The sequence below is a fragment of the Schistocerca piceifrons genome, chromosome X (genome assembly GCF_021461385.2).
Source record: "Schistocerca piceifrons isolate TAMUIC-IGC-003096 chromosome X, iqSchPice1.1, whole genome shotgun sequence".
Taxonomy (NCBI): Eukaryota; Metazoa; Arthropoda; class Insecta; order Orthoptera; family Acrididae; genus Schistocerca; species Schistocerca piceifrons.
In genome coordinates, this window is record NC_060149.1 from 983,181,847 (window position 1) to 983,253,935 (window position 72,089).

The following is a 72,089-nucleotide window of genomic DNA, read 5'->3' on the forward strand; positions in this document are numbered from 1 at the left end:
CAAGGTCCAAGGGATACAGTAAACCTGGAGTGAAGCATCGGAATCTATAACTTGTGTCAATGGAATGGTTCAAAACATAGACAGTAAGAAGAGTCAGTCTTCTTGTACTTATGTCGGCAATGTGCCTTTTGTATTTAATTCCGATGCAATTTCTGTGTTTCATCGTCAATAAGAAGGTCAGAGGGGTACAGTAAACCTAAAGTGAAGCATCGGAATGTATAGCTAGTGTCACAGGAATGGTTCAAAGATAGTCAGTAAGAAGAGTCAGACTTCTTGTCCTTCAGTCGGCATTGTGCCTTTTGTTTTTAATTCCGATGCAATTCTTGTGTTTCATCATCAATAAGAAGGTCCAAAGGATACAGTAAACCTGGAGTGAAGCATCGGAATCTATAACTAGTGTCACAGGAATGGTTCAAAACATAGACAGTAAGAAGGGTCAGTCTCCGTGTACTTAATTTTACACTGTGCCTTTTGTATTTAATTCCTATGCAATTTCTGTGTTTCATCGTCAATAAGAAGGTCCAAGGGATACAGTAAACATGAAGTGAAGCATCGGAATTTATAACTAGTGTCACAGGAACGGTTCAAAACATAGTCAGTCCGAAGAGTCAGTCTTCTTGTACTTAAGTCGGCATTGTGCCTTTTCTATTTAATTCCGATGCAATTTCTGTGTTTCATCGTCAATAAGAAGGACCAAGGGATACAGTAAACCTGAAGTGAAGCATCGGAATCCATAACTAGCGTCACAGGAATGGTTGCAAACATAGTCAGTAAGAAGAGTTAGTCTTCTTGTACATAAGTCGGCATTGTGCCTTTTCTATTTAATTCCGATGCAATTTCTGTGTTTCATCGTCAATAAGAAGGTCCAAGGGATATAGTAAACCTGGAGTGAAGCATCGGAATCTGTAACTAGTGTCACAGGAATGGTTCAAATCATAGACAGTAAAAAGAGTCAGTGTTCGTGTACTTCAGTCAGCATTTTGCCTTTTGTATTTAATTCCGATGCAATTTTTCTGTTTCATCGTCAATAAGAAGGTCCAAGGGATACAGTAAACCAGAAGTGAAGCATCGGGATCTATAACTGGTGTCACAGGAATCGTTCAAAGCATAGTCAGTTAGAAGAGACAGTCTTCTTGTACTTAAGTCGGCATAGTGCCTTATCTATTTAATTCCGATGCAATTTGTGTGTTTCATCGTCAATAAGAAGGTCCGAGGGATACAGTAAATCTGGAGTGAAGCATCGGAATTTATAACTAGTGTCAATGGTATGGTTCATAACATAGACAGTAAGAAGAGTCAGTCTTCTTGTACTTAAGTCGGCATTGTGCCTTTTGTATTTAATTACGATGCAATTTCTGTGTTTCATCGTCATTAAGAAGGTCAGAGGGATACAGTAAACCTGAAGTGAAGCATCGGAATCTATAGCTAGTGTCACACGAATGGTTCAAAACATAGTCAGTAAGAAGAGTCAGTCTTTTTGTACATAAGTCGGAATTGTGCCTTTCTATTTAATTCCGATGCAGTTTCTGTGTTTCATCGTCAATAAGAAGGTCAGAGGGATACAGTAATCCTGAAGTGAAGCATCGGAATCTGCAACTAGTGTCACAGGAATGGTTCAAATCATAAACAGTAAGAAGAGTCAGTCTTCGTGTACCTCAGTCGGCATTTTGCTTTTGTATTTAATTCCGATGCAATTTATGTGTTTCATCGTCAATAAGAAGGTCCAAGGGATACAGTAAACCTGAGGTGAAGCATCGGAATCTATAATTAGTGTCACAGGAATGGTTCAAACATAGTCAGTAAGAAGAGTCAGTCTTCTTGTACTTAAGTCGGCATTGTACTTTTTCTATTTAATTCCGATGCAATTTCTGTTTTTCATCGTCAATAACAAGGTCCAAGGGATACAGTAAACCTGGAGTGAAGCATCGGAATCTATAACTAGTGTCAATGGAATGGTTCAAAACATAGACAGTAAGAAGAGTCAGTCTTCTTGTACTTAAGTCGGCATTGTGCCTTTTGTATTTAATTCCGATGCAATTTCTGTGTTTCATCGTCAATAAGAGGGTCAGAGGGGTACAGTAAACCTGAAGTGAAGCATCGGAAATTATGGCTACTGTCACAGGAATGGTTAAAAACATAGTCAGTAAGAAGAGTCAGACATCTTGTCGTTAAGTCGGCATTGTGCCTTTTGTATTTAATTCCGATGCAATTTCTGTGTTTCATCAGCATTAAGAAGGTCCAAACGATACAGTAAACCTGGAGTGAAGCATCGGAATCTATAACTAGGGTCACAGGAATGGTTCAAAACATAAACAGTAAGAAGAGTCAGTCTCCTTGTCCTTAAATCTCCACTGTGCCTTTTGTATTTAATTCCGATGCAATTTCTGTGTTTCATCGTCAATAAGAAGGTCCAAGGGATATAGTAAACCTGAAGTGAAGCATCGGAATTCATAACTAGTGTCACAGGAATGGTTCAAAACAGAGTCAGTAAGGAGAGTCAGTCCTCTTGTACTTAAGTCGGCATTGTGCCTTTTCTTTTTAATTCCGATGCAATTTGTGTGTTTCATCGTCATTAAGAAGGTCCAAGGGATACTGTAACCCTGGAGTGAAGCATCGGAATCTATAACTAGTGTCACAGGGATGGTTCAAAACATAGACAGTAAGAAGAGTCAGTCTTCTTGTTCTTAAGTCGGCATTGTGCCTTTTCTATTTAATTCCGATGCAATTTCTGTGTTTCATCGTCAATAAGAAGGGCAGAGGGATACAGTAATCCTAAAGTGAAGCATCTGAACCTGTAACTAGTGTCACAGGAATGGTTCAAAACAAAGTCAGTAAGAAGAGCCAGTCTTCTTGTCCTTAAGTCGGCATTGTGCCTTTTGTATTTAATTCCGATGCAGTTTCTGTGTTTCATCGTCAATAAGAAGGTCCAAGGGACACAGTAAACCTGGAGTGTAGCATCGGAATCTATAACTAGTTTTAGAGGAATGGTTCAAAACATAGACAGTAAGAAGAGTCAGTCTTCGTGTACTTAAGTCCGCATTTTGCCTTTTGTGTTTAATTCCGATTTAATTTCTGTGTTTCATCGTCAATAAGAAGGTCCAAGGGATACAGTAAACCTGAGGTGAAGCATCGGAATTAATAACTAGTGTCGCAGGAAAGGTTCAAACTTAGTCAGTAAAAAGAGTCAGTCTTCTTGTACTTAAGTCGGCATTGTACCTTTTCTATTTAATTACGATGCAATTTCTGTGTTTCATCGTCAATGACAAGGTCCAAGGGATACAGTAAACCTGGAGTGAAGCATCGGAATCTATAACTAGTGTCAATGGAATGGTTAAAAACATAGACAGTAATAAGAACTAGTCTTCTTGTACTTAAGTCGGCATTGTGCCTTTTGTATTTAATTCCGATGCAATTTCTGTGTTTCATCGTCTATAAGAAGGTCAGAGGGGTACAGTAAACCTGAAGTGAAGCATCGGAATCTATTCATAGTGTCACAGGAATGGTTCAAAACATAGTCAGTAAGAAGAGTCAGACTTCTTGTCCTTAAGTCGGCATTGTGCCTTTTCTATTTAATTCCGATGCAATTTCTGTGTTTCATCGTCAATAACAAGGTCCAAGGGATACAGTAAACCTGAAGTGAAGCATCGGAATCCATAACTAGCGTCACAGGAATGGTTCAAAACATAGTCAGTAAGAAGAGTTAGTCTTCTTGTACTTAAGTCGGCATTGTGCCATTTGCATTTAATTCCGATGCAATTTCTGTGTTTCATCGTCAATAAGAAGGTCCAAGGGATACAGTAAACCTGGAGTGAAGCATCGGAATCTCTAACTAGTGTCAATGTTATGGTTCAAAACATAGACATTAAGAAGAGTCAGTCTTCTTGTACTTAAGTCGGCATTGTGCCTTTTGTATTTAATTACCATTCAATTTCTGTGTTTCTTCGTCATTAAGAAGGTCAGAGGGGTACAGTAAACATGAAGTGAAGCATCGGAATCTATAGCTAGTGTCACAGGAATGGTTCAAATCATAGTCAGTAAGAAGAGTCAGTCTTCTTGTACTTAAGTCGGCATTGTGCCTTTTCTATTTAATTCCGATGCAAATTCTGTGTTTCATCGTCAATAAGAAGGTCGGAGGGATACAGTTATCCTGAAGTGTAGCATCGGAATCTATAACTAGTGTCACAGGAATGGTTCAAAACAAAGTCAGTAAGAAGGGTCAGTCTTCTTGTCCTTAAGTCGGCATTGTGCCTTTTGTATTTAATTCCGATGCAATTTCTGTGTTTCATCGTCAATAAGAAGGTCCAAGTGATACAGTAAACCTGAGGTGAAGCATCGGAATCTATAACTAGTGTCACAGGAATGGTTCAAACATAGTCAGTAAGAAGAGTCAGTCTTCTTGTACTTAAGTCGGCATTGTACCTTTTCTAATTAATTCCGATGCAATTTCTGTGTTTCATCGTCAATAAGAAGGACCAAGGGATACAGTAAACCTGGAGTGAAGCATCGGAGTCTATAACTAGTGTCACAGGACTGGTTCAAAAATAGACAGTAATAAGAGTCAGTCTTCTTGAACTTAATTCGGCATTGTGCCTTTTGTATTTAATTCCGATGCCATTTCTGTGTTTCATCGTCAATACGAAGGTCAGAGGGATACAGTAAACCTGAAGTGAAGCATCGGAATCCATAACTAGCGTCACAGGAATGGTTGCAAACATAGTCAGTAAGAAGAGTTATTCTTCTTGTACTTAAGTCGGCATTGTGCCTTTTGTATTTAATTCCGATGCAATTTCTGTGTTTCATCGTCAATAAGAAAGTCCGAGGGATATAGTAAACCTGGAGTGAAGCATCGGAATCTGTAACTAGTGTCACAGGAATGGTTCAAATCATAGACAGTAAAAAGAGTCAGTCTTCGTGTACTTCAGTCAGCATTTTGTCTTTTGTATTTAATTCCGATGCAATTTTTGTGTTTCATCGTCAATAAGAAGGTCCAAGGGATACAGTAAACTTGAAGTGAAGCATCGGAATCTATAACTGGTGTCACAGGAATCGTTCAAAACATAGTCAGTTAGAAGAGACAGTCTTCTTGTACTTAAGTCGGCATAGTGCCTTATCTATTTAATTCCGATGCAATTTGTGTGTTTCATCGTCAATAAGAAGGTCCAAGGGATACAGTAAACCTGGAGTGAAGCATCGGAATCTATAACTAGTTGCAATGGTATGGTTCAAAACATAGGCAGTAAGAAGAGTCAGTCTTCTTGTACTTAAGTCGGCATTGTGCCTTCTGTATTTAATTACGATGCAATTTCTGTGTTTCGTCGTCATTAAGAAGGTCAGAGGGATACAGTAAACCTGAGGTGAAGCATCGGAATCTATAGCTAGTGTCACACGAATGGTTCAAAACATAGTCAGTAAGAAGAGTCAGTCTTTTTGTACTTAAGTCGGAATTGTGCCTTTCTATTTAATTCCGATGCAATTTCTGTGTTTCATCGTCAATACGAAGGTCAGAGGAATACAGTAATCCAGAAGTGAAGCATCGGAATCTGTAACTAGTGTCACAGGAATGGCTCAAATCATAGACAGTAAGAAGAGTCAGTCTTCGTGTACTTCAGTCGGCGTTTTGCCTTTTGTATTTTATTCCGATGCAATTCATGTGTTTCATCGTCAATAAGAAGGTCCAAGGGATACAGTAAACCTGAGGTGAAGCATCGGAATCTATAACTAGTGTAATAGGAATGGTTCAAACATAGTCAGTAAGAAGAGTCAGTCTTCTTGTACTTAAGTCGGCATTGTACCTTTTCTATTTAATTCGGATGCAATTTCTGTTTTTCATCGTCAATAACAAGGTCCAAGGGATACAGTAAACCTGGAGTGAAGCATCGGAATCTATAACTAGTGTCAATGGAATGTTTCAAAACATAGACAGTAAGAAGAGTCAGTCTTCTTGTACTTAAGTCGGCATTGTGAATTTTCTATTTAATTCCGATGCAATTTCTGTGTTTCATCGTCAATAAGAAGGGCAGAAGGATACAGTAATCCTAAAGTGAAGCATCGGAACCTATAACTAGTGTCACAGGAATGGTTCAAAACAAAGTCAGTAAGATGAGCCAGTCTTCTTGTCCTTAAGTCGGCATTGTGTCTTTTGAATTTAATTCCGATGCAGTTTCTGTGTTTCATCGTCACTAAGAAGGTCCAAGGGACACAGTAAACCTGGAGTATAGCATCGGAATCTATAACTAGTTTTAGAGGAATGGTTCAAAACATAGACAGTAAGAAGAGTCAGTCTTCGTGTACTTAAGTCGGCATTTTGCCTTTTGTGTTTAATTCCGATTTAATTTCTGTGTTTCATCGTCAATAAGAAGGTCCAAGGGATACAGTAAACCTGAGGTAAAGCATCGGAATTTATAACTAGTGTCACAGGAATGGTTCAAACATAGTCAGTAAAAAGAGTCAGTCTTCTTGTACTTAAGCCGGCATTGTACCTTTTCTATTTAATTTCGATGCAATTTCTGTGTTTCATCGTCAATGACAAGGTCCAAGGGATACAGAAAACCTGGAGTGAAGCATCGGAATCTATAACTAGTGTCAATGGTATGATTCAAAACATAGACATTAAGAAGGGTCAGTCTTCTTGTGCTTAAGTCGGCATTGTGCCTTTTGTATTAAATTACCATGCAATTTCTGTGTTTCATCGTCATTAAGAAGGTCAGAGGGGTACAGTAAACATGAAGTGAAGCATCGGAATCTATAGCTAGTGTCACAGGAATGGTTCAAATCATAGTCAGTAAGAAGAGTCAGTCTTCTTGTACTTAAGTCGGCATTGTGCCTTTTCTATTTAATTCCGATGCAATTTCTGTGTTTCATCGTCAATAAGAAGGTCGGAGGGATACAGTTATCCTGAAGTGTAGCATCGGAATCTATAACTAGTGTCACAGGAATGGTTCAAAACAAAGTCAGTAAGAAGAGTCACTCTTCTTGTACCTAAGTCGGCATTGTGCCTTTTGTATTTAATTCCGATGCAATTTCTGTGTTTCATCGCCAATAAGAAGGTCCAAGTGATACAGTAAACCTGAGGTGAAGCATCGGAATCTATAACTCGTGTCACAGGAATGGTTCAAACATAGTCAGTAAGAAGAGTCAGTCTTCTTGTACTTAAGTCGGCATTGTACCTTTTCTATTTAATTCCGATGCAATTTCTGTGTTTCATCGTCAATAAGAAGGGCAGAGGGATACAGTAATCCTAAAGTGAAGCATCGGAATCTATAACTAGTGTCAATGGAATGTTTCAAAACATAGACAGTAAGAAGAGTCAGTCTTCTTGTACTTAAGTCGTCAATGTGCCTTTTGTATTTAATTCCGATGCAATTTCTGTGTTTCATCGTCAATAAGAAGGTCAGAGGGGTACAGTAAACCAGAAGTGAAGCATCGGAATCTATAACTAGTGTCACAGGAATGGTTCAAAACATAGACAGTAAGAAGAGTCAGCCTCCTTGTACTTAATTTTGCACTGTGCCTTTTGTATTTAATTCCTATGCAATTTCTGTGTTTCATCGTCAATAAGAAGGTCCAAGGGATACAGTAAACATGAAGTGAAGCATCGGAATTTATAACGAGTGTCACAGGAACGGTTCAAAACATAGTCAGTAAGAAGAGTCAGTCTCCTTGTACTTAAGTCGGCATTGTGCCTTTTCTATTTAATTCCGATGCAATTTCTGTGTCTCATCGTCAATAACAAGGTCCAAGGGATACAGTAAACCTGAAGTGAAGCATCGGAATCCATAACTAGCGTCACAGGAATGGTTCAAAACATAGTCAGTAAGAAGAGTTAGTCTTCTTGTACTTAAGTCGGCATTGTGCCTTTTGTATTTAATTCCGATGCAATTTCTGTGTTTCATCGTCAATAAGAAGGTCCAAGGGATACAGTAAACCTGGAGTGAAGCATCGGAATCTCTAACTATTGTCAATATTATGGTTCAAAACATAGACATTAAGAAGAGTCAGTCTTCTTGTACTTAAGTCGGCATTGTGCCTTTTGTATTTAATTACCATTCAATTTCTGTGTTTCATCGTCATTAAGAAGGTCAGAGGGGTACAGTAAACATGAAGTGAAGCATCGGAATCTATAGCTAGTGTCACAGGAATGGTTCAAATCATAGTCAGTAAGAAGAGTCAGTCTTCTTGTACTTAAGTCGGCATTGTGCCTTTTCTATTTAATTCCGATGCAAATTCTGTGTTTCATCGTCAATAAGAAGGTCGGAGGGATACAGTTATCCTGAAGTGAAGCATCGGAATCTATAACTAGTGTCACAGGAATGGTTCAAAACAAAGTCAGTAAGAAGGGTCAGTCTTCTTGTCCTTAAGTCGGCATTGTGCCTTTTGTATTTAATTCCGATGCAATTTCAGTGTTTCATCGTCAATAAGAAGGTCCAAGTGATACAGTAAACCTGAGGTGAAGCATCGGAATCTATAACTAGTGTCACAGGAATGGTTCAAACATAGTCAGTAAGAAGAGTCAGTCTTCTTGTACTTAAGTCGGCATTGTACCTTTTCTATTTAATTCCGATGCAATTCTTGTGTTTCATCATCAATAAGAAGGTCCAAAGGATACAGTAAACCTGGAGTGAAGCATCGGAATCTATAACTAGTGTCACAGGTATGGTTCAAAGCATAGACAGTAAGAAGAGCCAGTCTCCTTGTACTTAATTTTGCACTGTGCATTTTGTATTTAATTCCCATGCAATTTCTGTGTTTCATCGTCAATAAGAAGGTCCAAGGGATACAGTAAACATGAAGTGAAGCATCGGAATTTATAACTAGTGTCACAGGAACGGGTCAAAATATAGTCAGTAAGAAGAGTCAGTCTTCTTGTACTTAAGTCGGCATTGTGCCTTTTCTATTTAATTCCGATGCAATTTCTTTGTCTCATCGTCAATAACAAGGTCTAAGGGATACAGTAAACCTGAAGTGAAGCATCGGAATCCATAACTAGCGTCACAGGATTGGTTCAAATCATAGTCAGTAAGAAGAGTTAGTGTTCTGGTACTTAAGTCGGCATTGTGCCTTTTGTATTTAATTCCGATGCAATTTCTGTGTTTCATCGTCAATAAGAAAGTCCAAGGGATACAGTAAACCTGGAGTGAAGCATCGGAATCTATAACTAGTGTCAATGTTATGGTTCAAAACATAGACATTAAGAAGAGTCAGTCTTCTTGTACTTAAGTCGGCATTGTACCTTTTCTATTTAATTCCGATTCATTTTCTGTGTTTCATCGTCAATAACAAGGTCCAAGGGATAGAGTAAACCTGGAGTGAAGCATCGGAATCTATAACTTGTGTCAATGGAATGGTTCAAAACATAGACAGTAAGAAGAGTCAGTCTTCTTGTACTTATGTCGGCAATGTGCCTTTTGTATTTAATTCCGATGCAATTTCTGTGTTTCATCGTCAATAAGAAGGTCAGAGGGGTACAGTAAACCTAAAGTGAAGCATCGGAATCTATAGCTACTGTCACAGGAATGGTTCAAATGATAGTCAGTAAGAACAGTCAGACTTCTTGTCCTTCAGTCGGCATTGTGCCTTTTGTTTTTAATTCCGATGCAATTCTTGTGTTTCATCATCAATAAGAAGGTCCAAAGGATACAGTAAACCTGGAGTGAAGCATCGGAATCTATAACTAGTGTCACAGGAATGGTTCAAAACATAGACAGTAAGAAGGGTCAGTCTCCGTGTACTTAATTTTGCACTGTGCCTTTTGTATTTAATTCCTATGCAATTTCTGTGTTTCTCGTCAATAAGAAGGTCCAAGGGATACAGTAAACATGAAGTGAAGCATCGGAATTTATAACTAGTGTCACAGGAACGGTTCAAAACATAGTCAGTAAGAAGAGTCAGTCTTCTTGTACTTAAGTCGGCATTGTGTATTTTCTATTTAATTCCGATGCAATTTCTGTGTTTCATCGTCAATAAGAAGGACCAAGGGATACAGTAAACCTGAAGTGAAGCATCGGAATCCATAACTAGCGTCACAGGAATGGTTGCAAACATAGTCAGTAAGAAGAGTTAGTCTTCTTGTACTTAAGTCGGCATTGTGCCTTTTGTATTTAATTCCGATGCAATTTCTGTGTTTCATCGTCAATAGGAAGGACCAAGGGATATAGTAAACCTGGAGTGAAGCATCGGAATCTGTAACTAGTGTCACAGGAATGGTTCAAATCATAGACAGTAAAAAGAGTCAGTCTTCGTGTACTTCGGTCGGCATTTTGCCTTTTGTATTTAATTCCGATGCAATTTTTGTGTTTCATCGTCAATAAGAAGGTCCAAGGGATACAGTAAACCTGAAGTGAAGCATCGGGATCTATAACTGGTGTCACAGGAATCGTTCAAAACATAGTCAGTTAGAAGAGACAGTCTTCTTGTACTTAAGTCGGCATTGTGCCTTATCTATTTAATTCCGATGCAATTTGTGTGTTTCATCGTCAATAAGAAGGTCCAAGGGATACAGTAAATCTGGAGTGAGGCATCGGAATTTATAACTAGTGTCAATGGTATGGTTCAAAACATAGACAGTAAGTAGAGTCAGTCTTCTTGTACTTAAGTCGGCATTGTGCCTTTTGTATTTAATTACGATGCAATTTCTGTGTTTCATCGTCATTAAGATGGTCAGAGGGATACAGTAAACCTGAAGTGAAGAATCGGAATCTATAGCTAGTGTCACACGAATGGTTCAAAACATAGTCAGTAAGAAGAGTCAGTCTTTTTGTACTTAAGTCGGAATTGTGCCTTTCTATTTAATTCCGATGCAGTTTCTGTGTTTCATCGTCAATAAGAAGGTCAGAGGGATACAGTAATCCTGAAGTGAAGCATCGGAATCTGTAACTAGTGTCACAGGAATGGTTCAAATCATAGACAGTAAGAAGAGTCAGTCTTCGTGTACCTCAGTCGGCATTTTGCCTTTTGTATTTAATTCCGATGCAATTTATGTGTTTCATCGTCAATAAGAAGGTCCAAGGGATACAGTAAACCTGAGGTGAAGCATCGGAATCTATAATTAGTGTCACAGGAATGGTTCAAACATAGTCAGTAAGAAGAGTCAGTCTTCTTGTACTTAAGTCGGCATTGTACCTTTTCTATTTAATTCCGATGCAATTTCTGTTTTTCATCGTCAATAACAAGGTCCAAGGGATACAGTAAACCTGGAGTGAAGCATCGGAATCTATAACTAGTGTCAATGGAATGGTTCAAAACATAGACAGTAAGAACAGTCAGTCTTCTTGTACTTAAGTCGACATTGTGCCTTTTGTATTTAATTCCGATGCAATTTCTGTGTTTCATCGTCAATAAGAGGGTCAGAGGGGTACAGTAAACCTGAAGTGAAGCATCGGAAATTATGGCTACTGTCACAGGAATGGTTAAAAACATAGTCAGTAAGAAGAGTCAGACTTCTTGTCGTTAAGTCGGAATTGTGCCTTTTGTATTTAATTCCGATGCAATTTCTGTGTTTCATCAGCATTAAGGAGGTCCAAAGGATAGAGTAAACCTGGAGTGAAGCATCGGAATCTATAACTAGTGTCACAGGAATGGTTCAAAACATAAACAGTAAGAAGAGTCAGTCTCCTTTTCCTTAATTCTGCACTGTGCCTTTTGTATTTAATTCCGATGCAATTTCTGTGTTTCATCGTCAATAAGAAGGTCCAAGGGATATAGTAAACCTAAAGTGAAGCATCGGAATTCATAACTAGTGTCACAGGAATGGTTCAAAACAGAGTCAGTAAGGAGAATCAGTCCTCTTGTACTTAAGTCGGCATTGTGCCTTTTCTATTTAATTCCGATGCAATCTGTGTGTTTCATCGTCAATAAGAAGGTCCAAGGGATACAGTAACCCTGGAGTGAAGCATCGGAATCTATAACTAGTGTCACAGGGATGGTTCAAAACATAGACAGTAAGAAGAGTCAGTCTTCTTGTACTTAAGTCGGCATTGTGCCTTTTCTATTTAATTCCGATTAAATTTCTGTGTTTCATCGTCAATAAGAAGGGCAGAGGGATACAGTAATCCTAAAGTGAAGCATCTGAACCTGTAACTAGTGTCACAGGAATGGTTCAAAACAAAGTCAGTAAGAAGAGCCAGTCTTCTTGTCCTTAAGTCGGCATTGTGCCTTTTGTATTTAATTCCGATGCAGTTTCTTTGTTTCATCGTCAATAAGAAGGTCCAAGGGACACAGTAAACCTGGAGTGTAGCATCGGAATCTATAACTAGTTTTGGAGGAATGGTTCAAAACATAGACAGTATAAAGAGTCAGTCTTCGTGTACTTAAGTCGGCATTTTGCCTTTTGTGTTTAATTCCGATTTAATTTCTGTGTTTCATCGTCACTAAGAAGGTCCAAGGGATACAGTAAACCTGAGGTGAAGCATCGGAATTTATAACTAGTGTCACAGGAAAGGTTCAAACTTTGTCAGTAAAAAGAGTCAGTCTTCTTGTACTTAAGTCGGCATTGTACCTTTTCTATTTAATTTCGATGCAATTTCTGTGTTTCATCGTCAATGACAAGGTCCAATGGATACAGTAAACCTGGACTGAAGCATCGGAATCTATAACTAGTGTCAATGTTATGGTTCAAAACATAGACATTAAGAAGAGTCAGTCTTCTTGTACTTAAGTCGGCATTGTGCCTTTTGTATTTAATTACCATTCAATTTCTGTGTTTCATCGTCATTAAGAAGGTCAGAGGGGTACAGTCAACATGAAGTGTAGCATCGGAATCTATAGCTAGTGTCACAGGAATGGTTCAAATCATAGTCAGTAAGAAGAGTCAGTCTTCTTGTACTTAAGTCGGCATTGTGCCTTTTCTATTTAATTCCGATGCAAATTCTGTGTTTCATCGTCAATAAGAAGGTCGGAGGGATACAGTTATCCTGAAGTGTAGCATCGGAATCTATAACTAGTGTCACAGTAATGGTTCAAAACAAAGTCAGTAAGAAGGGTCAGTCTTCTTGTCCTTAAGTCGGCATTGTGCCTTTTGTATTTAATTCCGATGCAATATCTGTGTTTCATCGTCAATAAGAAGGTCCAAGTGATACCGTAGACCTGAGGTGAAGCATCGGAATCTATAACTAGTGTCACAGGAATGGTTCAAACATAGTCAGTAAGAAGAGTCAGTCTTCTTGTACTTAAGTCGGCATTGTACCTTTTCTATTCAATTCCGATGCAATTCTTGTGTTTCATCATCAATAAGAAGGTCCAAAGGATACAGTAAAACTGGAGTGAAGCATCGGAATCTATAACTAGTGTCACAGGAATGGTTCAAAGCATAGACAGTAAGAAGAGTCAGTCTCCTTGTACTTAATTTTGCACTGTGCCTTTTGTATTTAATTCCTATGCAATTTCTGTGTTTCATCGTCAATAACAAGGTCTAAGGGATACAGTAAACCTGAAGTGAAGCATCGGAATCCATAACTAGCGTCACAGGAATGGTTCAAATCATAGTCAGTAAGAAGAGTTAGTCTTCTTGTACTTAAGTCGGCATTGTGCCTTTTGTATTTAATTCCGATGCAATTTCTGTGTTTCCTCGTCAATAAGAAGGTCCAAGGGATACAGTAAACCTGGAGTGAAGCATCGGAATCTATAATTAGTGTCAATGTTATGGTTCAAAACATAGACATTAAGAAGAGTCAGTCTTCTTGTACTTAAGTCGGCATTGTACCTTTTCTATTTAATTCCGATGCATTTTCTGTGGTTCATCGTCAATAACAAGGTCCAAGGGATACAGTAAACCTGGAGTGAAGCATCGGAATCTATAACTAGTGTCAATGGAATGGTTCAAAACATAGACAGTAAGAAGAGTCAGTCTTCTTGTACTTATGTCGGCAATGTGCCTTTTGTATTTAATTCCGATGCAATTTCTGTGTTTCATCGTCAATAAGAAGGTCAGAGGGGTACAGTAAACCTAAAGTGAAGCATCGGAATCTATAGCTAGTGTCACAGGAATGGTTCAAAAAATAGTCAGTAAGAAGAGTCAGACTTCTTGTCCTTCAGTCGGCATTGTACCTTTTGTTTTTAATTCCGATGCAATTCTGGTGTTTCATCATCAATAAGAAGGTCCAAAGGATACAGTAAACCTGGAGTGAAGCATCGGAATCTATAACTAGTGTCACAGGAATGGTTCAAAACATAGACAGTAAGAAGGGTCAGTCTCCGTGTACTTAATTTTGCACTGTGCCTTTTGTATTTAATTCCTATGCAATTTCTGTGTTTCATCGTCAATAAGAAGGTCCAAGGGATACAGTAAACATGAAGTGAAGCATCGGAGTTTATAACTAGCGTCACAGGAACGGTTGCAAGCATTGTCAGTAAGAAGAGTTAGTCTTCTTGTACTTAAGTCGGCATTGTGCCTTTTGTATTTAATTCCGATGCAATTTCTGTGTTTCATCGTCAATAAGAAGGTCCAAGGGAAATAGTAAACCTGGAGTGAAGCATCGGAATCTGTAACTAGTGTCACAGGAATGGTTCAAATCATAGACAGTAAAAAGAGTCAGTCTTCGTGTACTTCAGTCGGCATTTTGCCTTTTGTATTTAATTCCGATGCAATTTTTGTGTTTCATCGTCAATAAGAAGGTCCAAGGGATACAGTAAACCTGAAGTGAAGCATCGGGATCTATAACTGGTGTCACAGGAATCGTTCAAAACATAGTCAGTTAGAAGAGACAGTCTTCTTGTACTTAAGTCGGCAATGTGCCTTTTGTATTTAATTCCGATGCAATTTCTGTGTTTCATCGTCAATAAGAAGGTCAGAGGGGTACAGTAAAGCTAAAGTGAAGCATCGGAATCTATAGCTAGTGTCTCAGGAATGGTTCAAAAGATAGTCAGTAAGAAGAGTCAGACATCTTGTCCTTCAGTCGGCATTGTGCCTTTTGTTTTTAATTCCGATGCAATTCTTGTGTTTCATCATCAATAAGAAGGTCGAAAGGATACAGTAAACCTGGAGTGAAGCATCGGAATCTATAACTAGTGTCAGAGGAACGGTTCAAAACATAGTCAGTAAGAAGAGTCAGTCTTCTTGTACTTAAGTCGGCATTGTGCCTTTTCTATTTAATTCCGATGCAATTTCTGTGTTTCATCGTCAATACGAAGGACCAAGGGATACAGTAAACCTGAAGTGAAGCATCAGAATCCATAACTAGCGTCACAGGAATGGTTGCAAACATAGTCAGTAAGAAGAGTTAGTCTTCTTGTACTTAAGTCGGCATTGAGCCTTTTGTATTTAATTCCGATGCAATATCTGTGTTTCATCGTCAATAAGAAGGTCCAAGGGATATAGTAAACCTGGAGTGAAGCATCGGAATCTGTAACTAGTGTCACAGGAATGGTTCAAATCATAGACAGAGAAAAGAGGCAGTCTTCGTGTACTTCAGTCGGCATTTTGCCTTTTGTATTTAATTCCGATGCAATTTTTGTGTTTCATCGTCAATAAGAAGGTCCAAGGGATACAGTAAACCTGAAGTGAAGCATCGGGATCTATAACTGGTGTCACAGGAATGGTTCAAAACATAGTCAGTTAGAAGAGACAGTCTTCTTGTACTTAAGTCGGCATAGTGCCTTATCTATTTAATTCCGATGCAATTTGTGTGTTTCATCGGCAATAAGAAGGTCCAAGGGATACAGTAAATCTGGAGTGAAGCATCGGAATTCATAACTAGTGTCAATGGTATGGTTCAAAACATAGACAGTAAGAAGAGTCAGTCTTCGTGTACCTCAGTCGGCATTTTGCCTTTTGTATTTAATTCCGATGCAATTTATGTGTTTCATCGTCAATAAGAAGGTCCAAGGGATACAGTAAACCTGAGGTGAAGCATCGGAATCTATAACTAGTGACACAGGAATGGTTAAAAACATAGTCAGTAAGAAGAGTCAGACTTCTTGTCGTTAAGTCGGCATTGTGCCTTTTGTATTTAATTCCGATGCAATTTCTGTGTTTCATCAACATTAAGAAGGTCCAAAGGATACAGTAAACCTGGAGTGAAGCATCGGAATCTATAACTAGTGTCACAGGAATGGTTCAAAACATAAACAGTAAGAAGAGTCAGTCTCCTTGTCCTTAATTCTGCACTGTGCCTTTTGTATTTAATTCCGATGCAATTTCTGTGTTTCATCGTCAATAAGAAGGTCCAAGGGATATAGTAAACCTGAAGTGAAGCATCGGAATTCATAACTAGTGTCACAGGAATGGTTCAAAACAGAGTCAGTAAGGAGAGTCAGTCCTCTTGTACTTAAGTCGGCATTGTGCCTTTTCTATTTAATTCCGATGCAATTTGTGTGTTTCATCGTCAATAAGAAGGTCCAAGGGATACAGTAACCCTGGAGTGAAGCATCGGAATCTATAACTAGTGTCACAGGGATGGTTCAAAACATAGACAGTAAGAAGAGTCAGTCTTCTTGTACTTAAGTCGGCATTGTGCCTTTTCTATTTAATTCCGATGCAATTTCTGTGTTTCATCGTCAATAAGAAGGGCAGAGGGATACAGTAAACCTGGAGTGAAGCATCGGAATCTGTAACTAGTGTCACAGGAATGGTTCAAATCATAGACAGTAAAAAGAGTCAGTCTTCGTGTACTTCAGTCGGCATTTTGCCTTTTGTATTTCATTCCGATGCAATTTTTGTGTTTCATCGTCAATAAGAAGGTCCAAGGGATACAGTTAACCTGAAGTGAAGCATCGGGATCTATAACTGGCGTCACAGGAATCGTTCTAAACATAGTCAGTTAGAAGAAACAGTATTCTTGTACTTAAGTCGGCATAGTGCCTTATCTATTTAATTCCGATGCAATTTGTGTGTTTCATCGTCAATAAGAAGGTCCAAGGGATACAGTAAATCTGGAGTGAAGCATCGGAATTTATAACTAGTGTCAATGGTATGGTTCAAAACATAGACAGTAAGAAGAGTCAGTCTTCTTGTACTTAAGTCGGCATTGTGCCTTTTCTATTTAATTCCGATGCAATTTCTGTGTTTCATCGTCAATACGAAGGGCAGAGTGATACAGTAATCCTAAAGTGAAGCATCTGAACCTGTAACTAGTGTCACAAGAATGGTTCAAAACTAAGTCAGTAAGAAGAGCCAGTCTTCTTGCCCTTAAGTCGGCATTGTGCTTTTGTATTTAATTCCGATGCAGTTTCTGTGTTTCATCGTCAATAAGAAGGTCCAAGGGACACAGTAAACCTGGAGTGTAGCATCGGAATCTATAACTAGTTTTAGAGGAATGGTTCAAAACATAGACAGTAAGAAGAGTCAGTCTTCGTGTACTTAATTTTGCACTGTGCCTTTTGTATTTAATTCCTATGCAATTACTTTGTTTCATCGTCAATAAGAAGGTCCAAGGGATACAGTAAACATGAAGTGAAGCATCGGAATTTATAACTAGTGTCACAGGAACGGTTCAAAACATAGTCAGTAAGAAGAGTCAGTCTTCTTGTACTTAAGTCGGCATTGTACCTTTTCTATTTAATTTCGATGCAATTTCTGTGTTTCATCGTCAATGACAAGGTCCAAGGGATACAGTAAACCTGGACTGAAGCATCGGAATCTATAACTAGTGTCAATGGAATGGTTAAAAACATAGACAGTAATAAGAATTAGTCTTCTTGTACTTAAGTCGGCATTGTGCCTTTTGTATTTAATTCCGATGCAATTTCTGTGTTTCATCGTCAATAAGAAGGTCAGAGGGGTACAGTAAACCTGAAGTGAAGCATCGGAATCTATAGATAGTGTCACAGGAATGGTTCAAAACATAGTCAGTAAGAAGAGTCAGACTTCTTGTCCTTAAGTCGGCATTGTGCCTTTTCTATTTAATTCCGATGCAATTTCTGTGTTTCATCGTCAATAACAAGGTCCAAGGGATACACTAAACCTGAAGTGATTCATCGGAATCCATAACTAGCGTCACAGGAATGGTTCAAAACATAGTCAGTAAGAAGAGTTAGTCTTCTTGTACTTAAGTCGGCATTGTGCCTTTTGTATTTAATTCCGATGCAATTTCTGTGTTTCATCGTCAATAAGAAGGTCCAAGGGATACAGTAAACTTGGAGTGAAGCATCGGAATCTCTAACTAGTGTCAATGTTATGGTTCAAAACATAGACATTAAGAAGAGTCAGTCTTCTTGTACTTATGTCGGCATTGTGCCTTTTGTATTTAATTACCATTCAATTTCTGTGTTTCATCGTCATTAAGAAGGTCAGAGGGGTACAGTAAACATGAAGTGAAGCATCGGAATCTATAGCTAGTGTCACAGGAATGGTTCAAATCATAGTCAGTAAGAAGAGTCAGTCTTCTTGTACTTAAGTCGGCATTGTGCCTTTTCTATTTAATTCCGATGCAAATTCTGTGTTTCATCGTCAATAAGAAGGTCGGAGGGATACAGTTATCCTGAAGTGTAGCATCGGAATCTATAACTAGTGTCACAGGAATGGTTCAAAGCAAAGTCAGTAAGAAAGGTCAGTCTTCTTGTCCTTAAGTCGGCATTGTGCCTTTTGTATTTAATTCCGATGCAATTTCTGTGTTTCACCGTCAATATGAAGGTCCAGGTGATACTGTAAACCTGAGGTGAAGCATCGGAATCTATAACTAGTGTCACAGGAATGGTTCAAACATAGTCAGTAAGAAGAGTCAGTCTTCTTGTACTTAAGTCGGCATTGTACCTTTTCTATTTAATTCCGATGCAATTCTTGTGTTTCATCATCAATAAGAAGGTCCAAAGGATACAGTAAACCTGGAGTGAAGCATCGGAATCTATAACTAGTGTCACAGGAATGGTTCAAAGCATAGACAGTAAGAAGAGTCAGTCTCCTTGTACTTAATTTTGCACTGTGCCTTTTGTATTTAATTCCTATGCAATTACTTTGTTTCATCGTCAATAAGAAGGTCCAAGGGATACAGTAAACATGAAGTGAAGCATCGGAATTTATAACTAGTGTCACAGGAACGGTTCAAAACATAGTCAGTAAGAAAAGTCAGTCTTCTTGTACTTAAGTCGACATTGTGCCTTTTCTATTTAATTCCGATGCAATTTCTGTGTTTCATCGTCAATAACAAGGTCTAAGGGATACAGTAAACCTGAAGTGAAGCATCGGAATCCATAACTAGCGTCACAGGAATGGTTCAAATCATAGTCAGCAAGAAGAGTTAGTCTTCTTGTACTTAAGTCGGCATTGTGCCTTTTGTATTTAATTCCGACGCAATTTCTGTGTTTCATCGTCAATAAGAAGGTCCAAGGGATACAGTAAACCTGGAGTGAAGCATCGGAATCTATAACTAGTGTCAATGTTATGGTTCAAAACATAGACATTAAGAAGAGTCAGTCTTCTTGTACTTAAGTCGGCATTGTACCTTTTCTATTTAATTCCGATGCATTTTCTGTGTTTCATCGTCAATAACAAGGTCTAAGGGATACAGTAAACCTGAAGTGAAGCATCGGAATCCATAACTAGCGTCACACGAATGGTTCAAAACATAGTCAGTAAGAAGAGTCAGTCTTTTTGTACTTAAGTCGGAATTGTGCCTTTCTATTTAATTCCGATGCAGTTTCTGTGTTTCATCGTCAATAAGAAGGTCAGAGGGATACAGTAATCCTGAAGTGAAGCATCGGAATCTGTAACTAGTGTCACAGGAATGGTTCAAATCATAGACAGTAAGAAGAGTCAGTCTTCGTGTACCTCAGTCGGCATTTTGGCTTTTGTATTTAATTCCGATGCAATTTATGTCTTTCATCGTCAATAAGAAGGTCCAAGGGATACAGTAAACCTGAGGTGAAGCATCGGAATCTATAACTAGTGTCACAGGAATGGTTCAAACATAGTCAGTAAGAAGAGTCAGTCTTCTTGTACTTAAGTCGGCATTGTACCTTTTCTATTTAATTCCGATGCAATTTCTGTTTTTCATCGTCAATAACAAGGTCCAAGGGATACAGTTAACCTTGAGTGAAGCATCGGAATCTATAACTAGTGTTAATGGAATGGTTCAAAACATAGACAGTAAGAAGAGTCAGTCTTCTTGTACTTAAGTCGGCATTGTGCCTTTTGTATTTAATTCCGATGCAATTTCTGTGTTTCATCGTCAATAAAAGGGTCAGAGGGGTACAGTAAACCTGAAGTGAAGCATCGGAAATTATGGCTACTGTCACAGGAATGGTTAAAAACATAGTCAGTAAGAAGAGTCAGACTTCTTGTCGTTAAGTCGGCATTGTGCCTTTTGTATTTAATTCCGATGCAATTTCTGTGTTTCATCAGCATTAAGAAGGTCCAAAGGATACAGTAAACCTGGAGTGAAGCAACAGAATCTATAACTAGTGTCACAGGAATGGTTCAAAACATAAACAGTAAGAAGAGTCAGTCTCCTTGTCCTTAATTCTGCACTGTGCCTTTTGTATTTAATTCCGATGCAATTTCTGTGTTTCATCGTCAATAAGAAGGTCCAAGGGATATAGTAAACCTGAAGTGAAGCATCGGAATTCATAACTAGTGTCACAGGAATGGTTCAAAACAGAGTCAGTAAGGAGAATCAGTCCTCTTGTACTTAAGTCGGCATTGTGCCTTTTCTATTTAATTCCGATGCAATTTGTGTGTTTCATCGTCAATAAGAAGGTCCAAGGGATACAGTAACCCTGGAGTGAAGCATCGGAATCTATAACTAGTGTCACAGGGATGGTTCAAAACATAGACAGTAAGAAGAGTCTGTCTTCTTGTACTTAAGCCGGCATTGTGCCTTTTCTATTTAATTCCGATGCAATATCTGTGTTTCATCGTCAATAAGAAGGGCAGAGGGATACAGTAATCCTAAAGTGAAGCATCTGAACCTGTAACTAGTGTCACAGGAATGGTTCAAAACAAAGTCAGTAAGAAGAGCCAGTCTTCTTGTCCTTAAGTCGGCATTGTGCCTTTTGTATTTAATTCCGATGCAGTTTCTGTGTTTCATCGTCAATAAGAAGGTCCAAGGGACACAGTAAACCTGGAGTGTAGCATCGGAATCTATAACTAGTTTTAGAGGAATGGTTCAAAACATAGACAGTAAGTAGAGTCAGTCTTCGTGTACTTAAGTCGCCATTTTGCCTTTTGTGTTTAATTCCGATTTAATTTCTGTGTTTCATCGTCAATAAGATGGTCCAAGGGATACAGTAAACCTGAGGTGAAGCATCGGAATTTATAACTAGTGTCACAGGAAACGTTCAAACTTAGTCAGTAAAAAGAGTCAGTCTTCTTGTACTTAAGTCGGCATTGTACCTTTTCTATTTAATTTCGATGCAATTTCTATGTTTCGTCGTCAATGACAAGGTCCAAGGGATACAGTAACCCTGGAGTGAAGCATCGGAATCTATAACTAGTGTCAATGGAATGGTTAAAAACATAGACAGTAATAAGAATTAGTCTTCTTGTACTTAAGTCGGCATTGTGCCTTTTGTATTTAATTCCGATGCAATTTCTGTGTTTCATCGTCAATAAGAAGGTCAGAGGGGTACAGTAAACCTGAAGTGAAGCATCGGAATCTATAGATAGTGTCACAGGAATGGTTCAAAACATAGTCAGTAAGAAGAGTCAGACTTCTTGTACTTAAGTCGGCATTGTGCCATTTGTATTTAATTCCGAAGCAATTTCTGTGTTTCATCGTCAATAAGAAGGTCCAAGGGATACAGTAAACCTGAAGTGAAGCATCGGAATCCATAATTAGCGTCACAGGAATGGTTCAAAACATAGTCAATCAGAAGAGTTAGTCTTCTTGTACTTAAGTCGGCATTGTGCCTTTTGTATTTAATTCCGATGCAATTTCTGTGTTTCATCGTCAATGAGAAGGTCCAAGGGATACAGTAAACCTGGAGTGAAGCATCGGAATCTATAACTAGTGTCAATGGTATGGTTCAAAACATAGACATTAAGAAGAGTCAGTCTTCTTGTACTTAAGTCGGCATTGTGCCTTTTGTATTTAATTACCATGCAATTTCTGTGTTTCATCGTCATTAAGAAGGTCAGAGGGGTACAGTAAAAATGAAGTGAAGCATCGGAATCTATAGCTAGTGTCACAGGAATGGTTCAAATCATAGTCAGTAAGAAGAGTCAGTCTTCTTGTACTTAAGTCAGCATTGTGCCTTTTCTATTTAATTCCGATGCAATTTCTGTGTTTCATCGTCAATAAGAAGGACCAACGGATACAGTAAACCTGGAGTGAAGCATCGGAGTCAATAACTAGTGTCACAGGAATCGTTCAAGGCATAGTCAGTAAGAAGAGTCAGTCGTCTTGTACTTAAGTCGGCATAGTGCCTTTTCTATTTAATTCCGATGCAATTTGTGTGTTTCATCGTCAATAAGAAGGTAAAAGGGATACAGTAAACATGGAATGAAGCATCGGAATCTATAACTAGTGTCAATGGTATGGTTCAAAATATAGACAGTAAGAAGAGTCAGTCTTCTTGTACTTAAGTCGGCATTGTGCCTTTTGTATTTCATTACGATGCAATTTCTGTGTTTCATCGTCATTAAGAAGGTCAGAGGGATACAGTAAACCTGAAGTGAAGCATTAGAATCTATAGCTAGTGTCACAGGAATGGTTCAAATCATAGTCAGTCAGAAGAGTCAGTCTTCTTGTACTTAAGTCGGCATTGTGCGTTTTCTATTTCATTCCGATGCAATTTCTGTGTTTCATCGTCAATAAGAAGGTCTGAGGGATACAGTAATCCACAAGTGTAGCATCGGAATCTATAACTAGTGTCACAGGAATGGTTCAAAACAAAGTGAGTAAGAAGAGTCAGTCGTCATGTCCTTAAGTCGGCATTGTGCCTTTTGTATTTAATTCCGATGCAATATCTGTGTTTCATCGTCAATAAGAAGGTCCGAGGGATACAGTAAACCTGGAGTGTAGCATCGAAATCTATAACTAGTGTCACAGGAATGGTTCAAATCATAGACAGTAAGAAGAGTCAGTCTTCTTGTACTTAAGTCGGCATTGTGCCTTTTGTATTTCATTACGATGCAATTTCTGTGTTTCATCGTCATTAAGAAGGTCAGAGGGATACAGTAAACCTGAAGTGAAGCATTAGAATCTATAACTAGTGTCACAGGAATGGTTCAAAACAAAGTGAGTAAGAAGAGTCAGTCGTCATGTCCTTAAGTCGGCATTGTGCCTTTTGTATTTAATTCCGATGCAATATCTGTGTTTCATCGTCAATAAGAAGGTCCGAGGGATACAGTAAACCTGGAGTGTAGCATCGAAATCTATAACTAGTGTCACAGGAATGGTTCAAATCATAGACAGTAAGAAGAGTCAGTCTTCTTGTACTTAAGTCGGCATTTTGCCTTTTGTATTTAATTCCTATGCAATTACTTTGTTTCATCGTCAATAAGAAGGTCCAAGGGATACAGTAAACATGAAGTGAAGCATCGGAATTTATAACTAGTGTCACAGGAACGGTTCAAAACATAGTCAGTAAGAAGAGTCAGTCTTCTTGTACTTAAGTCGGCATTGTGCCTTTTGTATTTAATTCCGACGCAATTTCTGTGTTTCATCGTCAATAAGAAGGTCCGAGGGATACAGTAAACCTGGAGTGAAGCATCGGAATCTATAACTAGTGTCAATGTTATGGTTCAAAACATAGACATTAAGAAGAGTCAGTCTTCTTGTACTTAAGTCGGCATTGTACCTTTTCTATTTAATTCCGATGCATTTTCTGTGTTTCATCGTCAATAACAAGGTCTAAGGGATACAGTAAACCTGAAGTGAAGCATCGGAATCCATAACTAGCGTCACACGAATGGTTCAAAACATAGTCAGTAAGAAGAGTCAGTCTTTTTGTACTTAAGTCGGAATTGTGCCTTTCTATTTAATTCCGATGCAGTTTCTGTGTTTCATCGTCAATAAGAAGGTCAGAGGGATACAGTAATCCTGAAGTGAAGCATCGGAATCTGTAACTAGTGTCACAGGAATGGTTCAAATCATAGACAGTAAGAAGAGTCAGTCTTCGTGTACCTCAGTCGGCATTTTGCCTTTTGTATTTAATTCCGATGCAATTTATGTCTTTCATCGTCAATAAGAAGGTCCAAGGGATACAGTAAACCTGAGGTGAAGCATCGGAATCTATAACTAGTGTCACAGGAATGGTTCAAACATAGTCAGTAAGAAGAGTCAGTCTTCTTGTACTTAAGTCGGCATTGTACCTTATCTATTTAATTCCGATGCAATTTCTGTTTTTCATCGTCAATAACAAGGTCCAAGGGATACAGTTAACCTTGAGTGAAGCATCGGAATCTATAACTAGTGTCAATGGAATGGTTCAAAACATAGACAGTAAGAAGAGTCAGTCTTCTTGTACTTAAGTCGGCATTGTGCCTTTTGTATTTAATTCCGATGCAATTTCTGTGTTTCATCGTCAATAAAAGGGTCAGAGGGGTACAGTAAACCTGAAGTGAAGCATCGGAAATTATGGCTACTGTCACAGGAATGGTTAAAAACATAGTCAGTAAGAAGAGTCAGACTTCTTGTCGTTAAGTCGGCATTGTGCCTTTTGTATTTAATTCCGATGCAATTTCTGTGTTTCATCAGCATTAAGAAGGTCCAAAGGATACAGTAAACCTGGAGTGAAGCAACAGAATCTATAACTAGTGTCACTGGAATGGTTCAAAACATAAACAGTAAGAAGAGTCAGTCTCCTTGTCCTTAATTCTGCACTGTGCCTTTTGTATTTAATTCCGATGCAATTTCTGTGTTTCATCGTCAATAAGAAGGTCCAAGGGATATAGTAAACCTGAAGTGAAGCATCGGAATTCATAACTAGTGTCACAGGAATGGTTCAAAACAGAGTCAGTAAGGAGAGTCAGTCCTCTTGTACTTAAGTCGGCATTGTGCCTTTTCTATTTAATTCCGATGCAATTTGTGTGTTTCATCGTCAATAAGAAGGTCCAAGGGATACAGTAACCCTGGAGTGAAGCATCGGAATCTATAACTAGTGTCACAGGGATGGTTCAAAACATAGACAGTAAGAAGAGTCTGTCTTCTTGTACTTAAGCCGGCATTGTGCCTTTTCTATTTAATTCCGATGCAATATCTGTGTTTCATCGTCAATAAGAAGGGCAGAGGGATACAGTAATCGTAAAGTGAAGCATCTGAACCTGTAACTAGTGTCACAGGAATGGTTCAAAACAAAGTCAGTAAGAAGAGCCAGTCTTCTTGTCCTTAAGTCGGCATTGTGCCTTTTGTATTTAATTCCGATGCAGTTTCTGTGTTTCATCGTCAATAAGAAGGTCCAAGGGACACAGTAAACCTGGAGTGTAGCATCGGAATCTATAACTAGTTTTAGAGGAATGGTTCAAAACATAGACAGTAAGTAGAGTCAGTCTTCGTGTACTTAAGTCGCCATTTTGCCTTTTGTGTTTAATTCCGATTTAATTTCTGTGTTTCATCGTCAATAAGATGGTCCAAGGGATACAGTAAACCTGAGGTGAAGCATCGGAATTTATAACTAGTGTCACAGGAAACGTTCAAACTCAGTCAGTAAAAAGAGTCAGTCTTCTTGTACTTAAGTCGGCATTGTACCTTTTCTATTTAATTTCGATGCAATTTCTATGTTTCGTCGTCAATGACAAGGTCCAAGGGATACAGTAAACCTGGACTGAAGCATCGGAATCTATAACTAGTGTCAATGGAATGGTTAAAAACATAGACAGTAATAAGAATTAGTCTTCTTGTACTTAGGTCGGCATTGTGCCTTTTGTATTTAATTCCGATGCAATTTCTGTGTTTCATCGTCAATAAGAAGGTCAGAGGGGTACAGTAAACCTGAAGTGAAGCATCGGAATCTATAGATAGTGTCACAGGAATGGTTCAAAACATAGTCAGTAAGAAGAGTCAGACTTCTTGTCCTTAAGTCGGCATTGTGCCATTTGTATTTAATTCCGAAGCAATTTCTGTGTTTCATCGTCAATAAGAAGGTCCAAGGGATACAGTAAACCTGAAGTGAAGCATCGGAATCCATAATTAGCGTCACAGGAATGGTTCAAAACATAGTCAATCAGAAGAGTTAGTCTTCTTGTACTTAAGTCGGCATTGTGCCTTTTGTATTTAATTCCGATGCAATTTCTGTGTTTCATCGTCAATGAGAAGGTCCAAGGGATACAGTAAACCTGGAGTGAAGCATCGGAATCTATAACTAGTGTCAATGGTATGGTTCAAAACATAGACATTAAGAAGAGTCAGTCTTCTTGTACTTAAGTCGGCATTGTGCCTTTTGTATTTAATTACCATGCAATTTCTGTGTTTCATCGTCATTAAGAAGGTCAGAGGGGTACAGTAAAAATGAAGTGAAGCATCGGAATCTATAGCTAGTGTCACAGGAATGGTTCAAATCATAGTCAGTAAGAAGAGTCAGTCTTCTTGTACTTAAGTCAGCATTGTGCCTTTTCTATTTAATTCCGATGCAATTTCTGTGTTTCATCGTCAATAAGAAGGACCAACGGATACAGTAAACCTGGAGTGAAGCATCGGAGTCTATAACTAGTGTCACAGGAATCGTTCAAGGCATAGTCAGTAAGAAGAGTCAGTCGTCTTGTACTTAAGTCGGCATAGTGCCTTTTCTATTTAATTCCGATGCAATTTGTGTGTTTCATCGTCAATAAGAAGGTAAAAGGGATACAGTAAACATGGAATGAAGCATCGGAATCTATAACTAGTGTCAATGGTATGGTTCAAAATACAGACAGTAAGAAGAGTCAGTCTTCTTGTACTTAAGTCGGCATTGTGCCTTTTGTATTTCATTACGATGCAATTTCTGTGTTTCATCGTCATTAAGAAGGTCAGAGGGATACAGTAAACCTGAAGTGAAGCATTAGAATCTATAGCTAGTGTCACAGGAATGGTTCAAATCATAGTCAGTCAGAAGAGTCAGTCTTCTTGTACTTAAGTCGGCATTGTGCGTTTTCTATTTCATTCCGATGCAATTTCTGTGTTTCATCGTCAATAAGAAGGTCTGAGGGATACAGTAATCCACAAGTGTAGCATCGGAATCTATAACTAGTGTCACAGGAATGGTTCAAAACAAAGTGAGTAAGAAGAGTCAGTCGTCATGTCCTTAAGTCGGCATTGTGCCTTTTGTATTTAATTCCGATGCAATATCTGTGTTTCATCGTCAATAAGAAGGTCCGAGGGATACAGTAAACCTGGAGTGTAGCATCGAAATCTATAACTAGTGTCACAGGAATGGTTCAAATCATAGACAGTAAGAAGAGTCAGTCTTCTTGTACTTAAGTCGGCATTTTGCCTTTTGTATTTAATTCCGATGGAATTTCTGTGTTTCATCGTGAATAAGACGGTCCAAGTGATACAGTAAACCTGAGGTGAAGCATCGGAATCTATAACTAGTGTCACAGGAATGGTTCAAACATAGACAGTAAGAGGAGTCAGTCTCCTTGTACTTAATTTTGCACTGTGCTTTTGTATTTAATTCCGATGCAATTTCTGTGTTTCATCGTCAATAAGAAGGTCAGAGGGATACGGTAATCCTAAAGTGAAGCATCGGAATCTGTAACTAGTGTCACAGGAATGGTTCAAATCATAGACAGTAAGAAGAGTCAGTCTTTGTGTACTTCAGTCGGCATTTTGCCTTTTGTATTTAATTCCGATGCAATTTCTGTGTTTCATCGTAAATAAGAAGGTCCAAGGGATACAGTAAATCTGAGGTGTAGCATCGGAATCAATAACTAGTGTCACAGGAATGTTTCAAACATAGTCAGTAAGAAGAGTCAGTCTTCTTGTACATAAGTCGGCATTGTGCCTTTCCTATTTAATTCCGATGCAATTTCTGTGTTTCATCGTCAATAAGAAGGATCAAGGGATACAGTAAACCTGGAGTGAAGCATCGGAGTCTATAACTAGTGTCACAGGACTGGTTCAAAAATTGACAGTAATAAGAGTCAGTCTTCTTGTACTTAATTCGGCATTGTGCCTTTTGTATTTAATTCCGATGCAATTTCTTTGTTTCATCGTCAATAACAAGGTCCAAGGGATACAGTAAACCTGGAGTGAAGAATCGGAATCTATAACTAGTGTCAATGGAATGGTTCAAAACATAGACAGAAAGAAGAGTCAGTCTTCCTGTACTTAAGTCGGCATTTTGCTTTTTGTATTTAATTCCGATGCAATTTCTGTGTTTCATCGTCAATAAGACGGTCAGAGGGGTACAGTAAACCTGAAGTGAAGCATCGGAATCTATAGCTAGTGTCACAGGAATGGTTAAAAACATAGTCAGTAAGAAGAGTCAGACTTCTTGTCCTTAAGTTGGCATTGTGCCTTTCCTATTTAATTCCGATGCAATTTCTGTGTTTCATCGTCAATAAGAAGGATCAAGGGATACAGTAAACCTGGAGTGAAGCATCGGAGTCTATAACTAGTGTCACAGGACTGGTTCAAAAATTGACAGTAATAAGAGTCAGTCTTCTTGTACTTAATTCGGCATTGTGCCTTTTGTATTTAATTCCGATGCAATTTCAGTGTTTCATAGTCAATAAGAAGGTCAGAGGGATACAGTAAACCTGAAGTGAGGCATCGGAATCCATTACTAGTGTCACAGGAATGGTTCAAAACAAAGTCAGTAAGAAGAGTCAGTCTTCTTGTCCTTAAGTCGGCATTGTGCCTTTTGTATTTAATTCCGAAGCAATTTCTGTGTTTCATCGTCAATACGAAGGTCCAAGGAATACAGTAAACCTGGAGTATAGCATCGGAATCTATATCTAGTGTCACAGGAATGGTTCAAAACGTAGATAGTAAGAAGAGTCAGTCTTTGTGTACTTAAGTCGGCATTTTGCCTTTTGTATTTAATTCCGATGCAATTTCTGTGTTTCATCGTCAATAACAAGGTATAAGGGATACAGTAAACCTGAGGTGAAGCATCGGAATCTATAACTAGTGTCACAGGAATGGTTCAAACATAGTCAGTAAAAAGAGTCAGCCTTCTTGTACTTAAGTCGGCATTGTACCTTTCCTATTTAATTCCGATGCAATTTCTGTGTTTCATCGTCAATAACAAGGTCCAAGGGATACAGTAAACCTGGAGTGAAGCATCGGAATCTATAACTAGTGTCAATGGAATGGTTCAAAACATAGACAGTAAGAAGAGTCAGTCTCCTTGTACTTAATTCTGCACTGTGCCTTTTGTATTTAATTCCTATGCAAATTCTGTGTTTCATCGTCAATAAGAAGGTCCAAGGGATACAGTAAACATGAAGTGAAGCATCGGAATTTATAACTAGTGTCACAGGAACGGTTCCAAATATAGTAAGTAAGAAGAGTCAGTCTTCTTGTACTTAAGTCGGCATTGTGCCTTTTGTATTTAATTCCGATGCAATATCTGTGTTTCATCGTCAATAAGAAGGTCCAAGGGATACAGTAAACCTGGAGTGTAGCATCGAAATCTATAACTAGTGTCACAGGAATGGTTCAAATCATAGACAGTTAGAAGAGTCAGTCTTCTTGTACTTAAGTCGGCATTTTGCCTTTTGTATATAATTCCGATGGAATTTCTGTGTTTCATCGTGAATAAGACGGTCCAAGTGATACAGTAAACCTGAGGTGAAGCATCGGAATCTATTACTAGTGTCACAGGAATGGTTCAAACATAGACAGTAAGAAGAGTCAGTCTTCTTGTACTTAAGTCGGCATTGTGCCTTTTGTATTTAATTCCGATGCAATTTCTGTGTTTCATCGTCAATAAGAAGGTCAGAGGGGTACAGTAAACCTGAAGTGAAGCATCGGAATCTATAGCTAGTGTCACAGGAATGGTTCAAAACATAGTCAGTAAGAAGAGTCGGACTTCTTGTCCTTAAGTCGGCATTGTGCCTTTTGTATTTAATTCCGATGCAATTCTTGTGTTTCATCATCAATACGAAGGTCCAAGGGATACAGTAAACCTGGAGTGAAGCATCGGAATCTATAACTAGTGTCACAGGAATGGTTCAAACATAGACAGTAAGAGGAGTCAGTCTCCTTGTACTTAATTTTGCACTGTGCCTTTTGTATTGAATTCCGATGCAATTTCTGTGTATCATCGTCAATAAGAAGGTCAGAGGGATACAGTAATCCTAAAGTGAAGCATCGGAATCTGTAACTAGTGTCACAGGAATGGTTCAAATCATAGACAGTAAGAAGAGTCAGTCTTTGTGTACTTCAGTCGGCATTTTGCCTTTTGTATTTAATTCCGATGCAATTTCTGTGTTTCATCGTAAATAAGAAGGTCCAAGGGATACAGTAAATCTGAGGTGTAGCATCGGAATCAATAACTAGTGTCACAGGAATGGTTCAAACATAGTCAGTAAGAAGAGTCAGTCTTCTTGTACATAAGTCGGCATTGTACCTTTTCTATTTAATTCCGATGCAATTTCTGTGGTTCATCGTCAATAACAAGGTCCAAGGGATACAGTAAACCTGGAGTGAAGAATCGGAATCTATAACTAGTGTCACAGGAATGGTTAAAAACATAGTCAGTAAGAACAGTCAGACTTCTTGTCCTTAAGTTGGCATTGTGCCTTTCCTATTTAATTCCGATGCAATTTCTGTGTTTCATCGTCAATAAGAAGGATCAAGGGATACAGTAAACCTGGAGTGAAGCATCGGAGTCTATAACTAGTGTCACAGGACTGGTTCAAAAATTGACAGTAATAAGAGTCAGTCTTCTTGTACTTAATTCGGCATTGTGCCTTTTGTATTTAATTCCGATGCAATTTCTGTGTTTCATAGTCAATAAGAAGGTCAGAGGGATACAGTAAACCTGAAGTGAGGCATCGGAATCCATAACTAGTGTCACAGGAATGGTTCAAAACAAAGTCAGTAAGAAGTGTCAGTCTTCTTGTCCTTAAGTCGGCATTGTGCCTTTTGTATTTAATTCCGAAGCAATTTCTGTGTTTCATCGTCAATAAGAAGGTCCGAGGGATACAGTAAACCTGGAGTATAGCATCGGAATCTATAACTAGTGTCACAGGAATGGTTCAAAACGTAGACAGTAAGAAGAGTCAGTCTTTGTGTACTTAAGTCGGCATTTTGCCTTTTGTATTTAATTCCGATGCAATTTCTGTGTTTCATCGTCAATAACAACGTATAAGGGATACAGTAAACCTGAGGTGAAGCATCGGAATCTATAACTAGTGTCACAGGAATGGTTCAAACATAGTCAGTAAGAAGAGTCAGCCTTCTTGTACTTAAGTCGGCTTTGTACCTTTCCTATTTAATTCCGATGCAATTTCTGTGTTTCATCGTCAATAACAAGGTCCAAGGGATTCAGTAAACCTGGAGTGAAGCATCGGAATCTATAACTAGTGTCAATGGAATGGTTCAAAACATAGACAGTAAGAAGAGTCAGTCTTCTTGTACTTAAGTCGGCATTGTGCCTTTTGTATTTAATTCCGATGCAATTTCTGTGTTTCATCGTCAATAAGAGGGTCAGAGGGGTACAGTAAACCTGAAGTGAAGCATCGGAATCTATAGCTAGTGTCACAGGAATGGTTCAAAACATAGTCAGTAAGAAGAGTCAGACTTCTTGTCCTTAAGTCGGCATTGTGCCTTTTGTATTTAATTCCGATGCAATTTCTGTGTTTCATCAGCAATAAGAAGGTCCAAGGGATACAGTAAACCTGGAGTGAAGCATCGGAATCTATAACTAGTGTCACAGGAATGGTTCAAAACATAGACAGTAAGAAGAGTCAGTCTTCTTGTACTTAAGTCGGCATTGTGCCTTTTGTATTTAATTCCGATGCAATTTCTGTGTTTCATCGTCAATAAGAAGGTCAGAGGGGTACAGTAAACCTGAAGTGAAGCATCGGAATCTATAGCTAGTGTCACAGGAATGGTTCAAAACATAGTCAGTAAGAAGAGTCGGACTTCTTGTCCTTAAGTCGGCATTGTGCCTTTTGTATTTAATTCCGATGCAATTCTTGTGTTTCATCATCAATACGAAGGTCCAAGGGATACAGTAAACCTGGAGTGAAGCATCGGAATCTATAACTAGTGTCACAGGAATGGTTCAAACATAGACAGTAAGAGGAGTCAGTCTCCTTGTACTTAATTTTGCACTGTGCCTTTTGTATTGAATTCCGATGCAATTTCTGTGTATCATCGTCAATAAGAAGGTCAGAGGGATACAGTAATCCTAAAGTGAAGCATCGGAATCTGTAACTAGTGTCACAGGAATGGTTCAAATCATAGACAGTAAGAAGAGTCAGTCTTTGTGTACTTCAGTCGGCATTTTGCCTTTTGTATTTAATTCCGATGCAATTTCTGTGTTTCATCGTAAATAAGAAGGTCCAAGGGATACAGTAAATCTGAGGTGTAGCATCGGAATCAATAACTAGTGTCACAGGAATGGTTCAAACATAGTCAGTAAGAAGAGTCAGTCTTCTTGTACATAAGTCGGCATTGTACCTTTTCTATTTAATTCCGATGCAATTTCTGTGGTTCATCGTCAATAACAAGGTCCAAGGGATACAGTAAACCTGGAGTGAAGAATCGGAATCTATAACTAGTGTCACAGGAATGGTTAAAAACATAGTCAGTAAGAAGAGTCAGACTTCTTGTCCTTAAGTTGGCATTGTGCCTTTCCTATTTAATTCCGATGCAATTTCTGTGTTTCATCGTCAATAAGAAGGATCAAGGGATACAGTAAACCTGGAGTGAAGCATCGGAGTCTATAACTAGTGTCACAGGACTGGTTCAAAAATTGACAGTAATAAGAGTCAGTCTTCTTGTACTTATTTCGGCATTGTGCCTTTTGTATTTAATTCCGATGCAATTTCTGTGTTTCATAGTCAATAAGAAGGTCAGAGGGATACAGTAAACCTGAAGTGAGGCATCGGAATCCATAACTAGTGTCACAGGAATGGTTCAAAACAAAGTCAGTAAGAAGTGTCAGTCTTCTTGTCCTTAAGTCGGCATTGTGCCTTTTGTATTTAATTCCGAAGCAATTTCTGTGTTTCATCGTCAATAAGAAGGTCCGAGGGATACAGTAAACCTGGAGTATAGCATCGGAATCTATAACTAGTGTCACAGGAATGGTTCAAAACGTAGACAGTAAGAAGAGTCAGTCTTTGTGTACTTAAGTCGGCATTTTGCCTTTTGTATTTAATTCCGATGCAATTTCTGTGTTTCATCGTCAATAACAACGTATAAGGGATACAGTAAACCTGAGGTGAAGCATCGGAATCTATAACTAGTGTCACAGGAATGGTTCAAACATAGTCAGTAAGAAGAGTCAGCCTTCTTGTACTTAAGTCGGCTTTGTACCTTTCCTATTTAATTCCGATGCAATTTCTGTGTTTCATCGTCAATAACAAGGTCCAAGGGATTCAGTAAACCTGGAGTGAAGCATCGGAATCTATAACTAGTGTCAATGGAATGGTTCAAAACATAGACAGTAAGAAGAGTCAGTCTTCTTGTACTTAAGTCGGCATTGTGCCTTTTGTATTTAATTCCGATGCAATTTCTGTGTTTCATCGTCAATAAGAGGGTCAGAGGGGTACAGTAAACCTGAAGTGAAGCATCGGAATCTATAGCTAGTGTCACAGGAATGGTTCAAAACATAGTCAGTAAGAAGAGTCAGACTTCTTGTCCTTAAGTCGGCATTGTGCGTTTTGTATTTAATTCCGATGCAATTTCTGTGTTTCATCAGCAATAAGAAGGTCCAAGGGATACAGTAAACCTGGAGTGAAGCATCGGAATCTATAACTAGTGTCACAGGAATGGTTCAAAACATAGACAGTAAGAAGAGTCAGTCTCCTTGTACTTAATTCTGCACTGTGCCTTTTGTATTTAATTCCTATGCAATATCTGTGTTTCATCGTCAATAAGAAGGTCCAAGGGATACAGTAAACATGAAGTGAAGCATCGGAATTTATAACTAGTGTCACAGGAACGGTTCAAAGCATAGTAAGTAAGAAGAGTCAGTCTTCTTGTACTTAAGTCGGCATTGTGCCTTTTCTATTTAATTGCGATGCAATTTCTGTGTTTCATGGTCAATAAGAAGGACCAAGGGATACAGTAAACCTGGAGTGAAGCATCGGAGTCTATAACTAGTGTCACAAATCTGTTTCAAAAATAGACAGTAATAAGAGTCAGTCTTCTTGAACTTAATTCGGCATTGTGATTTTTGTATTTAATTTCGATGTAATTTCTGTGTTTCATCCTCAATAAGAAGGTCAGAGGGATACAGTAAACCTGAAGTGAAGCATCGGAATCCATAATTAGCGTCACAGGAATGGTTCAAAACATAGTCAGTAAGAAGAGTTAGTCTTCTTGTACTTAAGTCGGCATTGTGCGTTTTGTATTTAATTCCGATAAAATTTCTGTGTTTCATCGTAAATAAGAAGGTCCAAGGGATACAGTAAATCTGAGGTGTAGCATCGGAATCAATAACTAGTGTCACAGGAATGGTTCAAACATAGTCAGTAAGAAGAGTCAGTCTTCTTGTACATAAGTCGGCATTGTACCTTTTCTAATTAATTCCGATGCAATTTCTGTGTTTCATCGTTAGTAACAAGGTCCAAGGGATACTGTAAACCTGGAGTGAAGAATCGGAATCTATAACTAGTGTCACAGGAATGGTTAAAAACATAGTCAGTAAGAAGAGTCAGAATTCTTGTCCTTAAGTTGGCATTGTGCCTTTCCTATTTAATTCCGATGCAATTTCTGTGTTTCATCGTAAATAAGAAGGTCCAAGGGATACAGTAAATCTGAGGTGTAGCATCGGAATCAATAACTAGTGTCACAGGAATGGTTCAAACATAGTCAGTAAGAAGAGTCAGTCTTCTTGTACTTAAGTCGGCATTGTGCCTTTTGTATTTAATTCCGATGCAATTTCTGTGTTTCATCGTCAATAAGAGGGTCAGAGGGGTACAGTAAACCTGAAGTGAAGCATCGGAATCTATAGCTAGTGTCACAGGAATGGTTCAAAACATAGTCAGTAAGAAGAGTCAGACTTCTTGTCCTTAAGTCGGCATTGTGCCTTTTGTATTTAATTCCGATGCAATTTCTGTGTTTCATCAGCAATAAGAAGGTCCAAGGGATACAGTAAACCTGGAGTGAAGCATCGGAATCTATAACTAGTGTCACAGGAATGGTTCAAAACATAGACAGTAAGAAGAGTCAGTCTCCTTGTACTTAATTCTGCACTGTGCCTTTTGTATTTAATTCCTATGCAATTTCTGTGTTTCATCGTCAATAAGAAGGTCCAAGGGATACAGTAAACATGAAGTGAAGCATCGGAATTTATAACTAGTGTCACAGGAACGGTTCAAAACATAGTAAGTAAGAAGAGTCAGTCTTCTTGTACTTAAGTCGGCATTGTGCCTTTTCTATTTAATTGCGATGCAATTTCTGTGTTTCATGGTCAATAAGAAGGACCAAGGGATACAGTAAACCTGGAGTGAAGCATCGGAGTCTATAACTAGTGTCACAAATCTGGTTCGAAAATAGACAGTAATAAGAGTCAGTCTTCTTGAACTTAATTTGGCATTGTGATTTTTGTATTTAATTCCGATGCAATTTCTGTGTTTCATCCTCAATAAGAAGGTCAGAGGGATACAGTAAACCTGAAGTGAAGAATCGGAATCCATAATTAGCGTCACAGGAATGGTTCAAAACATAGTCAGTAAGAAGAGTTAGTCTTCTTGTACTTAAGTCGGCATTGTGCGTTTTGTATTTAATTCCGATAAAATTTCTGTGTTTCATCATCAATAAGATGTTCCAAGGGATACAGTAAACCTGGAGTGAAGCATCGGAATCTATAACTAGTGTCACAGGAATGGTTCAAACATAGACAGTAAGAGGAGTCAGTCTCCTTGTACTTAATTTTGCACTGTGCCTTTTGTATTTAATTCCGATGCAATTTCTGTGTTTCATCGTCAATAAGAAGGTCAGAGGGATACAGTAATCCTAAAGTGAAGCATCGGAATCTGTAACTAGTGTCACAGGAATGGTTCAAACATAGACAGAAAGAAGAGTCAGTCTTCTTGTACTTAAGTCGGCATTGTGCCTTTTGTATTTAATTCCGATGCAATATCTGTGTTTCATCGTCAATAAGAAGGTCCAAGGATACAGTAAACCGGGAGTGTAGCATCGAAATCTATAACTAGTGTCACAGGAATGGTTCAAATCATAGACAGTAAGAAGAGTCAGTCTTCTTGTACTTAAGTCGGCATTTTGCCTTTTGTATTTAATTCCGATGGAATTTCTGTGTTTCATCGTGAATAAGACGGTCCAAGTGATACAGTAAACCTGAGGTGAAGCATCGGAATCTATAACTAGTGTCACAGGAATGGTTCAAACATAGACAGTAAGAAGAGTCAGTCTTCTTGTACTTAAGTCGGCATTGTGCCTTTTGTATTTAATTCCGATGCAATTTCTGTGTTTCATCGTCAATAAGAAGGTCAGAGGGGTACAGTAAACCTGAAGTGAAGCATCGGAATCTATAGCTAGTGTCACAGGAATGGTTCAAACCATAGTCAGTAAGAAGAGTCGGACTTCTTGTCCTTAAGTCGGCATTGTGCCTTTTGTATTTAATTCCGATGCAATTCTTGTGTTTCATCATCAATACGAAGGTCCAAATCATACAGTAAACCTCGAGTGAAGCATCGGAATCTATAACTAGTGTCACAGGAATGGTTCAAACATAGACAGTAAGAGGAGTCAGTCTCCTTGTACTTAATTTTGCACTGTGCCTTTTGTATTGAATTCCGATGCAATTTCTGTGTTTCATCGTCAATAAGAAGGTCAGAGGGATACAGTAATCCTAAAGTGAAGCATCGGAATCTGTAACTAGTGTCACAGGAATGGTTCAAATCATAGACAGTAAGAAGAGTCAGTCTTTGTGTACTTCAGTCGGCATTTTGCCTTTTGTATTTAATTCCGATGCAATTTCTGTGTTTCATCGTAAATAAGAAGGTCCAAGGGATACAGTAAATCTGAGGTGTAGCATCGGAATCAATAACTAGTGTCACAGGAATGGTTCAAACATAGTCAGTAAGAAGAGTCAGTCTTCTTGTACATAAGTCGGCATTGTACCTTTTCTATTTAATTCCGATGCAATTTCTGTGTTTCATCGTCAATAACAAGGTCCAAGGGATACAGTAAACCTGGAGTGAAGAATCGGAATCTATAACTAGTGTCACAGGAATGGTTAAAGCATAGTCAGTAAGAAGAGTCAGACTTCTTGTCCTTAAGTTGGCATTGTGCCTTTCCTATTTAATTCCGATGCAATTTCTGTGTTTCATCGTCAATAAGAAGGATCAAGGGATACAGTAAACCTGGAGTGAAGCATCGGAGTCTATAACTAGTGTCACAGGACTGGTTCAAAAATTGACAGTAATAAGAGTCAGTCTTCTTGTACTTAATTTGGCATTGTGCCTTTTGTATTTAATTCCGATGCAATTTCTGTGTTTCATAGTCAATAAGAAGGTCAGAGGGATACAGTAAACCTGAAGTGAGGCATCGGAATCCATAACTAGTGTCACAGGAATGGTTCAAAACAAAGTCAGTAAGAAGTGTCAGTCTTCTTGTCCTTAAGTCGGCATTGTGCCTTTTGTATTTAATTCCGAAGCAATTTCTGTGTTTCATCGTCAATAAGAAGGTCCAAGGGATACAGTAAACCTGGAGTATAGCATCGGAATCTATAACTAGTGTCACAGGAATGGTTCAAAACGTAGACAGTAAGAAGAGTCAGTCTTTGTGTACTTAAGTCGGCATTTTGCCTTTTGTATTTAATTCCGATGCAATTTCTGTGTTTCATCGTCAATAACAAGGTATAAGGGATACAGTAAACCTGAGGTGAAATATCGGAATCTATAACTAGTGTCACTGCAATGGTTCAAACATAGTCAGTAAGAAGAGTCAGCCTTCTTGTACTTAAGTCGGCATTGTACCTTTCCTATTTAATTCCGATGCAATTTCTGTGTTTCATCGTCAATAACAAGGTCCAAGGGGTACAGTAAACCTGGAGTGAAGCATCGGAATCTATAACTAGTGTCAATGGAATGGTTCAAAACATAGACAGTAAGAAGAGTCAGTCTTCTTGTACTTAAGTCGGCATTGTGCCTTTTGTATTTAATTCCGATGCAATTTCTGTGTTTCATCGTCAATAAGAGGGTCAGAGGGGTACAGTAAACCTGAAGTGAAGCATCGGAATCTATAGCTAGTGTCACAGGAATGGTTCAAAACATAGTCAGTAAGAAGAGTCAGACTTCTTGTCCTTAAGTCGGCATTGTGCCTTTTGTATTTAATTCCGATGCAATTTCTGTGTTTCATCAGCAATAAGAAGGTCCAACGGATACAGTAAACCTGGAGTGAAGCATCGGAATCTATAACTAGTGTCACAGGAATGGTTCAAAACATAGACAGTAAGAAGAGTCAGTCTCCTTGTACTTAATTCTGCACTGTGCCTTTTGTATTTAATTCCTATGCAATTTCTGTGTTTCATCGTCATTAAGAAGGTCCAAGGGATACAGTAAACATGAAGTGAAGCATCGGAATTTATAACTAGTGTCACAGGAACGGTTCAAAACATAGTAAGTAAGAAGAGTCAGTCTTCTTGTACTTAAGTCGGCATTGTCCCTTTTCAATTTAATTGCGATGCAATTTCTGTGTTTCATGGTCAATAAGAAGGACCAAGGGATACAGTAAACCTGGAGTGAAGCATCGGAGTCTATAACTAGTGTCACAAATCTGGTTCAAAAATAGACAGTAATAAGAGTCAGTCTTCTTGAACTTAATTCGGCATTGTGATTTTTGTATTTAATTCCGATGCAATTTCTGTGTTTCATCCTCAATAAGAAGGTCCAAGGGATACAGTAAACATGAAGTGAAGCATCGGAATGTATAACTAGTGTCACAGGAACGGTTCAAAGCATAGTAAGTAAGAAGAGTCAGTCTTCTTGTACTTAAGTCGGCATTGTGCCTTTTCTATTTAATTGCGATGCAATTTCTGTGTTTCATGGTCAATAAGAAGGACCAAGGGATACAGTAAACCTGGAGTGAAGCATCGGAGTCTATAACTAGTGTCACAAATCTGTTTCAAAAATAGACAGTAATAAGAGTCAGTCTTCTTGAACTTAATTCGGCATTGTGATTTTTGTATTTAATTTCGATGTAATTTCTGTGTTTCATCCTCAATAAGAAGGTCAGAGGGATACAGTAAACCTGAAGTGAAGCATCGGAATCCATAATTAGCGTCACAGGAATGGTTCAAAACATAGTCAGTAAGAAGAGTTAGTCTTCTTGTACTTAAGTCGGCATTGTGCGTTTTGTATTTAATTCCGATAAAATTTCTGTGTTTCATCGTAAATAAGAAGGTCCAAGGGATACAGTAAATCTGAGGTGTAGCATCGGAATCAATAACTAGTGTCACAGGAATGGTTCAAACATAGTCAGTAAGAAGAGTCAGTCTTCTTGTACATAAGTCGGCATTGTACCTTTTCTAATTAATTCCGATGCAATTTCTGTGTTTCATCGTTAGTAACAAGGTCCAAGGGATACTGTAAACCTGGAGTGAAGAATCGGAATCTATAACTAGTGTCACAGGAATGGTTAAAAACATAGTCAGTAAGAAGAGTCAGAATTCTTGTCCTTAAGTTGGCATTGTGCCTTTCCTATTTAATTCCGATGCAATTTCTGTGTTTCATCGTAAATAAGAAGGTCCAAGGGATACAGTAAATCTGAGGTGTAGCATCGGAATCAATAACTAGTGTCACAGGAATGGTTCAAACATAGTCAGTAAGAAGAGTCAGTCTTCTTGTACTTAAGTCGGCATTGTGCCTTTTGTATTTAATTCCGATGCAATTTCTGTGTTTCATCGTCAATAAGAGGGTCAGAGGGGTACAGTAAACCTGAAGTGAAGCATCGGAATCTATAGCTAGTGTCACAGGAATGGTTCAAAACATAGTCAGTAAGAAGAGTCAGACTTCTTGTCCTTAAGTCGGCATTGTGCCTTTTGTATTTAATTCCGATGCAATTTCTGTGTTTCATCAGCAATAAGAAGGTCCAAGGGATACAGTAAACCTGGAGTGAAGCATCGGAATCTATAACTAGTGTCACAGGAATGGTTCAAAACATAGACAGTAAGAAGAGTCAGTCTCCTTGTACTTAATTCTGCACTGTGCCTTTTGTATTTAATTCCTATGCAATTTCTGTGTTTCATCGTCAATAAGAAGGTCCAAGGGATACAGTAAACATGAAGTGAAGCATCGGAATTTATAACTAGTGTCACAGGAACGGTTCAAAACATAGTAAGTAAGAAGAGTCAGTCTTCTTGTACTTAAGTCGGCATTGTGCCTTTTCTATTTAATTGCGATGCAATTTCTGTGTTTCATGGTCAATAAGAAGGACCAAGGGATACAGTAAACCTGGAGTGAAGCATCGGAGTCTATAACTAGTGTCACAAATCTGGTTCGAAAATAGACAGTAATAAGAGTCAGTCTTCTTGAACTTAATTTGGCATTGTGATTTTTGTATTTAATTCCGATGCAATTTCTGTGTTTCATCCTCAATAAGAAGGTCAGAGGGATACAGTAAACCTGAAGTGAAGAATCGGAATCCATAATTAGCGTCACAGGAATGGTTCAAAACATAGTCAGTAAGAAGAGTTAGTCTTCTTGTACTTAAGTCGGCATTGTGCGTTTTGTATTTAATTCCGATAAAATTTCTGTGTTTCATCATCAATAAGATGTTCCAAGGGATACAGTAAACCTGGAGTGAAGCATCGGAATCTATAACTAGTGTCACAGGAATGGTTCAAACATAGACAGTAAGAGGAGTCAGTCTCCTTGTACTTAATTTTGCACTGTGCCTTTTGTATTTAATTCCGATGCAATTTCTGTGTTTCATCGTCAATAAGAAGGTCAGAGGGATACAGTAATCCTAAAGTGAAGCATCGGAATCTGTAACTAGTGTCACAGGAATGGTTCAAACATAGACAGTAAGAAGAGTCAGTCTTCTTGTACTTAAGTCGGCATTGTGCCTTTTGTATTTAATTCCGATGCAATATCTGTGTTTCATCGTCAATAAGAAGGTCCAAGGATACAGTAAACCGGGAGTGTAGCATCGAAATCTATAACTAGTGTCACAGGAATGGTTCAAATCATAGACAGTAAGAAGAGTCAGTCTTCTTGTACTTAAGTCGGCATTTTGCCTTTTGTATTTAATTCCGATGGAATTTCTGTGTTTCATCGTGAATAAGACGGTCCAAGTGATACAGTAAACCTGAGGTGAAGCATCGGAATCTATAACTAGTGTCACAGGAATGGTTCAAACATAGACAGTAAGAAGAGTCAGTCTTCTTGTACTTAAGTCGGCATTGTGCCTTTTGTATTTAATTCCGATGCAATTTCTGTGTTTCATCGTCAATAAGAAGGTCAGAGGGGTACAGTAAACCTGAAGTGAAGCATCGGAATCTATAGCTAGTGTCACAGGAATGGTTCAAACCATAGTCAGTAAGAAGAGTCGGACTTCTTGTCCTTAAGTCGGCATTGTGCCTTTTGTATTTAATTCCGATGCAATTCTTGTGTTTCATCATCAATACGAAGGTCCAAATCATACAGTAAACCTCGAGTGAAGCATCGGAATCTATAACTAGTGTCACAGGAATGGTTCAAACATAGACAGTAAGAGGAGTCAGTCTCCTTGTACTTAATTTTGCACTGTGCCTTTTGTATTGAATTCCGATGCAATTTCTGTGTTTCATCGTCAATAAGAAGGTCAGAGGGATACAGTAATCCTAAAGTGAAGCATCGGAATCTGTAACTAGTGTCACAGGAATGGTTCAAATCATAGACAGTAAGAAGAGTCAGTCTTTGTGTACTTCAGTCGGCATTTTGCCTTTTGTATTTAATTCCGATGCAATTTCTGTGTTTCATCGTAAATAAGAAGGTCCAAGGGATACAGTAAATCTGAGGTGTAGCATCGGAATCAATAACTAGTGTCACAGGAATGGTTCAAACATAGTCAGTAAGAAGAGTCAGTCTTCTTGTACATAAGTCGGCATTGTACCTTTTCTATTTAATTCCGATGCAATTTCTGTGTTTCATCGTCAATAACAAGGTCCAAGGGATACAGTAAACCTGGAGTGAAGAATCGGAATCTATAACTAGTGTCACAGGAATGGTTAAAGCATAGTCAGTAAGAAGAGTCAGACTTCTTGTCCTTAAGTTGGCATTGTGCCTTTCCTATTTAATTCCGATGCAATTTCTGTGTTTCATCGTCAATAAGAAGGATCAAGGGATACAGTAAACCTGGAGTGAAGCATCGGAGTCTATAACTAGTGTCACAGGACTGGTTCAAAAATTGACAGTAATAAGAGTCAGTCTTCTTGTACTTAATTTGGCATTGTGCCTTTTGTATTTAATTCCGATGCAATTTCTGTGTTTCATAGTCAATAAGAAGGTCAGAGGGATACAGTAAACCTGAAGTGAGGCATCGGAATCCATAACTAGTGTCACAGGAATGGTTCAAAACAAAGTCAGTAAGAAGTGTCAGTCTTCTTGTCCTTAAGTCGGCATTGTGCCTTTTGTATTTAATTCCGAAGCAATTTCTGTGTTTCATCGTCAATAAGAAGGTCCAAGGGATACAGTAAACCTGGAGTATAGCATCGGAATCTATAACTAGTGTCACAGGAATGGTTCAAAACGTAGACAGTAAGAAGAGTCAGTCTTTGTGTACTTAAGTCGGCATTTTGCCTTTTGTATTTAATTCCGATGCAATTTCTGTGTTTCATCGTCAATAACAAGGTATAAGGGATACAGTAAACCTGAGGTGAAATATCGGAATCTATAACTAGTGTCACTGCAATGGTTCAAACATAGTCAGTAAGAAGAGTCAGCCTTCTTGTACTTAAGTCGGCATTGTACCTTTCCTATTTAATTCCGATGCAATTTCTGTGTTTCATCGTCAATAACAAGGTCCAAGGGGTACAGTAAACCTGGAGTGAAGCATCGGAATCTATAACTAGTGTCAATGGAATGGTTCAAAACATAGACAGTAAGAAGAGTCAGTCTTCTTGTACTTAAGTCGGCATTGTGCCTTTTGTATTTAATTCCGATGCAATTTCTGTGTTTCATCGTCAATAAGAGGGTCAGAGGGGTACAGTAAACCTGAAGTGAAGCATCGGAATCTATAGCTAGTGTCACAGGAATGGTTCAAAACATAGTCAGTAAGAAGAGTCAGACTTCTTGTCCTTAAGTCGGCATTGTGCCTTTTGTATTTAATTCCGATGCAATTTCTGTGTTTCATCAGCAATAAGAAGGTCCAACGGATACAGTAAACCTGGAGTGAAGCATCGGAATCTATAACTAGTGTCACAGGAATGGTTCAAAACATAGACAGTAAGAAGAGTCAGTCTCCTTGTACTTAATTCTGCACTGTGCCTTTTGTATTTAATTCCTATGCAATTTCTGTGTTTCATCGTCATTAAGAAGGTCCAAGGGATACAGTAAACATGAAGTGAAGCATCGGAATTTATAACTAGTGTCACAGGAACGGTTCAAAACATAGTAAGTAAGAAGAGTCAGTCTTCTTGTACTTAAGTCGGCATTGTCCCTTTTCAATTTAATTGCGATGCAATTTCTGTGTTTCATGGTCAATAAGAAGGACCAAGGGATACAGTAAACCTGGAGTGAAGCATCGGAGTCTATAACTAGTGTCACAAATCTGGTTCAAAAATAGACAGTAATAAGAGTCAGTCTTCTTGAACTTAATTCGGCATTGTGATTTTTGTATTTAATTCCGATGCAATTTCTGTGTTTCATCCTCAATAAGAAGGTCAGAGGGATACAGTAAACCTGAAGTGAAGCATCGGAATCCATAATTAGCGTCACAGGAATGGTTCAAAACATAGTCAGTAAGAAGAGTTAGTCTTCTTGTACTTAAGTCGGCATTGTGCCTTTTGTATTTAATTCCGATGCAATTTCTGTGTTTCATCATCAATAAGATGTTCCAAGGGATACAGTAAACCTGGAGTGAAGCATTGGAATCTATAACTAGTGTCACAGGAATGGTTCAAAGCATAGACAGTAAGAAGAGTCAGTCTCCTTGTACTTAATTCTGCACTGTGCCTTTTGTATTTAATTCCGATGCAATTTCTGTGTTTCATCGTCAATAAGAAGGTATAAGGGATACAGTAAACCTGAAGTGAAGCATCGGAATTTATATTTAGTGTCACAGGAATGGTTCAAAACATAGTCAGGAAGAAGAGTCAGCTTTCTTGTACATAAGTCGGCATTGTGCCTTTTCTATTTAATTCCGATGCAATTTCTGTGTTTCATCGTGAATAAGAAGGACCAAGGGATACAGTAAACCTGGAGTGAAGCATCGGAGTCTATAACTAGTGTCACAGGACTGGTTCAAAAATTGACAGTAATAAGAGTCAGTCTTCTTGAACTTAATTCGGCATTGTGCCTTTTGTATTTAATTTCGATGAAATTTCTGTGTTTCATCGTCAATAAGAAGGTCAGAGGGATACAGTAAACCTGAAGTGAAGCATCGCAATCCATAACTATTGTCACAGGAATGGTTCAAATCATAGTCAGTAAGAAGAGTTAGTCTTCTTGTACTTAAGTCGGCATTGTGCCTTTTGTATTTAATTCCGATGCAATTTCTGTGTTTCATCGTCAATAAGAAGGTCCAAGGGATACAGTAAACCTGAAGTGAAGCATCGGAATCTGTAGGTAGTGTCACAGGAATGGTTCAAATCATACACAGTAAGAAGAGTCAGTCTTCGTGTACTTCAGTCGGCATTTTGCCTTTTGTATTTAATTCCGATGCAATTTTTGTGTTTCATCGTCAAGAAGAAGGTCCAAGGGATACAGTAAACCTGTAGTGATGCATCGGGATCTATAACTGGTCTCACAGGAATCGTTCAAGGCATAGTCAGTAAGAAGAGTCAGTCATCTTGTACTTAAGTCGGCATAGTGCCTTTTCTATTTATTTCCGATGCAATTTGTGTGTTTCATCGTCAATAAGAAGGTAAAAGGGATACAGAAAACCTGGGATGAAGCATCGGAATCTATAACTAGTGACAATGGTATGGTTCAAAACATAGACAGTAAGAAGAGTCAGTCTTCTTGTACTTAAGTCGGCATTGTGCCTTTTGTATTTAATTACGATGCAATTTCTGTGTTTCATCGTCATTAAGAAGGTCAGAGGGATACAGTAATCCTGAAGTGTAGCATCGGAATCTATAACTAGTGTCACAGGAATGGTTCAAACATAGTCAGTAAGAAGAGTCAGCCTTCTTGTACTTAAGTCGGCATTGTACCTTTCCTATTTAATTCCGATGCAATTTCTGTGTTTCATCGTCAATAACAAGGTCCAAGGGATACAATAAACCTGGAGTGAAGCATCGGAATCTATAAGTAGTGTCAATGGAATGGTTCAAAACATAGACAGTAAGAAGAGTCACTCTTCTTGTACTTAAGTCGGCATTGTGCCTTTTGTATTTAATTCCGATGCAATTTCTGTGTTTCATCGTCAATAAGAGGGTCAGAGGGGTACAGTAAACCTGAAGTGAAGCATCAGAATCTATATCTACTGTCACAGGAATGGTTCAAAACATAGTCAGTAAGAAGAGTCAGACTTCTTGTCCTTAAGTCGGCATTGTGCCTTTTGTATTTAATTCCGATGCAATTTCTGCGTTTCATCAGCAATAAAAAGGTCCAAGGGATACAGTAAACCTGGAGTAAAGCATCGGAATCTATAACTAGCGTCACAGGAATGGTTCAAAACATAGACAGTAAGAAGAGTCAGTCTCCTTGTACTTAATTCTGCACTGTGCCTTTTGTATTTAATTCCGATGCAATTTCTGTGTTTCATCGTCAATAAGAAGGTCCAAGGGATACAGTAAACATGAAGTGAAGCATCGGAATTTATAACTAGTGTCACAGGAATGGTTCAAAACAAAGTCAGTAAGAAGAGTCTGTCTTCTTGCACTTAAGTCGGCATTGTGCCTTTTCTATTTAATTCCGATGCAATTTCTGTGTTTCATCGTCAATAAGAAGGACCAAGGGATACAGTAAACCTGGAGTGAAACATCGGGATATATAACTAGTGTCACAGGACTGGTTCAAAAATAGACAGTAATAAGAGTCAGTCTTCTTGTACTTAATTCGGCATTGTGCCTTTTGTATTTAATTCCGATGCAATTTCTGTGTTTCATCGTCAATAAGAAGGTCAGAGGGATGCAGTAAACCTGAAGTGAGGCATCGGAATCCATAACTAGTGTCACAGGAATGGTTCAAAACATAGTCAGTAAGAAGAGTTAGTCTTCTTGTACTTAAGTCGGCATTGTGCCTTTTGTATTTAATTCCGAGGCAATTTCTGTGTTTCATCGTCAATAAGAAGGTCCAATGGATACAGTAAACCCGGAGTGAAGCATCGGAATCTGTAACTAGTGTCACAGGAATGGTTCAAATCATAGACAGTAAGAAGAGTCAGTCTTCGTGTACTTCAGTCGGCATTTTGCCTTTTGTATTTAATTCCGATGCAATTTTTGTGTTTCATCGTCAATAAGAAGGTCCAAGGGATACAGTAAACCTCAAGTGAAGCATCGGAATCTATAACAGGTGTCACGGGAATGGTTCAAAACATAGTCAGTAGGAAGAGTCGGTCTTTATGTACTTAATTCGGCATTGTGCCTTTTGTATTTAATTCCGATGTATTTTCTGTGCTTCATCGTCAATAAGAAGGTCCAAGGGATACAGTAAACCTGAAGTGAAGCATCGGAATCTATAACTAATGTCACAGGAATGGTTCAAAACATAGACAGTAAGAAGAGTCAGTCTTCTTGCCCTTAAGTCGGCATTGTGACTTTTGTAATTAATTCTGATGCTATTTCTGTGTTTCATCGTCAATAAGAAGCTCCAAGGGATACAGTAAACCTGGAGTGAAGCATCGGAATCTATACCTAGTGTCACAGAAGTGGATCAAACCATAGACAGTGATAAGTGTCAGTCTTCTTGTACTTAATTCTGCTTTGTGCCTTTTGTATTTAATTCCGATGCAATATCTGTGTTTCATCGTCAATAAGAAGGTACAAGGGATACAGTAAACCTGAAGTGAAACATCGGAATTTATAACTAGTGTCACAGGAATGGTTCAAAACATAGTCAGTAAGGAGGGGCAATCTTCTTGTACTTAAGTCGTCATTGTGCCTTTTGTATTTAATTCCGATGCAATTTCTGTGTTTCATCGTCAATAAACAGGTCGGAGGGGTACAGTAAACCTGAAACCTGAAGTGTAGCATCGGAATCTGTAGCTAGTGTCACAGGAATGGTTCAAAACATAGACAGTAAGAAGAGTCAGTCTTCTTGTACTTAATTCTGCTTTGTGCCTTTTGTATTTAATTCCTATGCAGCTTCTGTGTATCATCGTCAGTAAGAAGGTCCAAGGGATACAGTAAACCTGAAGTGAAGCATCGGAATTTATAACTAGTGTCACAGGAATGGTTCAAAACATAGACAGTAAGAAGAGTCAGTCTCCTTGAACTTAATTCGGCATTGTGCCTTTTGTATTTAATTCCGATGCAATTTCTGTGTTTCATCGTCAATAAGAAGGTCAGAGGGATACAGTAAACCTGAAGTGAGGCATCGGCATCCATAACTAGTGTCACAGGAATGGTTCAAAACATAGTCAGTAAGAAGAGTTAGTCTTCTTGTACTTAAGTCGGCATTGTGCCTTTTGTATTTAATTCCGATGCAATTTCTGTGTTTCATCGTCAATAAGATGGTCCAAGGGATACAGTAAACCCGGAGTGAAGCATCGGAATCTGTAACTAGTGTCACAGGAATGGTTCAAATCATAGACAGTAAGAAGAGTCAGCCTTCTTGTACTTAAGTCGGCATTGTACCTTTCCTATTTAATTCCGATGCAATTTCTGTGTTTCATCGTCAATAACAAGGTCCAAGGGATACAATAAACCTGGAGTGAAGCATCGGAATCTAAAACTAGTGTCAATGGAATGGTTCAAAACATAGACAGTAAGAAGAGTCACTCTTCTTGTACTTAAGTCGGCATTGTGCCTTTTGTATTTAATTCCGATGCAATTTCTGTGTTTCATCGTCAATAAGAGGGTCAGAGGGGTACAGTAAACCTGAAGTGAAGCATCGGAATCTATATCTACTGTCACAGGAATGGTTCAAAACATAGTCAGTAAGAAGAGTCAGACTTCTTGTCCTTAAGTCGGCATTGTGCCTTTTGTATTTAATTCCGATGCAATTTCTGCGTTTCATCAGCAATAAGAAGGTCCAAGGGATACAGTAAACCTGGAGTAAAGCATCGGAATCTCTAACTAGCGTCACAGGAATGGTTCAAAACATAGACAGTAAGAAGAGTCAGTCTCCTTGTACTTAATTCGGCACTGTGCCTTTTGTATTTAATTCCGATGCAATTTCTGTGTTTCATCGTCAATAAGAAGGTCCAATGGATACAGTAAACCCGGAGTGAAGCATCGGAATTTGTAACTAGTGTCACAGGAATGGTTCAAATCATAGACAGTAAGAAGAGTCAGTCTTCGTGTACTTCAGTCGGCATTTTGCCTTTTGTATTTAATTCCGATGCAATTTTTGTGTTTCATCGTCAATAAGAACGTCCAAGGGATACAGTAAACCTCAAGTGAAGCATCGGAATCTATAACAGGTGTCACGGGAATGGTTCAAAACATAGTCAGTAGGAAGAGTCGGTCTTTATGTACTTAATTCGGCATTGTGCCTTTTGTATCTAATTCCGATGTATTTTCTGTGCTTCATCGTCAATAAGAAGGTCCAAGGGATACAGTAAACCTGAAGTGAAGCATCGGAATCTATAACTAATGTCACAGGAATGGTTCAAAACATAGACAGTAAGAAGAGTCAGTCTTCTTGTCCTTAAGTCGGCATTGTGACTTTTGTAATTAATTCCGATGCTATTTCTGTGTTTCATCGTCAATAAGAAGCTCCAAGGGATACAGTAAACCTGGAGTGAAGCATCGGAATCTATACCTAGTGTCACAGAAGTGGATCAAACCATAGCCAGTGATAAGTGTCAGTCTTCTTGTACTTAATTCTGCTTTGTGCCTTTTGTATTTAATTCCGATGCAATATCTGTGTTTCATCGTCAATAAGAAGGTCCAAGGGATACAGTAAACCTGAAGTGAAACATCGGAATTTATAACTAGTGTCACAGGAATGGTTCAAAACATAGTCTGTAAGGAGGGGCAGTCTTCTTGTACTTAAGTCGTCATTGTGCCTTTTGTATTTAATTCCGATGCAATTTCTGTGTTTCATCGTCAATAAACAGGTCGGAGGGGTACAGTAAACCTGAAACCTGAAGTGAAGCATCGGAATCTATAGCTAGTGTCACAGGAATGGTTCAAAACATAGACAGTAAGAAGAGTCAGTCTTCTTGTACTTAATTCTGCTTTGTGCCTTTTGTATTTAATTCCTATGCAGTTTCTGTGTATCATCGTCAGTAAGAAGGTCCAAGGGATACAGTAAACCTGAAGTGAAGCATCGGAATTTATAACTAGTGTCACAGGAATGGTTCAAAACATAGACAGTAAGAAGAGTCAGTCTACTTGAACTTAATTCGGCATTGTGCCTTTTGTATTTAATTCCGATGCAATTTCTGTGTTTCATCGTCAATAAGAAGGTCAGAGGGATACAGTAAACCTGAAGTGAGGCATCGGAATCCATAACTAGTGTCACAGGAATGGTTCAAAGCATAGTCAGTAAGAAGAGTTAGTCTTCTTGTACTTAAGTCGGCATTGTGCCTTTTGTATTTAATTCCGATGCAATTTCTGTGTTTCATCGTCAATAAGATGGTCCAAGGGATACAGTAAACCCGGAGTGAAGCATCGGAATCTGTAACTAGTGTCACAGGAATGGTTCAAATCATAGACAGTAAGAAGAGTCAGTCTTCGTGTACTTCAGGTTGCATTTTGCCTTTTGTATTTATTTCCGATGCAGTTTTTGTGTTTCATCGTCAATAAGAACGTCCAAGGGATACAGTAAACCTCAAGTGAAGCATCGGAATCTATAACAGGTGTCACAGGAATGGTTGAAAACATAGTCAGTAGGGAGAGTCGGTCTTTATGTACTTAAGTCGGCATTGTGCCTTTTGTATTTAATTCCGATGTATTTTCTGTGTTTCATCGTCAATAAGAAGGTCCAAGGGATACAGTAAACCTGAAGTGAAGCATCGGAATCTATAACTAATGTCACAGGAATAGTTCAAAACATAGACAGTAAGAAGAGTCAGTCTTCTTGCCCTTAAGTCGGCATTGTGACTTTTGTAATTAATTCTGATGCTATTTCTGTGTTTCATCGTCAATAAGAAGCTCCAAGGGATACAGTAAACCTGGAGTGAAGCATCGGAATCTATACCTAGTGTCACAGAAGTGGATCAAACCATAGACAGTGATAAGTGTCAGTCTTCTTGTACTTAATTCTGCTTTGTGCCTTTTGTATTTAATTCCGATGCAATATCTGTGTTTCATCGTCAATAAGAAGGTACAAGGGATACAGTAAACCTGAAGTGAAACATCGGAATTTATAACTAGTGTCACAGGAATGGTTCAAAACATAGTCAGTAAGGAGGGTCAATCTTCTTGTACTTAAGTCGTCATTGTGCCTTTTGTATTTAATTCCGATGCAATTTCTGTGTTTCATCGTCAATAAACAGGTCGGAGGGGTACAGTAAACCTGAAACCTGAAGTGAAGCATCGGAATCTATAGCTAGTGTCACAGGAATGGTTCAAAACATAGACAGTAAGAAGAGTCAGTCTTCTTGTACTTAATTCTGCTTTGTGCCTTTTGTATTTAATTCCTATGCAGTTTCTGTGTATCATCGTCAGTAAGAAGGTCCAAGGGATACAGTAAACCTGAAGTGAAGCATCGGAATTTATAACTAGTGTCACAGGAATGGTTCAAAACATAGACAGTAAGAAGAGTCAGTCTCCTTGAACTTAATTCGGCATTGTGCCTTTTGTATTTAATTCCGATGCAATTTCTGTGTTTCATCGTCAATAAGAAAGTCAGAGGGATACAGTAAACCTGAAGTGAGGCATCGGCATCCATAACTAGTGTCACAGGAATGGTTCAAAACATAGTCAGTAAGAAGAGTTAGTCTTCTTGTACTTAAGTCGGCATTGTGCCTTTTGTATTTAATTCCGATGCAATTTCTGTGTTTCATCGTCAATAAGATGTTCCAAGGGATACAGTAAACCCGGAGTGAAGCATCGGAATCTGTAACTAGTGTCACAGGAATGGTTCAAATCATAGACAGTAAGAAGAGTCAGCCTTCTTGTACTTAAGTCGGCATTGTACCTTTCCTATTTAATTCCGATGCAATTTCTGTGTTTCATCGTCAATAACAAGGTCCAAGGGATACAATAAACCTGGAGTGAAGCATCGGAATCTATAACTAGTGTCAATGGAATGGTTCAAAACATAGACAGTAAGAAGAGTCACTCTTCTTGTACTTAAGTCGGCATTATGCCTTTTGTATTTAATTCCGATGCAATTTCTGTGTTTCATCGTCAATAAGAGGGTCAGAGGGGTACAGTAAACCTGAAGTGAAGCATCGGAATCTATATCTACTGTCACAGGAATGGTTCAAAACATAGTCAGTAAGAAGAGTCAGACTTCTTGTCCTTAAGTCGGCATTGTGCCTTTTGTATTTAATTCCGATGCAATTTCTGCGTTTCATCAGCAATAAGAAGGTCCAAGGGATACAGTAAACCTGGAGTAAAGCATCGGAATCTATAACTAGCGTCACAGGAATGGTTCAAAACATAGACAGTAAGAAGAGTCAGTCTCCTTGTACTTAATTCGGCACTGTGCCTTTTGTATTTAATTCCGATGCAATTTCTGTGTTTCATCGTCAATAAGAAGGTCCAATGGATACAGTAAACCCGGAGTGAAGCATCGGAATCTGTAACTAGTGTCACAGGAATGGTTCAAATCATAGACAGTAAGAAGAGTCAGTCTTCGTGTACTTCAGTCGGCATTTTGCCTTTTGTATTTAATTCCGATGCAATTTTTGTGTTTCATCGTCAATAAGAAGGTCCAAGGGATACAGTAAACCTCAAGTGAAGCATCGGAATCTATAACAGGTGTCACGGGAATGGTTCAAAACATAGTCAGTAGGAAGAGTCGGTCTTTATGTACTTAATTCGGCATTGTGCCTTTTGTATCTAATTCCGATGTATTTTCTGCGCTTCATCGTCAATAAGAAGGTCCAAGGGATACAGTAAACCTGAAGTGAAGCATCGGAATCTACAACTAATGTCACAGGAATGGTTCAAAACATAGACAGTAAGAAGAGTCAGTCTTCTTGTCCTTAAGTCGGCATTGTGACTTTTGTAATTAATTCCGATGCTATTTCTGTGTTTCATCGTCAATAAGAAGCTCCAAGGGATACAGTAAACCTGGAGTGAAGCATCGGAATCTATACCTAGTGTCACAGAAGTGGATCAAACCATAGACAGTGATAAGTGTCAGTTTTCTTGTACTTAATTCTGCTTTGTGAATTTTGTATTTAATTCCGATGCAATATCTGTGTTTCATCGTCAATAAGAAGGACCAAGGGATACAGTAAACCTGAAGTGAAACATCGGAATTTATAACTAGTGTCACAGGAATGGTTCAAAACATAGTCTGTAAGGAGGGGCAGTCTTCTTGTACTTAAGTCGTCATTGTGCCTTTTGTATTTAATTCCGATGCAATTTCTGTGTTTCATCGTCAATAAACAGGTCGGAGGGGTACAGTAAACCTGAAACCTGAAGTGAAGCATCGGAATCTATAGCTAGTGTCACAGGAATGGTTCAAAACATAGACAGTAAGAAGAGTCAGTCTTCTTGTACTTAATTCTGCTTTGTGCCTTTTGTATTTAATTCCTATGCAGTTTCTGTGTATCATCGTCAGTAAGAAGGTCCAAGGGATACAGTAAACCTGAAGTGAAGCATCGGAATTTATAACTAGTGTCACAGGAATGGTTCAAAACATAGACAGTAAGAAGAGTCAGTCTACTTGAACTTAATTCGGCATTGTGCCTTTTGTATTTAATTCCGATGCAATTTCTGTGTTTCATCGTCAATAAGAAGGTCAGAGGGATACAGTAAACCTGAAGTGAGGCATCGGAATCCATAACTAGTGTCACAGGAATGGTTCAAAACATAGTCAGTAAGAAGAGTTAGTCTTCTTGTACTTAAGTCGGCATTGTGCCTTTTGTATTTAATTCCGATGCAATTTCTGTGTTTCATCGTCAATAAGATGGTCCAAGGGATACAGTAAACCCGGAGTGAAGCATCGGAATCTGTAACTAGTGTCACAGGAATGGTTCAAATCATAGACAGTAAGAAGAGTCAGTCTTCGTGTACTTCAGGTTGCATTTTGCCTTTTGTATTTATTTCCGATGCAGTTTTTGTGTTTCATCGTCAATAAGAAGGTCCAAGGGATACAGTAAACCTCAAGTGAAGCATCGGAATCTATAACAGGTGTCACAGGAATGGTTGAAAACATAGTCAGTAGGGAGAGTCGGTCTTTATGTACTTAAGTCGGCATTGTGCCTTTTGTATTTAATTCCGATGTATTTTCTGTGTTTCATCGTCAATAAGAAGGTCCAAGGGATACAGTAAACCTGAAGTGAAGCATCGGAATCTATAACTAGTGTCACAGGAATGGTTCAAAACATAGACAGTAAGAAGAGTCTGTCCTCTTGTCCTTAAGTCGGCATTGTGAATTTTGTAATTAATTCCGATGCTATTTCTGTGTTTCATCGTCAATAAGAAGCTCCAAGGGATACAGTAAACCTGGAGTGAAGCATCGGAATCTATAACTAGTGTCACAGAAGTGGTTCAAAACATAGACAGTAATAAGTGTCAGTCTTCTTGTACTTAATTCAGCTTTGTGCCTTTTGTATTTAATTCCGATGCAATTTCAGTGTTTCATCGTCAATAAGAAGGTCCAAGGGATACAGTAAACCTGAAGTGAAACATCGGAATTTATAACTAGTGTCAAGGAATGGTTCAAAACATAGTCAGTAAGGAGGGGCAGTCTTCTTGTACTTAAGTCGGCATTGTGCCTTTTGTATGTAATTCCGATGCAATTTCTGTGTTTCATCGTCAATAAGAAGGTCGGAGGGGTACAGTAAACCTGAAACCTGAAGTTAAGCATCGGAATCAATAGCTAGTGTCACAGGAATGGTTCAAAACATAGACAGTAAGAAGAGTCAGTCTTCTTGTACTTAATTCTGCTTTGTGCCTTTTGTATTTAATTCCGATGCAGTTTCTGTGTATCATCGTCAATAAGAAGGTCCAAGGGATACATTAAACCTGAAGTGAAGCATCGGAATTTATAACTAGTGTCACAGGAATAGTTCAAAACATAGACAGTAAGAAGAGTCAGTCTCGTTGAACTTAATTCGGCATTGTGCCTTTTGTATTTAATTCCGATGCAATTTCTGTGTTTCATCGTCAATACGAAGGTCAGAGTGATACAGTAAACGTGAAGTGAAGCATCGGAATCCATAACTAGTGTCACAGGAATGGATCAAAACATAGTCAGTAGGAAGAGTTAGTCTTCTTGTACTTAAGTCGGCGTTGTGCCTTTTGTATTTAATTCAGATGCAATTTCTGTGTTTCATCGTCAATAAGAAGGTCCAAGGGATACAGTAAACCTGGAGTGAAGCTTCGTAATCTGTAACTAGTGTCACAGGAATGGTTCAAATCATAGACAGTAAGAAGAGTCAGTCTTCGTGTACTTCAGTCGGCATTTTGCCTTTTGTATTTAATTCCGATGCAATTTCTGGGTTTTATCGTCAATGAGAAGGTCCAAGGGATACAGTAAACCTGAAGTGCAGCATCGGTATCTATAACTAGTGTCACAGGAATCGTTCAAAAGAAAGTCAGTAAGAATAGTCAGTTTTCTTGTACTTAAGTCGGCATAGTGCCTTTTCTATTTAATTCCGATGCAATTTCTGTGTTTCATCGTCAATAAGACGGTCCAAGGGATACAGTAAACCTGGAGTGAAGCATCGGAATCTATAACTAGTGTCTATGGTATGGTTCAAATATAGACAGTAAGAAGAGTCAGTCTTCTTGTACTTACGTCGGTATTGTGCCCTTTGTATTTAATTCCGATGCAATTTCTGTGTTTCATCGTCAATAAGAAGGTCAGAGGGATACAGTAAACCTGAAGTCAAGCATCGGAATCTATAGCTAGTGTCACAGGAATGGTTCAAAACATAGTCAGTAAGAAGAGTCAGTCTTCTTGTCCTTAAGTCGGCATTGTGAATTTTCTATTTAATTCCGATGCAATTTCTGTGTTTCATCGTCAATAAGAAGGTCCAAGAGATACAGTAAACCTGGAGTGAAGCATCGGAATCTATAACTAGTGTCACAGGAATGGTTCAAAGCATAGACAGTAAGAGGAGTCAGTCTTTATGTACTTACGTCGACATTGTGCCTTTTCTATTTAATTCCGATGCAATTTCTGTGTTTCATCGTCAATGAGAATGTCAGAGGGATACAATAAACCTGAAGTGAAGCATCGGAATCTATAACTAGTGCCACAGGAATGGTTCAAAACAAAGTCAGTGAGAAGAGTCAGTCTTCTTGTCCTTAAGTCGGCATTGTGCCTTTTGTATTTAATTCCGATGCAATTTCTGTGTTTCATCGTCAATAAGAAGGTCCAAGGGATACAGTAAACCTGGAGTGAAGAATCGGAATCTATAACTAGTGTCAATGGAATGGTACAAAACATAGACAGAAAGAAGAGTCAGTCTTCTTGTACTTAAGTCGGCATTTTGCCTTTTGTATTTAATTCCGATGCATTTTCTGTGTTTCATCGTCAATAAGAGGGTCAGAGGGGTACAGTAAACCTGAAGTGAAGCATCGGAATCTATAGCTAGTGTCACAGGAATGGTTAAAAACATAGTCAGTAAGAAGAGTCAGACTTCTTGTCCTTAAGTCGGCATTGTGCCTTTTCTATTTAATTCCGATGCAATTTCTGTGTTTCATCGTCAATAAGAAGGATCAAGGGATACAGTAAACCTGGAGTGAAGCATCGGAGTCTATAACTAGTGTCACAGGGCTGGTTCAAAAATTGACAGTAATAAGAGTCAGTCTCTTGTACTTAATTCGGCATTGTGCCTTTTGTATTTAATTCTGAAGCAATTTCTGTGTTTCATCGTCAATAAGAAGGTCCAAGGGATACAGTAAACCTCGAGTATAGCATCGGAATCTATAACTAGTGTCATAGGAATGGTTCAAAACGTATACAGTAAGAAGAGTCAGTCTTCGTGTACTTAAGTCGGCATTTTGCCTTTTGTATTTAATTCCGATGCAATTTCTGTGTTTCATCGTCAATAAACAGGTCCAAGGGATACAGTAAACCTGAGGTGAAGCATCGGAATCTATAACTAGTGTCACAGGAATGGTTCAAACATAGTCAGTAAGGAGAGTCAGTCTTCTTGTACTTAAGTCGGCATTGTACCTTTCCTATTTAATTCCGATGCAATTTCTGTGTTTCATCGTCAATAACAAGGTCCAAGGGATACAGTAAACCTGGAGTGAAGCATCGGAATCTATAACTAGTGTCAATGGAATGGTTCAAAACATAGACAGTAAGAAGAGTCAGACTTCTTGTACTTAAGTCGGCATTGTGCCTTTTGTATTTAATTCCGATGCAATTTCTGTGTTTCATCAGCAATAAGAAGGTCCAAGGGATACAGTAAACCTGGAGTAAAGCATCGGAATCTATAACTAGCGTCACAGGAATGGTTCAAAACATAGACAGTAAGAAGAGTCAGTCTCCTTGTACTTAATTCTGCACTGTGCCTTTTGTATTTAATTCCGGTGCAATTTCTGTGTTTCATCGTCAATAAGAAGGTCCAAGGTATACAGTAAACATGAAGTGAAGCATCGGAATTTATAACTAGTGTCACAGGAATGGTTCAAAACAAAGTCAGTAAGGAGAGTCTGTCTTCTTGTACTTAAGTCGGCATTGTGCCTTTTCTATTTAATTCCGATGCTATTTCTGTGTTTCATCGTCAATAAGAAGGACCAAGGGATACAGTAAACCTGGAGTGAAGCATCGGGATCCATAACTAGTGTCACAGGACTGGTTCAAAAATAGACAGTAATAAGAGTCAGTCTTCTTGTACTTAATTCGGCATTGTGCATTTTGTATTTAATTCCGATGCAATTTCTGTGTTTCATCGTCAATAAGAAGGTCAGAGGGATACAGTAAACCTGAAGTGAGGCATCGGAATCCATAACTAGTGTCACAGGAATGGTTCAAAATATAGTCAGTAAGAAGAGTTAGTCTTCTTGTACTTAAGTCGGCATTGTGCCTTTTGTATTTAATTCCGATGCAATTTCTGTGTTTCATCGTCAATAAGAAGGTCCAAGGGATACAGTAAACCCGGAGTGAAGCATCGGAATCTGTATCTAGTGTCACAGGAATGGTTCAAATCATAGACAGTAAGAAGAGTCAGTCTTCGTGTACTTCAGTCGGCATTTTGCTTTTTGTATTTAATTCCGATGTATTTTCTTTGTTTCATCGTCAATAAGAAGGTCCAAGGGATACAGTAAACCTGGAGTGAAGCATCGGAATCTATAACTAGTGTCACAGAAGTGGATCAAACCATAGACAGTGATAAGTGTCAGTCTTCTTGTACTTAATTCTGCTTTGTGCCTTTTGTATTTAATTCCGATGCAATTTCTGTGTTTCATCGTCAATAAGAAGGTCCAAGGGATACAGTAAACCTGAAGTGAAACATCGGAATTTATAACTAGTGTCACAGGAATGGTTCAAAACATAGTCAGTAAGGAGGGGCAGTCTTCTTGTACTTAAGTCGGCATTGTGCCTTTTGTATTTAATTCCGATGCAATTTCTGTGTTTCATCGTCAATAAGAAGGTCGGAGGGGTACAGTAAACCTGAAGTGAGGCATCGGAATCTATAACTAGTGTCACAGGAATGGTTCAAAACATGGTCAGTAAGAAGAGTTAGTCTTCTTGTACTTAAGACGGCATTGTGCCTTTTGTATTTAATTCCGATGCAATTTCTGTGTTTCATCGTCAATAAGAAGGTCCAAGGGATACAGTAAACCCGGAGTGAAGCATCGGAAACTGTAACTAGTGTCACAGGAATGGTTCAAATCATAGACAGTAAGAAGAGTCAGTCTTCGTGTACTTCAGGTTGCATTTTGCCTTTTGTATTTAATTCCGATGCAGTTTTTGTGTTACATCGTCAATAAGAAGGTCCAAGGGAAACAGTAAACCTCAAGTGAAGCATCGGAATCTATAACAGGTGTCACAGGAATGGTTCAAAACATAGTCAGTAGGAAGAGTCGGTCTTTATGTACTTAAGTCGGCATTGTGCCTTTTGTATTTAATTCCGATGTATTTTCTGTGTTTCATCGTCAATAAGAAGGTCCAAGGGATACAGTAAACCTGAAGTGAAGCATCGGAATCTATAACTAGTGTCACAGGAATGGTTCAAAACATAGACAATAAGAAGAGTCTGTCTTCTTGTCCTTAAGTCGGCATTCTGAATTTTGTAATTAATTCCGATGCTATTTCTGTGTTTCATCGTCAATAAGAAGCTCCAAGGGATACCGTAAACCTGGAGTGAAGCATCGGAATCTATAACTAGTGTCACAGGAATGGTTCAAATCATAGACAGTAAGAAGAGTCAGTCTTCGTGTACTTCAGTCGGCATTTTGCCTTTGGTATTTAATTCCGATGCAAGTTCTGTGTTTTATCGTCAATGAGAAGGTCCAAGGGATACAGTAAACCTGAAGTGCAGCATCGGTATCTATAACTAGTGTCACAGGAACCGTTCAAAACTTAGTCAGTAAGAATAGTCAGTTTTCTTGTACTTAAGTCGGCACAGTGCCTTTTCTATTTAATTCCGATGCAATTTCTGTGTTTCATCGTCAATAAGACGGTCCAAGGGATACAGTAAACCTGGAGTGAAGCATCGGAATCTATAACTAGTGTCAATGGTATCGTTCAAATATAGACAGTAAGAAGAGTCAGTCTTCTTGTACTTACGTCGGTATTGTGCCCTTTGTATTTAATTCCGATGCAATTTCTGTGTTTCATCGTCAATAAGAAGGTCAGAGGGATACAGTAAACCTGAAGTCAAGCATCGGAATCTATAGCTAGTGTCACAGGAATGGTTCAAAACATAGTCAGTAAGAAGAGTCAGTCTTCTTGTCCCTAAGTCGGCATTGTGCCTTTTCTATTTAATTCCGATGCAATTTCTGTGTTCCATCGTCAATAAGAAGGTCCAAGCGATACTGTAAACCTGGAGTGAAGCATCGGAATCTATAACTAGTGTCACAGGAATGGTTCAAAACATAGACAGTAAGAAGAGTCAGTCTTTATGTTCTTACGTCGACATTGTGCCTTTTCTATTTAATTCCGATGCAATTTCTGTGTTTCATCGTCAATGAGAATGTCAGAGGGATACAATAAACCTGAAGTGAAGCATCGGAATCTATAACTAGTGTCACAGGAATGGTTCAAAACAAAGTCAGTTAGAAGAGTCAGTCTTCTTGTCCTTAAGTCGGCATTGTGCCTTTTGTATTTAATTCCGATGCAATTTCTGTGGTTCATCGTCAATAAGAAGGTCCAAGGGATACAGTAAACCTGAGGTGAAGCACCGGAATCTATAACTAGTGTCACACGAATGGTTCAAAACATAGTCAGTAAGAAGAGGCAGACTTCTTGTACTTAAGTCGGCTGTGTACCTTTTCTATTTAATTCCGATGCAGTTTCTGTGTTTCATCGTCAATAACAAGGTCCAAGGGATACAGTAAACCTGGAGTGAAGCATCGGAATCTATAACTAGTGTCAATGGTATCGTTCAAATATAGACAGTAAGAAGAGTCAGTCTTCTTGTACTTACGTCGGTATTGTGCCCTTTGTATTTAATTCCGATGCAATTTCTGTGTTTCATCGTCAATAAGAAGGTCAGAGGGATACAGTAAATCTGAAGTCAAGCATCGAAATCTATAGCTAGTGTCACAGGAATGGTTCAAAACATAGTCAGTAAGATGAGTCAGTCTTCTTGTCCTTAAGTCGGCATTCTGCCTTTTCTATTTAATTCCGATGCAATTTCTGTGTTTCATCGTCAATAAGAAGGTCCAAGCGATACAGTAAACCTGGAGTGAAGCATCGGAATCTATAACTAGTGTCACAGGAATGGTTCAAAGCATAGACAGTAAGAAGAGTCAGTCTTTATGTACTTACGTCGACATTGTGCCTTTTCTATTTAATTCCGATGCAATTTCTGTGTTTCATCGTCAATGAGAATGTCAGAGGGATACAATAAACCTGAAGTGAAGCATCGGAATCTATAGCTAGTGTCACAGGAATGGTTCAAACAAAGTCAGTTAGAAGAGTCAGTCTTCTTGTCCTTAAGTCGGCATTGTGCCTTTTGTATTTAATTCCGATGCAATTTCTGTGTTTCATCGTCATTAAGAAGGTCCAAGGGATACAGTAAACCTGAGGTGAAGCACCGGAATCTATAACTAGTGTCACACGAATGGTTCAAAACATAGTCAGTAAGAAGAGGCAGTCTTCTTGTACTTAAGTCGGCTGTGTACCTTTTCTATTTAATTCCGATGCAGTTTCTGTGTTTCATCGTCAATAACAAGGTCCAAGGAATACAGCAAACCTGGAGTGAAGCATCGGAATCTATAACTAGTGTCACGGGAATGGTTCAAAACATAAACAGTAAGAAGAGTCAGCCTCCTTGTACTTAATTCTGCATTGTGCCATTTGTATTTAATTCCGATGCATTTTCTGTGTTTCATCGTCAATAAGAAGGTAGAAGGGATACAGTAAACCTGAAGTGAAGCATCGGAATTTATAACTAGTGTCACAGGAATGGTTCAAAACATAGTCAGTAAGAAGAGTCAGTCTTCTTGTACTTAAGTCGCCATTGTGCCTTTTCTATTTAATTCCGATGCAATTTCTGTGCTTCATCGTCAATAAGAAGGACCGAGGGAACAGTAAACCTGGACTGAAGCATCGGAGTCTATAACTAGTGTCACAGGACTGGTTCAAAAATAGACAGTAAGAAGAGTCAGTCTTCTTGAACTTAATTCGGCATTGTGCCTTTTGTATTTAATTCCGATGCAATTTCTGTGTTTCATCGTCAATAAGAAGGTCAGAGGGATACAGTAAACCTGAAGTGAAGCATCGGAATCCATAACTAGTGTCACAGGAATGGTTCAAAGCATAGTCAGTAAGAGGGGTTAGTCTTCTTGTACTTAAGTCGGCATTGTGCCTTTTGTATTTAATTCCGATGCAATTTCTGTGGTTCATCGTCAATAAGAAGGTCCAAGCGATACAGTAAACCTGGAGTGAAGCATCGGGGTCTGTAACTAGTGTCACAGGAATGGTTCAAATCATAGACAGTAAGAAGAGTCAGTCTTCGTGTACATCAGTCGGCATTTTGCCTTTTGTACTTAAATTCGATGCAATTTTTGTGATTCATTGTCAATAAGAAGGTCCAAGGAATACAGTAAACCTGAAGTGAAGCATCGGGATCCATAACTAGTGTCACAGGAATCGTTCAAAACATAGTCAATTAGAAAAGTCAGTCTTCTTGTACTTAAGTCGGCATAGTGCCGTTTCTATTTAATTCCGATGCAATTTGTGTGTTTCATCGTCAATAAGAAGGTCCAAGGGATACAGTAAACATGAAGTGAAGCATCGGAATCTATACCTAGTGTCAATGGTATGGTTCAAAACATAGACAGTAAGAAGAGTCAGTCTTCTTCTACTTAAGTCGGCATTGTGCCTTTTGAATTTAATTACGATGCAATTTCTGTGTTTCATCGTCAATAAGAAGGTCCAAGGGATACAGTAAACCTCAAGTGAAGCATCGGAATCTATAACAGGTGTCACGGGAATGGTTCAAAACATAGTCAGTAGGAAGAGTCGGTCTTTATGTACTTAATTCGGCATTGTGCCTTTTGTATTTAATTCCGATGTATTTTCTGTGCTTCATCGTCAATAAGAAGGTCCAAGGGATACAGTAAACCTGAAGTGAAGCATCGGAATCTATAACTAATGTCACAGGAATGGTTCAAAACATAGACAGTAAGAAGAGTCAGTCTTCTTGTCCTTAAGTCGGCATTGTGACTTTTGTAATTAATTCCGATGCTATCTCTGTGTTTCATCGTCAATAAGAAGCTCCAAGGGATACAGTAAACCTGGAGTGAAGCATCGGAATCTATACCTAGTGTCACAGAAGTGGATCAAACCATAGACAGTGATAAGTGTCAGTCTTCTTGTACTTAATTCTGCTTTGTGCCTTTTGTATTTAATTCCGATGCAATATCTGTGTTTCATCGTCAATAAGAAGGTCCAAGGGATACAGTAAACCTGAAGTGAAACATCGGAATTTATAACTAGTGTCACAGGAATGGTTCAAAACATAGTCAGTAAGGAGGGGCAGTCTTCTTGTACTTAAGTCGTCATTGTGCCTTTTGTATTTAATTCCGATGCAATTTCTGTGTTTCATCGTCAATAAGAAGGTCCAAGGTATACAGTAAACATGAAGTGAAGCATCGGAATTTATAACTAGTGTCACAGGAATGGTTCAAAACAAAGTCAGTAAGGAGAGTCTGTCTTCTTGTACTTAAGTCGGCATTGTGCCTTTTCTATTTAATTCCGATGCTATTTCTGTGTTTCATCGTCAATAAGAAGGACCAAGGGATACAGTAAACCTGGAGTGAAGCATCGGGATCCATAACTAGTGTCACAGGACTGGTTCAAAAATAGACAGTAATAAGAGTCAGTCTTCTTGTACTTAATTCGGCATTGTGCATTTTGTATTTAATTCCGATGCAATTTCTGTGTTTCATCGTCAATAAGAAGGTCAGAGGGATACAGTAAACCTGAAGTGAGGCATCGGAATCCATAACTAGTGTCACAGGAATGGTTCAAAATATAGTCAGTAAGAAGAGTTAGTCTTCTTGTACTTAAGTCGGCATTGTGCCTTTTGTATTTAATTCCGATGCAATTTCTGTGTTTCATCGTCAATAAGAAGGTCCAAGGGATACAGTAAACCCGGAGTGAAGCATCGGAATCTGTATCTAGTGTCACAGGAATGGTTCAAATCATAGACAGTAGGAAGAGTCAGTCTTCGTGTACTTCAGTCGGCATTTTGCTTTTTGTATTTAATTCCGATGTATTTTCTTTGTTTCATCGTCAATAAGAAGGTCCAAGGGATACAGTAAACCTGGAGTGAAGCATCGGAATCTATAACTAGTGTCACAGAAGTGGATCAAACCATAGACAGTGATAAGTGTCAGTCTTCTTGTACTTAATTCTGCTTTGTGCCTTTTGTATTTAATTCCGATGCAATTTCTGTGTTTCATCGTCAATAAGAAGGTCCAAGGGATACAGTAAACCTGAAGTGAAACATCGGAATTTATAACTAGTGTCACAGGAATGGTTCAAAACATAGTCAGTAAGGAGGGGCAGTCTTCTTGTACTTAAGTCGGCATTGTGCCTTTTGTATTTAATTCCGATGCAATTTCTGTGTTTCATCGTCAATAAGAAGGTCGGAGGGGTACAGTAAACCTGAAGTGAGGCATCGGAATCTATAACTAGTGTCACAGGAATGGTTCAAAACATGGTCAGTAAGAAGAGTTAGTCTTCTTGTACTTAAGACGGCATTGTGCCTTTTGTATTTAATTCCGATGCAATTTCTGTGTTTCATCGTCAATAAGAAGGTCCAAGGGATACAGTAAACCCGGAGTGAAGCATCGGAAACTGTAACTAGTGTCACAGGAATGGTTCAAATCATAGACAGTAAGAAGAGTCAGTCTTCGTGTACTTCAGGTTGCATTTTGCCTTTTGTATTTAATTCCGATGCAGTTTTTGTGTTACATCGTCAATAAGAAGGTCCAAGGGATACAGTAAACCTCAAGTGAAGCATCGGAATCTATAACAGGTGTCACAGGAATGGTTCAAAACATAGTCAGTAGGAAGAGTCGGTCTTTATGTACTTAAGTCGGCATTGTGCCTTTTGTATTTAATTCCGATGTATTTTCTGTGTTTCATCGTCAATAAGAAGGTCCAAGGGATACAGTAAACCTGAAGTGAAGCATCGGAATCTATAACTAGTGTCACAGGAATGGTTCAAAACATAGACAATAAGAAGAGTCTGTCTTCTTGTCCTTAAGTCGGCATTCTGAATTTTGTAATTAATTCCGATGCTATTTCTGTGTTTCATCGTCAATAAGAAGCTCCAAGGGATACCGTATACCTGGAGTGAAGCATCGGAATCTATAACTAGTGTCACAGGAATGGTTCAAATCATAGACAGTAAGAAGAGTCAGTCTTCGTGTACTTCAGTCGGCATTTTGCCTTTGGTATTTAATTCCGATGCAAGTTCTGTGTTTTATCGTCAATGAGAAGGTCCAAGGGATACAGTAAACCTGAAGTGCAGCATCGGTATCTATAACTAGTGTCACAGGAACCGTTCAAAACTTAGTCAGTAAGAATAGTCAGTTTTCTTGTACTTAAGTCGGCACAGTGCCTTTTCTATTTAATTCCGATGCAATTTCTGTGTTTCATCGTCAATAAGACGGTCCAAGGGATACAGTAAACCTGGAGTGAAGCATCGGAATCTATAACTAGTGTCAATGGTATCGTTCAAATATAGACAGTAAGAAGAGTCAGTCTTCTTGTACTTACGTCGGTATTGTGCCCTTTGTATTTAATTCCGATGCAATTTCTGTGTTTCATCGTCAATAAGAAGGTCAGAGGGATACAGTAAACCTGAAGTCAAGCATCGGAATCTATAGCTAGTGTCACAGGAATGGTTCAAAACATAGTCAGTAAGAAGAGTCAGTCTTCTTGTCCCTAAGTCGGCATTGTGCCTTTTCTATTTAATTCCGATGCAATTTCTGTGTTCCATCGTCAATAAGAAGGTCCAAGCGATACTGTAAACCTGGAGTGAAGCATCGGAATCTATAACTAGTGTCACAGGAATGGTTCAAAACATAGACAGTAAGAAGAGTCAGTCTTTATGTTCTTACGTCGACATTGTGCCTTTTCTATTTAATTCCGATGCAATTTCTGTGTTTCATCGTCAATGAGAATGTCAGAGGGATACAATAAACCTGAAGTGAAGCATCGGAATCTATAACTAGTGTCACAGGAATGGTTCAAAACAAAGTCAGTTAGAAGAGTCAGTCTTCTTGTCCTTAAGTCGGCATTGTGCCTTTTGTATTTAATTCCGATGCAATTTCTGTGGTTCATCGTCAATAAGAAGGTCCAAGGGATACAGTAAACCTGAGGTGAAGCACCGGAATCTATAACTAGTGTCACACGAATGGTTCAAAACATAGTCAGTAAGAAGAGGCAGACTTCTTGTACTTAAGTCGGCTGTGTACCTTTTCTATTTAATTCCGATGCAGTTTCTGTGTTTCATCGTCAATAACAAGGTCCAAGGGATACAGTAAACCTGGAGTGAAGCATCGGAATCTATAACTAGTGTCAATGGTATCGTTCAAATATAGACAGTAAGAAGAGTCAGTCTTCTTGTACTTACGTCGGTATTGTGCCCTTTGTATTTAATTCCGATGCAATTTCTGTGTTTCATCGTCAATAAGAAGGTCAGAGGGATACAGTAAATCTGAAGTCAAGCATCGAAATCTATAGCTAGTGTCACAGGAATGGTTCAAAACATAGTCAGTAAGATGAGTCAGTCTTCTTGTCCTTAAGTCGGCATTCTGCCTTTTCTATTTAATTCCGATGCAATTTCTGTGTTTCATCGTCAATAAGAAGGTCTAAGCGATACAGTAAACCTGGAGTGAAGCATCGGAATCTATAACTAGTGTCACAGGAATGGTTCAAAGCATAGACAGTAAGAAGAGTCAGTCTTTATGTACTTACGTCGACATTGTGCCTTTTCTATTTAATTCCGATGCAATTTCTGTGTTTCATCGTCAATGAGAATGTCAGAGGGATACAATAAACCTGAAGTGAAGCATCGGAATCTATAGCTAGTGTCACAGGAATGGTTCAAACAAAGTCAGTTAGAAGAGTCAGTCTTCTTGTCCTTAAGTCGGCATTGTGCCTTTTGTATTTAATTCCGATGCAATTTCTGTGTTTCATCGTCATTAAGAAGGTCCAAGGGATACAGTAAACCTGAGGTGAAGCACCGGAATCTATAACTAGTGTCACACGAATGGTTCAAAACATAGTCAGTAAGAAGAGGCAGTCTTCTTGTACTTAAGTCGGCTGTGTACCTTTTCTATTTAATTCCGATGCAGTTTCTGTGTTTCATCGTCAATAACAAGGTCCAAGGAATACAGCAAACCTGGAGTGAAGCATCGGAATCTATAACTAGTGTCACGGGAATGGTTCAAAACATAAACAGTAAGAAGAGTCAGCCTCCTTGTACTTAATTCTGCATTGTGCCATTTGTATTTAATTCCGATGCATTTTCTGTGTTTCATCGTCAATAAGAAGGTAGAAGGGATACAGTAAACCTGAAGTGAAGCATCGGAATTTATAACTAGTGTCACAGGAATGGTTCAAAACATAGTCAGTAAGAAGAGTCAGTCTTCTTGTACTTAAGTCGCCATTGTGCCTTTTCTATTTAATTCCGATGCAATTTCTGTGCTTCATCGTCAATAAGAAGGACCGAGGGAACAGTAAACCTGGACTGAAGCATCGGAGTCTATAACTAGTGTCACAGGACTGGTTCAAAAATAGACAGTAAGAAGAGTCAGTCTTCTTGAACTTAATTCGGCATTGTGCCTTTTGTATTTAATTCCGATGCAATTTCTGTGTTTCATCGTCAATAAGAAGGTCAGAGGGATACAGTAAACCTGAAGTGAAGCATCGGAATCCATAACTAGTGTCACAGGAATGGTTCAAAGCATAGTCAGTAAGAGGGGTTAGTCTTCTTGTACTTAAGTCGGCATTGTGCCTTTTGTATTTAATTCCGATGCAATTTCTGTGGTTCATCGTCAATAAGAAGGTCCAAGCGATACAGTAAACCTGGAGTGAAGCATCGGGGTCTGTAACTAGTGTCACAGGAATGGTTCAAATCATAGACAGTAAGAAGAGTCAGTCTTCGTGTACATCAGTCGGCATTTTGCCTTTTGTACTTAAATTCGATGCAATTTTTGTGATTCATTGTCAATAAGAAGGTCCAAGGAATACAGTAAACCTGAAGTGAAGCATCGGGATCCATAACTAGTGTCACAGGAATCGTTCAAAACATAGTCAATTAGAAAAGTCAGTCTTCTTGTACTTAAGTCGGCATAGTGCCGTTTCTATTTAATTCCGATGCAATTTGTGTGTTTCATCGTCAATAAGAAGGTCCAAGGGATACAGTAAACCTGAAGTGAAGCATCGGAATCTATACCTAGTGTCAATGGTATGGTTCAAAACATAGACAGTAAGAAGAGTCAGTCTTCTTCTACTTAAGTCGGCATTGTGCCTTTTGAATTTAATTACGATGCAATTTCTGTGTTTCATCGTCAATAAGAAGGTCCAAGGGATACAGTAAACCTCAAGTGAAGCATCGGAATCTATAACAGGTGTCACGGGAATGGTTCAAAACATAGTCAGTAGGAAGAGTCGGTCTTTATGTACTTAATTCGGCATTGTGCCTTTTGTATTTAATTCCGATGTATTTTCTGTGCTTCATCGTCAATAAGAAGGTCCAAGGGATACAGTAAACCTGAAGTGAAGCATCGGAATCTATAACTAATGTCACAGGAATGGTTCAAAACATAGACAGTAAGAAGAGTCAGTCTTCTTGTCCTTAAGTCGGCATTGTGACTTTTGTAATTAATTCCGATGCTATCTCTGTGTTTCATCGTCAATAAGAAGCTCCAAGGGATACAGTAAACCTGGAGTGAAGCATCGGAATCTATACCTAGTGTCACAGAAGTGGATCAAACCATAGACAGTGATAAGTGTCAGTCTTCTTGTACTTAATTCTGCTTTGTGCCTTTTGTATTTAATTCCGATGCAATATCTGTGTTTCATCGTCAATAAGAAGGTCCAAGGGATACAGTAAACCTGAAGTGAAACATCGGAATTTATAACTAGTGTCACAGGAATGGTTCAAAACATAGTCAGTAAGGAGGGGCAGTCTTCTTGTACTTAAGTCGTCATTGTGCCTTTTGTATTTAATTCCGATGCAATTTCTGTGTTTCATCGTCAATAAACAGGTCGGAGGGGTACAGTAAACCTGAAACCTGAAGTGAAGCATCGGAATCTATAGCTAGTGTCACAGGAATGGTTCAAAACATAGACAGTAAGAAGAGTCAGTCTTCTTGTACTTAATTCTGCTTTGTGCCTTTTGTATTTAATTCCTATGCAGTTTCTGTGTATCATCGTCAGTAAGAAGGTCCAAGGGATACAGTAAACCTGAAGTGAAGCATCGGAATTTATAACTAGTGTCACAGGAATGGTTCAAAACATAGACAGTAAGAAGAGTCAGTCTACTTGAACTTAATTCGGCATTGTGCCTTTTGTATTTAATTCCGATGCAATTTCTGTGTTTCATCGTCAATAAGAAGGTCAGAGGGATACAGTAAACCTGAAGTGAGGCATCGGAATCCATAACTAGTGTCACAGGAATGGTTCAAAACATAGTCAGTAAGAAGAGTTAGTCTTCTTGTACTTAATTCGGCATTGTGCCTTTTGTATTTAATTCCGATGCAATTTCTGTGTTTCATCGTCAATAAGATGGTCCAAGGGATACAGTAAACCCGGAGTGAAGCATCGGAATCTGTAACTAGTGTCACAGGAGTGGTTCAAATCATAGACAGTAAGAAGAGTCAGTCTTCGTGTACTTCAGGTTGCATTTTGCCTTTTGTATTTATTTCCGATGCAGTTTTTGTGTTTCATCGTCAATAAGAAGGTCCAAGGGATACAGTAAACCTCAAGTGAAGCATCGGAATCTATAACAGGTGTCACAGGAATGGTTGAAAACATAGTCAGTAGGGAGAGTCGGTCTTTATGTACTTAAGTCGGCATTGTGCCTTTTGTATTTAATTCCGATGTATTTTCTGTGTTTCATCGTCAATAAGAAGGTCCAAGGGATACAGTAAACCTGAAGTGAAGCATCGGAATCTATAACTAGTGTCACAGAAGTGGTTCAAAACATAGACAGTAATAAGTGTCAGTCTTCTTGTACTTAATTCAGCTTTGTGCCTTTTGTATTTAATTCCGATGCAATTTCAGTGTTTCATCGTCAATAAGAAGGTCCAAGGGATACAGTAAACCTGAAGTGAAACATCGGAATTTATAACTAGTGTCAAGGAATGGTTCAAAACATAGTCAGTAAGGAGGGGCAGTCTTCTTGTACTTAAGTCGGCATTGTGCCTTTTGTATGTAATTCCGATGCAATTTCTGTGTTTCATCGTCAATAAGAAGGTCGGAGGGGTACAGTAAACCTGAAACCTGAAGTTAAGCATCGGAATCAATAGCTAGTGTCACAGGAATGGTTCAAAACATAGACAGTAAGAAGAGTCAGTCTTCTTGTACTTAATTCTGCTTTGTGCCTTTTGTATTTAATTCCGATGCAGTTTCTGTGTATCATCGTCAATAAGAAGGTCCAAGGGATACATTAAACCTGAAGTGAAGCATCGGAATTTATAACTAGTGTCACAGGAATAGTTCAAAACATAGACAGTAAGAAGAGTCAGTCTCGTTGAACTTAATTCGGCATTGTGCCTTTTGTATTTAATTCCGATGCAATTTCTGTGTTTCATCGTCAATACGAAGGTCAGAGAGATATAGTAAACGTGAAGTGAAGCATCGGAATCCATAACTAGTGTCACAGGAATGGATCAAAACATAGTCAGTAGGAAGAGTTAGTCTTCTTGTACTTAAGTCGGCGTTGTGCCTTTTGTATTTAATTCAGATGCAATTTCTGTGTTTCATCGTCAATAAGAAGGTCCAAGGGATACAGTAAACCTGGAGTGAAGCTTCGTAATCTGTAACTAGTGTCACAGGAATGGTTCAAATCATAGACAGTAAGAAGAGTCAGTCTTCGTGTACTTCAGTCGGCATTTTGCCTTTTGTATTTAATTCCGATGCAATTTCTGGGTTTTATCGTCAATGAGAAGGTCCAAGGGATACAGTAAACCTGAAGTGCAGCATCGGTATCTATAACTAGTGTCACAGGAATCGTTCAAAAGAAAGTCAGTAAGAATAGTCAGTTTTCTTGTACTTAAGTCGGCATAGTGCCTTTTCTATTTAATTCCGATGCAATTTCTGTGTTTCATCGTCAATAAGACGGTCCAAGGGATACAGTAAACCTGGAGTGAAGCATCGGAATCTATAACTAGTGTCTATGGTATGGTTCAAATATAGACAGTAAGAAGAGTCAGTCTTCTTGTACTTACGTCGGTATTGTGCCCTTTGTATTTAATTCCGATGCAATTTCTGTGTTTCATCGTCAATAAGAAGGTCAGAGGGATACAGTAAACCTGAAGTCAAGCATCGGAATCTATAGCTAGTGTCACAGGAATGGTTCAAAACATAGTCAGTAAGAAGAGTCAGTCTTCTTGTCCTTAAGTCGGCATTGTGAATTTTCTATTTAATTCCGATGCAATTTCTGTGTTTCATCGTCAATAAGAAGGTCCAAGAGATACAGTAAACCTGGAGTGAAGCATCGGAATCTATAACTAGTGTCACAGGAATGGTTCAAAACATAGACAGTAAGAAGAGTCAGTCTTTATGTACTTACGTCGACATTGTGCCTTTTCTATTTAATTCCGATGCAATTTCTGTGTTTCATCGTCAATGAGAATGTCAGAGGGATACAATAAACCTGAAGTGAAGCATCGGAATCTATAACTAGTGCCACAGGAATGGTTCAAAACAAAGTCAGTGAGAAGAGTCAGTCTTCTTGTCCTTAAGTCGGCATTGTGCCTTTTGTGTTTAATTCCGATGCAATTTCTGTGTTTCATCGTCAATAAGAAGGTCCAAGGGATACAGTAAACCTGGAGTGAAGAATCGGAATCTATAACTAGTGTCAATGGAATGGTACAAAACATAGACAGAAAGAAGAGTCAGTCTTCTTGTACTTAAGTCGGCATTGTGCCTTTTCTATTTAATTCCGATGCAATTTCTGTGTTTCATCGTCAATAAGAGGGTCAGAGGGGTACAGTAAACCTGAAGTGAAGCATCGGAATCTATAGCTAGTGTCACAGGAATGGTTAAAAACATAGTCAGTAAGAAGAGTCAGACTTCTTGTCCTTAAGTCGGCATTGTGCCTTTTCTATTTAATTCCGATGCGATTTCTGTGTTTCATCGTCAATAAGAAGGATCAAGGGATACAGTAAACCTGGAGTGAAGCATCGGAGTCTATAACTAGTGTCACAGGGCTGGTTCAAAAATTGACAGTAATAAGAGTCAGTCTTCTTGTACTTAATTCGTCATTGTGCCTTTTGTATTTAATTCCGAAGCAATTTCTGTGTTTCATCGTCAATAAGAAGGTCCAAGGGATACAGTAAACCTCGAGTATAGCATCGGAATCTATAACTAGTGTCATAGGAATGGTTCAAAACGTATACAGTAAGAAGAGTCAGTCTTCGTGTACTTAAGTCGGCATTTTGCCTTTTGTATTTAATTCCGATGCAATTTCTGTGTTTCATCGTCAATAAACAGGTCCAAGGGATACAGTAAACCTGAGGTGAAGCATCGGAATCTATAACTAGTGTCACAGGAATGGTTCAAACATAGTCAGTAAGGAGAGTCAGTCTTCTTGTACTTAAGTCGGCATTGTACCTTTCCTATTTAATTCCGATGCAATTTCTGTGTTTCATCGTCAATAACAAGGTCCAAGGGATACAGTAAACCTGGAGTGAAGCATCGGAATCTATAACTAGTGTCAATGGAATGGTTCAAAACATAGACAGTAAGAAGAGTCAGACTTCTTGTACTTAAGTCGGCATTGTGCCTTTTGTATTTAATTCCGATGCAATTTCTGTGTTTCATCAGCAATAAGAAGGTCCAAGGGATACAGTAAACCTGGAGTAAAGCATCGGAATCTATAACTAGCGTCACAGGA